Source organism: Haematobia irritans, chromosome 2 (genome assembly GCF_050003625.1).
Source record: "Haematobia irritans isolate KBUSLIRL chromosome 2, ASM5000362v1, whole genome shotgun sequence".
NCBI lineage: Eukaryota > Metazoa > Arthropoda > Insecta > Diptera > Muscidae > Haematobia > Haematobia irritans.
Window position 1 is genome coordinate 95,049,773 of NC_134398.1, and position 72,089 is coordinate 95,121,861.

Below are 72,089 nucleotides of genomic sequence, written 5' to 3' on the forward strand. Positions count from 1 at the left end.
CACTTTTATAAATTTTTTAAATTTTACCTTTCGCCTGCACGGAGAATCGAACCGAAGACCATACAGTTTGTGAGCCAACACACTATCCACTGGGCTACGTAGCTGTTATAGTCACCAGTAGATAATTATCGTTATAAGTTACATTTATATAGCATAGTTTGCAGCGCCCACGAGCCCATGCAAACATAACATTATTTAACAGAAATATACATTTGTTTGCCACGTGGAGCAGTGGTTAGCATGTCTGCGTTGCATACAAAGGGTCGTGGGTTCAATCCCTGCTCCGACCGAACATTTTTTTTTTAATTTACACATTTATATTTATACTATATTAAATTTTTTTAAATGAAACTTCGAAATGTGTGTTATTAAAGATTTATAGTCAGTAACAGTGCTTGATATAAACGAAATTGACTGATTTTTGGATAAAATATTATTTTTTATTGCAAAAATAACAATTTTTTAATAAAAAACTGTTTTTGTACAAAACTTTAAAATTTGGAAGGAATTCAAAAACTAACAAAAGAAGAACGTGGAGTCGAGTATAAACATACATACATAATTTTATAATATAAACATAAATTCATTTAGGAGTGAACAGTTTTTTACTAGCATTGAACACCATCGCTCTAAAATTCCTTTTATTTTTCTTTAATAATTCATTTTAAAGAAAATAAACTTTTTAAATTGTTTTAGCTGTAAAACTCGAACTTAATGCCCGCTTTTATATTTGATGGTATCCGTCAACTCCTCGTGGACTACTTTTTAATAAAGAGGAACTAAAGTTAGTTTTTTTACATTTTACTGTGTAATTTTTCACTATTTCCTCCTTATTTCATTTTGCTGTCCCAACTCTAAAAAGAGTATAGTGCCCTTTCGTTATTTTTATGAAGACCCCTGATTTATTTTAACGAAAAATTGTGCCCATAATGCCAAAATGATAAACAAAACACATGTTCACATATGCATAAAATGCTGCTCTCAAGGCGAAAACATATGCAGTTTGTTTTTCAAATGTCAATTCTCTTGGTTCCGAATGTCTATTCTCTTTATTCAAATTAAATAATATTTAGACTTAAGCATATCAAATTTTTAGCCTTATCATAAAACAGTTTTCCGAAACAACATACAAGCGGTTTCACAGAAATTGTTCTTTTTTCATTCTCTCACTTTGTTATGTTGATATCTTTCAACCCTCCCGGTTTCCATCTCTATTTCTTTCTCTATACTCTCTTTTTGTCGCTCTCTGAATAAAATATCACAACATATATATGTTTACTCGAAATTTGTTAATTTATATATGTTTACATTCACACATATTATTTTTATGAAACATTCATGCCCCAAACATAATATATTCTAACATATTAACATAGATGTCCCAAACATTTAGTGTTAGTTTATGAACATTACATGTTCGCACTTAAATATATTGTGGTTTAAAATCGTGCCCGAAACACATTTTGTTTATATCGGAACATATGAAAAACATGTTTTTCTAACAGTGTAGGGAACTAGATTTTTGGATATTTTTCTTTGCGGATAAAGCCATGTACTCATTGGGATAACACGCTTTCTGGCACATAATTTGGAGCTTATTATGGACCAAAAGGACTTCAAAGGTAGAAATATCTTTACTGGTCCTGTGAAAGCTTTGTCGGTATTTAGGATGCGTTCGATAGAGAAATCGGTACATATAAGCAATTACTCGAATTGCTCTTGGAAGCGAGGAAAACTTATCTAAAACATCCTCAAAATTTGTGAACAAGGAAAGGTTAACTTTTACGTTTTTCTTTTCTAAAATGATATCTTCTGTTTGGTGATATACTGGAAAGTTATCCTCAATATTTCTAAGGAAATGTGGGCCTTGCCACCATAGATCATTTTCGCCTAAGTCTTGTGGAGAAATACTTCGCTTGCTAAATCCGAAGGATTATGTTCGGATGGAACATGGTGCCATTTTGAAGGCGAAACTACTTGAACTATTTTGGCTACTCTATTGGCTACAAAAGTAGTCCAAAAGCAAGGAGGTTTTGCTAACCACGATAATACAATGGTGGAATCTGTCCAACAATGTAATGAAAATTTATCAATTTGTAATTGCGGAACAATGTGATCTATCATTTCAGCTAGCAATGTTGCGCCACATAATTCTAGTCGTGGAATCGACAATGTCTTGATTGGTGCAACTTTGGTTTTAGAAGCTACCAAATGGGTACTTACGGACTCATTATTTTTTATACGGATATATAAGGTCGCAGCGTATGCTTTTTCTGAAGCATCGCTGAACCCATGAAGTTGTACGATGCTGCTAGGACAATATTGGAACCACCTAGGAATTTTGATGGAATTTACGTGAGAATAGTCGGATTGAAAGGCTATCCATTTTTTCAAAGTCTCTGGAGACAACTTTTCATCCCACCCTGTAGAATCAATCCACACTTGTTGCATAATTATCTTAGCCACTATGATGCATGGAGCTAACCAGCCTGCTGGGTCAAATAATTATGAAATTTGGGATAATACTTCCAGTTTCGTGTAGGAGCAAGTGGTTGGAAATTCCTGGACAACAAAGAAAAATGAATCGGACCGAGCATTCCAACGAATGCCAAGAGTTTTGGCAGTGCTAGAATCGTCAAATTCTAAAAAATCAGCATTCAGCAAATCAGAAGATGGAATGTCAGCTAAAATGGATTTGGAATTTGAAGTCCATTTCCGCATTTGAAAACCTGCTGACTTCAATGCTAAAATCAGCTGGTTTCTAGACTCAACCGCTTCGGGAATTGTATGGGAGCCGACTAAAGCATCGTCCACATACATTGAGCTTCTAAGAATTTTGCTAGCTTTGGGATACGTAGCCTCGACATCATCTGCCAGTTGTAAAATGGTGCGGATCGCCAAATAGGGCGCACAATTTACACCGAAAGTGGCTGTCTTGAGTTCAAACGTCTCTAAAGGATCTTGTGGATCTTTTCGGAAAAGTATACGTTGGAAGGACGTTTGTGTGGGATCGACAAGAATTTGGCGATACATTTTGGTTATATCGCCATTGAATACAAATCGGAACAACCGCCAATTGAGAATGAGTAATATGAGCTCATTCTGTAAAATGGGACCAGTATGCAATATATCATTTAGGCTTACCCCATTGGATGTTGGGGCCGAAGCATTAAATACTACTCGGACTTTAGTAGTAACGCTTTCGGGCCTAATAACCGCATGATGCGGAAGATAGTAGCTTTTGGAATTATCAGAATCTGTATTAGGGGTAACCCTTGTCATATGGCCAAGGGTAATATATTCTTCCAAGACGCTATCGTATTCATTCTTAAAAGAAAGTGTACGAGTTAAACGAGCCTCATTCCGAAAATATTGGGCGATTGCAATTTTTCGAGATCGATCAATATTGATATCTCTTGGAAATGATTCTTTGAATGGGAGAGATACAATATATCTCCCCTCATTATTCCGTCTTGTAGTACGACTGTACAATTCTTCACAGTATGTATCAGATAAAGAAGCAAATTTCTTCTTGGGAAGGTCTTCCACCTCCCAAAAGCGTGAAATCTCCTTATCAAGTGAGATTTCACAGAAGTACGAAACAATACGAGAATTATTCGTTGCAGTGTTTGGAATGGGTCCTGTTAGTATCCATCCAAATACTGACTCCTGGGCCATAAGAGAGCCACAAATATGTCGCTTGAGGCCAGGAAGCAAAATGGACGGAAGGATATCTGCCCCTAAAAGGATATCAATTTTGGAACTCTCGTAGAATCTTGGGTCAGCGAGGGGAATTGTGGGCAGATCTGAAAGTGAACTAGTGTCAAACGAGCTTGATGGAAGATTTCCGGAGAGATATGGCACGACAAGTGCCGTCGTGAAAACTTCTATATTTTCATCGATATTGGAACCGAGGCCAAATGAACATTCCTTTTGTACCGCCGCAGAAATAGTATTATTTAAACCAGAAATTTTGGCGCTGGTACGTCGAAAAGGAAGTTTCAACATGTTAAAAAGTTTTTGTGAAACAAAAGTCCCTTCTGAACCCGAGTCGACTAATGCTCGAGCCGTATAGGACAAACCGCTGTGGCAAACTTTCACTACTGCCGTTCCTAATAAGACACCACTAGAACTCGAAGTGAAACACGAATGAACTATACCGCTGCCCGATGAATTAGTGGACTGTAAAGAACTCGAGGAAGATGGAAGCGGTGTAGCATTTGCATTAGAATTGGTGTCAGTAGGCTGGAAATTTTGTGGTCTATGGAGTAGAGTATTATGTCTCTTACCACAGATACGGCAAGAATTTTTACTTGTACATGTTTTCGCTGTGTGTACTTTCGAAAAACAGTTTATACAAAGATTACTGCCTTTAATTTCAGCGAATCTCTTGTTGAGATCCATTTTCAGGAATTTGGGACATTTTCGGATAATGTGGTTATCCTTTGGGCATAATCTGCATTTTGGTTCTGAAACATTGTTTTGGAATGATTTGACATGTGACGAATTGTCCCGATTACTGGATTTACCAGGTGGAGGCTTTGACCGACTTGTAGAGCTCGGGTCCTGCTTCCTAATTTCCGAAACAGACCTTAAAGTCTTATGTCGATTTGTTAAAAACAAGTCCATCTCAGACCATTTAGGAATAATGGTCCTGTCTGACAGGGTCTGTTCCCATAACGTCAAAGTGGAATCTGGAAGACGATTGGAACATATAAACGTAAATATTGGGTCCCAAGTATCCACCTGGATATCGTGTTTTTTCAGAAGTGAAATACACGTATTCATGTCTCTTTGGAGCTTTTTCAAAGCAGCTCCAGATTCGGACGAAATAGCTGGAATAGCGAATAAATTTTTCAATTGGATGTTAACAAGAATCCTTTTATTTTCGAATCGCGTTGAAAGACTTTTCCACGCCACGTCGAGATTATCGTTTGTAAGAAGGAACTTGGCAACTATGTCATGCGGCACCCCTTTTGTCCTCTGATTGAGGTGAAACAATTTCTCAACAGCACTCAACCTTGGGTTATTTAAGCAAACTGCTTTGAAGATGTCCCTGAAGGTTGGCCATGCCGAGAAGTCACCTCCAAAGGTTGGGATCTCACATGGCGGCAACTTGAACCCATTTATGGGTTCCGAATTAGGAGTGTGTGAAAAAACAATTTGAGGACTTGGCTGGGTGCCTCTGGAGAGAGACTGTTCATGCAAAGCTTCACGTAAAAGTGCATTGCACCGACAAAATGACCCATACGCGCTTTTGAATTTCCCCTTTACCGTCTCCGTCTCGGAAGCCACATCGTCGTCTTTCTCCTCTTTATCATCCTCATCGATATCCTGGAGACATTGATCATAAGTGAGCTTAACATCTGCCCACAGCGTTTTTATTTCCTCCATATGAGTCTCGATAATGTAAGACGATGTTAAAGGGGAATTCTTATCATTAAGGTGGGCTTCGAACTCCACCAATCGGACAGAAACGCGTATAAAACGATTAAGAGACATATCGAAAAAATATAGAATAAATTCAAATCAAAAATTTAACTATTATTAAAATTTAGAAGTGGATTCGAGTCTGAACTTTTTCCGGATGGAAATGAAAAATGAGAAATTGAAACCTTGCGATGATATCACCGAATACAAAATGTTGGCTTAATAATAGCCTTGAATAGATAAGGATTTTACAAAGAATACAATAAAATCAGAAAACAAATTTACAATGTGAAATTCAGTATTTAAATATATATGCCCCCATTCAAATGATTTATGAATAGTTTTTCCAGGGGTAGATATGGGAGAAGTAGCTTTGATCATGGAATTTCACTTTTTTATATATATTCTCGGATTGATGGAATAATATAGAAACGTACCCCAAAGTAAAATACTATAATAGCATATTGTAGTAAACGCCGATAAAAATTGGTATTTACAAAAAAAAAAAATTAAAACGTGTTTTGGCAACCCTACTACTTTACAACCTTGAGCGTGAGATATTGATATTCAAAAGATACAATGTATACGCGGTTGGGTAAACACAGAAATTATATTCATTTGCATCAAAGTGAGATCACAAAAAATTTAATATCAAAACATATCTCCGATGAAATACATTCCACATGATTTATATAAAGAGAGCGAGAGAAATAATTTACTGACTAGGGCTAGTGTGAATGTGGGTGTGAGTTGAAGTGAGAATGGGTGATAAGAGAATGGGAATGAGTGTGAGAGACTGGAGTGCAAGTGGTGATGCGTACACCGAAGAAAAAATCTCGTTAAAAGTTGATGGAAAATATAACTTGACAACTCAAATTATTATTTTTTTTATTTATTTTTTTTTTATAGCCAACGTTATTTCATTTCCTTTTTTTTTCACAACTCAGTGCAATTCCGCTTATCACAAATATGTTTATGGGCTAATCGTCGGTACATAACTCAATGATTAGTCCAATACACTAAAGCACAAAACCATTTTCATACGATTACAAAAAAATGTAAGCATAAATTAGTACACGGTAAAAATGATCATGATTCCAATTTCTGCTTTTAGACAGTGTTTCCGTTAATCTAAGGAGTAATTCTAAATACAGTGGTTAAAGATACACCAGAACATTAATTTTTTCTGTACTTCTAATCCTAAGAGTTTAGGATTAGAAGTAGAGGTTGTCCTGTAACTAAGTATAATGTGGTCACTTCTACACTGAAAAAACAGTGAACCCTTTTCCATTGCAAAATGAACTAAACTGTAGTAATATTGACCATGATTTAGCCCTTAAGATTTTTTTTCAACTTGTCTAGTTTATAATTTTCTTAAATTTTAGTTCATCTATAACATTGTAGTTTAGTTCATTTTTACAACACCATACGATTTATATACCCCTACCAAGTTAAAAAGTCAGTATTATTTTGGTTTACTTGCTTATTTTGTGGGAAACCCGATAATAAAAATTGGTTAACAGTCTCTTTAAAATGTCGACGACTAAACTATTTTTAAACCAATTTAAACCAAAAGGAACAACAAACCGTTTTACTATTATGAAAATTTTCATACATTAAAATTAAACTTTCTTTAAGCAAAAGTACTTTATTATAAAAACTTATGATGAGAGTTCTTAATACAATGTTTTTTGTGAATAAAAATTATGACCACGTGGAACAGAGAGTAGTTCATTTAAACCCGCTGTTTGGACATTTTGACTAATACAATGTCCAAATTCATCCGGAAATGAATATTAATTTTTTACATAGAATAATAAAAATTTCAACATATTTTCCTAAATATTCTTAATAACTTTTTTCTAAACTACCGATAAAATATTAATAACTTTCATTTAAAATGTTTAATAAACAAACACCAATATATGTCTCAAAAATCCAAAATATTCCATGCCTTTATATTCCCTTGTTGCATACCTACTTAAAAGATGCAACAGCCCACGCCAACTATACAACTGAAGCATGCCAAACCAAACCAAGCAAAACCAAAACATTCCTACAACAACAAAAACACATGTGCCTTTATTGAAAACAACACCTCATCCAGCCAAATAAACCATCCACGAATAACAAACACACACACAAACCACTAAATGAACAAAAATAAAAACAAAGATCTCTGTACTATGCATTAGTTCATCGCATCTGCTGACAATTTACTCTAAGAATAATATTCGTAAAGGCACACCAGTTTATGAACTATGAAACATTTAACTTAAAATTTGCAAAAACTTCATGAAATGTTATCTACCATTTTTGACGAAAATGTCTATAAATTTAATTACATGTGAACTAAAAATATTTCATTGGGTAATTTTATACCAACAATTATTAACTATAGGAATTGTCAATAAGAAATTGCTATCCACTTTCAAGTTCATTTTCCGTAAAAAAATATTTTCTCATACAAAAAAATCTTATAGTAAATTGCACTTATTATTTAGAAAGTACTTTACATTTCACAAGTAGTTTTATAGCATGACAAACGAATTTTTAACTACCAGTTAAGACATTTTTTAAGGAAACTTCCATCGTATTTTGTAGGCCATGAACTAAACGATTGCTACTTAGAATTTGTAAAATTTCCTTTCGAGTAGTTAATTTTCGTTGAAGATACGAAAAATGAACTAAAATTCTGGAAAATTCTTGTAATAAATTATTGTAAAAATCTTCTTAAATTTACGAGACACTTTTTTTTCTGTGTATGTGGTGTGGATCTTAATAGGGGAGAATAGAGGGGTAACGTATAAAATGAGAGAAAGCGTGCAGCACTACGCAAAACAATAGAAGTGAGGGATCAAAATTTTCCTCTGGTATGTTAAATAAAAAAGAATGGAAAAATGGGATTAATCAATAATAGAAAGGTAGAATGCTGAAATATAATGGGAGAGAGTTATGGGTGATGGAGGTTGTGGTGAGGAGGGATCGCTGTAAAGTAGGAAGCATAGGCATAATATCATTACAGTGCCATGTTAGAATTATAACAGGCATCTGTCACATACATACATATTCATATAAGGCTGTAAATGTAGGCAAAATAACACATGGGCCAAAAAATGCGACTTTTATTTTTCAGCGATTTGCGACTCACCAATAAATTTTCCGGGCGAATAATTATCGTAAATATGACATTCCTTAAGTCACGCAGATATGAATAACACTCCTTAAACCAAAATTTTCCGCCAGCAAACCACGAATTAGTCACTCCACAGCAAAGTAAAATCTCTTTCCTTTCGATAACATTCAATGTAATTGGATATTTGGCAAAGACAATGAATAGTATGAATTTTGCGTATTTGTTTGATTTTCCTTTCCGTTCAAAGTTAGAAATTCACAAAATTGGCAATAACTTTATATTCTTTAATTATTTACTTTTTACTTTGCACAAAACGTTAATATTCTTTTTTAATTATACGACCTCTAATTTTCTTGCGTTATTGTATTGATCACACCGAATAGCACTTGAATAATGATGTAGAGAAAAAATGGAAACGTCAACTAACCTGTTAATATGATGAGTGCAGGTAAGTGGAGCAATGGTATGGAGCAGTGATGCGGAGCAGAATTCTCAGAGAGTACACCAATCACAGAGTTGATAGAATCCGGTTCGAAGGACCAAAAATGTTTATGTATGTGGGAGCAATCAATCTGTTGGAGGGAGAATCTCATGAGCCAAAACAAAGTTCACAACTATTTTGAATAGTAGGTGACTTTGTACTCCGGATGATATTAGGAGTTTGAAAGAAACCAATAATCAGAGAATGAAACGAAAAGAATAAAAACACAAATGGATTTCAGATGTGTGGAATAATACAGGATTTATTTTCTGTATAAAGGTCTTACCAGTATGGATTGTAAATTTGAATAGAACATAGGTTTTTCAGTTTCTGCGGAAATTGTACTTTGACATTGTTTGACAAGGTGGTGAATTTATGTTGTTTTCAAAATTTATCGATATCATTTTTACATGTATCTTTAAGGCAATTGGCCATTCTTAAAATCTCAATAGGGAATGCATTAAAGAAAAAAAATATTATTTATATGAAAAATTTAGGTGTTTATGTGGCATAAACACATACTACTATATTAAATTTTTACTACGAAATTGTAAAGTGTGTTTTATAAAAGACTTTTTCCGGTAAATTGTATTATAACATGGTGGGGAAAGATCCAAAGCAACAATTGAATAAGTTTATTTTCTTTAAAAGAAATTATTAAAGAAAAGTAAAAGGGTAAACATGGCCATTTTAACGTGATAATGCCAATTTATACCGGCCTTAAGAATTCAATTAAGTACAAAATTATTCGTTAATAAAAATTCATATTTATTTGTATTTCTAAATTAATGGTGTTACATGCTAGCAAACAATTGTTCACACCAAAATAAATTTATGTGCTGTTTTAAAATTACTGTTTAGAATTTAAATATAATGTGCTTTTGAATGGTTATCGTTAACCTTAGGATTCGATGGAAAAATATTTATATATACTCGACTTCACGTTCTTCTTTTGTAAGAGTTTTTGAATTTCTTCGAAAATTTTAAACTTGTATACAAAAACCTTTATTTGTTACACAATTTTTATTTTTGCAATAAAAAAATAATATTTGATTTGATCTCAGTCCATTTCGTTTATATCAAGCACTTTTCTTTTCTGACTTTAAGTCTTTTATAAAACATACTTTACAATTTCGTAGTAAAAATTGAATATAATAGTATGTAATGCTGAACACCTTTTCGGGAACTTCCAAACGTATTTGGAATATATGTTAAAAAATATATTTAAAAAAAAAATGGTGTTGGTCGAAGCAGGGATCGAACCCAGGTCCCCTGTCACGCAGGGCGGACGACCAACCACTGCTCCACGCTGCCAACAAACGTATGTTTAACAATGTTATGTTGTTAAACAATGTTATGTTTGCATCGGCTCGTGGGCGCCGCAAGCTATGCTATATAAATATAACTTATAACGATAATTATCTCTTGATGATCATAACAGCTACGTAGCCCAGTGGTTAGTGTGCTGGCTTACAAACTGTGTGGTCCGCTGTCCGGCAAAAGGTAAAATTGAAAAAAAACATATAAAATTTAATAATTTCTTCTAAAATGTTTGTATTACAGAAAAAGGTGCTAAGAACTAAAAAACTCATGGAAGTGAAAAAAATGTGAGGCAATACACAATTAGGCAGAAAAAAAATTTTGAGCACAATATTCTTTGGGAGAAAATTCTTCTAAGCATATAATATTTTTGGGTCCAAAATGTTTCCAAACATATTATATGTTCACATAAGAACATATAGTTTTTTGGAAGACAACATTATTGAATTTGGATGGAAAAATACAAAATGTTTGGAACTTAGACGACCCAAACATATTATATTGTTTAGACCAATATGCTTTCAAACATATTATATATTGGAAGAAATCAAACATATAAATGTTTGGGCAATACCCAAAAATGTATATGCTTGAAGCAAAATATGTTTGGGAGTATATGTTACAGAAGCGATTTTTTTTTGAGGGTGTATCTCACGTTTCGGGATAGTGGAGTCATATCTATTAGATTTGATCCCAAAAAGCTTCCAGTTTTTCCTTATGTTATAATTACATTTATTAACAGGCGGTCTGAATAATGTTGTCTCGCACTTGTCCGTGTTTATTTTCATGTTCCAATCTATAGTATATTTTTCAACTTGATCAAATAAGCTTTGAAGCCCATCGTTAATCCCTTCCACTGAATTGTCAGCGTAATATATTACAATGTCGTCAGCATAAGAGATGCTATTTTGAATTTTCTTGATTATATCGGATAAAAATATATTGAATAAGATCGGTGAATTAACTGTTCCTTGTTCAAGACCATTAAACGTTTTAAAAGTTCTTTTACTGCATAACTCCCGATTATGAATTCTGAAAAATTTATCACTGATCATATTGTGTATGAGTACAATAAAATGAATAGGAAAATCATAAGTCATCAGTTTGAAAATTAAGCCAGGAATCCAAACATTATCAAACGTCTTTTCCAAATCAATGAAGCAAGCTCCTGTATAGCGTTGCTGGTTCGAGTTCCAATTGATATCTGAAACCAATAGATGTATGCATTGATTGTAGAATGTTTGTATCGAAACCCAAACTGTCTTTCACTAAGTAAATTCTTTTCCTTACAAAATTTGTCTTTGCTAATATTGGGTAATAAACTTATGGGGCGTAAATTTTTTGGATAACAACAGGCTTTGTTTTTCTTTGGTATAATTACTTTGGATTTTTTCCATTCAACAGGAAAATAAGAATTGTTTAACATATTATTGAACAATGTACAATAATCTAAAATTATTACATCAGGTAAATTTTTTAAAACAATGTTTGGGATTCCGTCATTGCCCGTTGACAATTTCGGCCTTAGGCTATTGAAGATATAAATAGTATCGTTTTTAGTTAGAAAATAATGCTTGGTTCGAGACTCATCTACAGAGTTTGCTCTATATTCTGAAATGAAGTTTGTTATTCTGTCAATTTCTCTCAAAATTGCTTTTAATTACCAAAAATCTTTCATAGAACCCATTGACCTGTACTTGTAGAGCGTTATCATTGTTTATAGGTCGATGAGAATGAATCTCCTCAAAGAATGAGCCTACACGGTTGAAAAAGACTGTTTTTCATATGTTTGGCTATAAACATTATATGTTTGGAACACAAATTTTTAAACACAATATTTTTGGGTGCAAGCATATAATGTTCATAAACTAGCATAACGTGTTTGGGACATATATGTTAATATGTTGGAACATATTATGTTTGGGACATAAAATGTTTGTAAATATAATATGCTTGAATGCAAACATATATTAATTTAGAAATAGCCTATAAACATATATGTGTTTAGTAGCTTGGAGCGCTATTTAACAGGGAGCGATATTGAATTAAGTTGGTGGTTGTTGCTTGTTATTACAAAATTAACATTTTATTTTTCCTTGGGCAATTGATCAGCTACTTCTTTGATCCTTACAAAGTGTGTGGTCCGCTGTTCGAATCCCCGTCCGGCAAAAGGTAAAATTAAAATAAAATAAAAAATCAAAAAATTGAATAATTTCTTCTACAATGTTTGTATTACAGAAAAAGGTGCTAAGAACTAAAAAATCTCGTGGAAGTGAGAAAGATGTCGGGGAATATACAATTGGTCAGAAACAAAATTTTGAGCATTCAGGTCGAAAACCTATGTTGTTAGCACCTATATTACCTGTTTATTTTCATAATTCATTATGATTGTAAATATATAAATAAATAAATAAAATTTTGAGCACAATATTGTTTGGGAGAATTTTTTTTAAGCATATAATATTTTTGGGTGCAAAATGCTTCCAAACATATTATATGGTCACATAATAACATATTGTTTTTTGGAAGACAACATTATTGAATTTGGATGCAAAAATACAAAATGTTTGGAACTTAGACTACCCAAACATATATTGTTTAGAACAATATGCTTTCAAACATATTATACATTGGTAGAGATCAAACATATAAATGTTTGGGCAATAGCCAAAAATGTATATGCTTGAAGCAAAATATGTTTGGGAGTATATGTTACAGAAGCGATTTTTTGTGAGGGTGTACAACATCTAACATGTCTTTCGGATCTCTAACAATAAAATGTCCTGAGTTATCTACTTCTACATTCTCATTATTTATGCCGCTTTAATAAGTAATTGTCTAGATTGAATAGGGATTTTTAAATATTGCAAATTAAGTGGTTGGAACACCCTCAAAAAAAATCGCTTCTCTAACATATGTTCCAAACATATTTTGCAGGAAACATATATATTATTATATATTGTTTTATGTGAACATATTGTATGTTTGGAAGCATTTTGAACCCAAAAATATTATATGCTTGGAAGAATTCTCCCCAAAGAAGATTGTGCTCATTCCCTCATATAATTTTCATTTCCACGAAATTTTTTAGTTCTTGGCACCTTTTTCTGTAATACAAATAATGTTGAAGAAATTATTCAATTTTATAAATTTTTTAAATTTTACCATTCTCCTGGACGGAGAATCGAACCGAGGACCATACAGTTTGTAAGCCATCACACTATCCACTGGGCTACATAGCTGTTATGGCCATCAATAGACAATTATCGTTATAAGTTATATTTATGTAGCATAGTCTGCAGCGTCCACGAGCCGATGCAAACAAAACATTATTTAACAGAAACATACATTTGTTTGCCACATGGAGCAATGGTTAGCATGTCCGCCTTTCATGCAAAGGGTCGTGGGTTCAATCCCTGCTCCGACCGTACACCATGTTGTTTTTTTTAATTTACACATTTATATTTATACTATATTAAATTTTTATAATGAAACATCGAAATGTGGGTTATTAAAGATTTACAGTCAGAAACAGTGCTTGATATAAACGAAATGGACTGAGGTTTGGATAAAATATTATTTTTTTTATTGGAAAAATAACAATTTTGTAATAAAAAACTGTTTTTGGTATAAAAGTTTGAAATTTTGGAAGGAATCCAAAAACTATAACAAAAGAAGAACGTGGAGTCGAGTATAAACATAAATAATTTTATAATATACACATACATTTATTTAGGGGTGTACAGTTTTTTACATGCTGTTTTTTTCAAAGGTCTATTCTCTTTACTCCGAATACTCATTATAATATTCAAATTAAATAATATTTAGACTTAAGCATATCAAATGTTTGGCCTTGTCATAAAACAGTTTTCCGAAACAACATACAAGCGGTTTCATACAAGTTGCTCTCTTTTGATTCTCTCGCTGTGTTATGTTGATATCTTTCGTCAACCCTCCCAGTTTCCATCTCTATTTCTTTCTCTATACTATCTCTCTCTCTCTCTGTCGCTGTCTGAATAAAATATCACAACATATATATGTTTACTCGAAATTTGTAAATGTATATATGTTTACATTCACACATATTATTTTTATGAAACATTCATGCCCCAAACATAATCTATTCTAACATACTAACATATGTGTCCCAAACATTTAGAGTTAGTTTAGGAACATTACATGTTTGCACTTAAATATATTGTGTTTAAAAATTGTGCCCAAAACAACACATTTTTTTTATATCGGAACATATGAAAAACATATTTTTCTAACAGTGTATGAACATTCTGAATGAAATTAAATAGTGGTTGGTCACTTCCCAAACAAGCTTGAATCTCAATTGCATTGTGATCACTATCGTATTCTAGAGTCGGAAGACAGTTTAAAGTATTATTTTCCTTACGTATATCTAATCTGCAATCCGAGATACACACATCTAAATATCACATCTTGGATAAGAGGGAGATGAAGAGGCATAAAAGGCGAATCAAAAATTTATTTCATTATCGCCTAACCATTCCTTCATTATTCTTCCTTTACCATTATTATTTGTATTTCCCCAATACGAATGTTTGCAGTTAAGATCACCTGCTAGATTATAATAATTGTTTAGATCGTGTAAACCTAGTGATTAAAATAAAGAAGACATTTCTGATTTGAAACTTGAATCATTATTTCCCGAAGGGTAGTGAGCAGAAATAATGTATAAAGATTTATTTGGGATCAAAGGAATTTTAATGATGGACGTTTCGAGAAATTTGAAAGAGTTGATCGTATTATTTGAAAATCGGATGTGTTTTAAATCATTCTTTATTAGTATCGCTGTACCACCACCTCGGGCTGATTTGTCCCTATCCTTCCTGACAATACAATAGTTATCAAATTGAATTTTATGTCTAGAATTTAGTTTTGTTTCATTCAGCAAAACGATATCTGGATTGTGCTTTATCAAGAAGATACGACCTTCAAGTATCTTCGGCTCATTAATATAAGTGAATTTTCATTGATATGAATCAATTTGATACCTTTTGATATGGTTTTAATTTCGCTGGTCATTATATATTAATCATGGAAAAAATTGTATCTATACGCGATGCCTGTAATTGAAGTTGTTTCTGCAAGTTAGCGATTTGATTATTTAAGTTTAACATCATTGTTTTTAATTCTTGCATGAAAGAATTGTTAGTAATAGGGTTATTGTCATTACTATTAATAGTGTTATTAGTGTCGATATTTTCGGAGTTACCACGTAGAACACTTGAGAAACTAATATTTGGTTTGGCAAAAGTTAATACATTATTTGTTTTATTTTGTGTAATTGCTCTTTTTTTCTCTAAGTTTCTGCTGAAGTTCCTTATATCTTACGCAGCCTTTGTACGATGCTGGGTGACCATATTTATTGCATAGGACACAATATAATTTATCCCTTTCTTCTGCAGAGACGTTATTAATGGGGCATTTTCCTCTTTCATGATCATTGTTGCATTTAACACATCTTGGAGGTAAAAAACAATTCGATGCGCTGTGAAAGAACCCCTGGCAGTTTCTGCACTGAGGTATTTCGGCTCGCTTAATATGTTCCCAATAAATGGCACTGTTTAAGTTCAAATTCGTAAGGTCAAAATTTATTCGTTAGATGGGGACTTAAAATCTTGTAAAATGACAATTTCCCCCTCGTTAGAAAATGTACCCTAAGCTCTGGATGCAGCTCTGTGCTTTCAGCACAATTCGTTACATTTTTCTAACGAGTCGCGCCATCACTGTCTTGCGGCATCTAAGCTTTTGTTATTATTCGTTACTGGATTACGTCCGTCCAACGATTGTTTTGTAAAAGGTAAATTAATCTCCCAAAAAATTCAATAAAATTACGTTTTATTGAAACATTATTGAAAAGAAAAACTAAATCCTTGTGTTTTTATTTATTTTATTTCTCGGTGCTACGCATTCATTGGTCCAATCGAGCCGGATACTTGCTTACAGCAATTAATAAAGGATTTTGTTTTGTCTTTTTTTCAAAGGAAAGTGCTGATATTGTGAAGCAACAACAAAAAAGCAGCCACTTTGCAGCCATATTTGTGGAAGATTTCATTTGAAAAATTATTTAAATAATTATTTATCAACACACAGGTGCGTATGTCAGTGTTTTATTAAAATAATTGAGCAAATCGCGAGTGTTTTTAAATTTAAACCGCGGTCGTTTTACAACATCGATACAATTATTTCGTTTTGCCGACGGCAAATTGCATTTCAAAAAACACACATTCGTTGCTACATACGTACGTACATTTCTTTCGTTTGTTTAATTTCGTTTTGTTAAATGATATTCAAGTGAAAGAATAATCAAAATAAAAAGTGAAAAATCTATTGTATATATTGGTGTTGTGTGGTGAATTTAAACGTTGACAGTGCTTATTTACTTCAAAACATTATTTGCAATTACGTTGCCTTTAACTTGAAGTAAATAAAACAATAACAAAATACACGCAGACTCCAAAGGCTCTGTTGGTCGTATTACTATTGTAAACAAACATCAATCGTCACTGCAGTCAACGTTTGAATTACATACCTACGTATGATCAGTGATACACACACGTATATACATACATATTTTTTTTGAGCTGTGTTTCTTTGGTTTATTTGTTAACCCTCACGGGGCCGCGAGTCGTAAATATTTTGAAGAAAATTATAAAAATTTTTGAAATTGAGTTTTTTGGGTTATCGTGTTGTATGACCCATTAGCGTTACGCGCATTAGTAAAAATTATCGTTTTGGTCACTGTGCACCCTACAGGCGGTCCGGTACGATCGTATAATTTTTATTTTATCGTATATATTACGTATATATATTTTTATTTCTATATTTTTTATTATTTGTGATTTTGAATTTTTTTTGGGGAGATTATCTGGCGTGGAAGTGTAGAGGTGTATTTTACAGTCCGTGCACCCTACATTTGGTCTTACAGACATTTTTTTATAATTTCTTATAATTTGTTGAATTTTTTGATCATCTGGATTTCGTGTGTGAAGTTTTGATACAGCGGCAGTATTCTTCGATACACTGAGCGTAATTTTCGTAAATTCATTCATACACTGAGAGAATTAGTTCGAAGATTTTAGTAGAATTTTGAGATTTTTTGAATTCAACTTGAATAATTTGCCTATTTTTTGTACAAGGGGAAAATATGTTGTGATTCGGTACACTGAACGAAAATTAATTGTTTCTACACTGAGAGAAAAATAGTCCAATAGTTTACAAATTGTTTGAAATTTTTGATTTTAAGTTTTGAAGTGGTTGTTTTACGAACAATTGTTTACACTTCAAGAAATTTTGTGGTAATTTCGGTGCAGTGTGAGAATTTGATACACTGAAAGAAAAATTTTGTAAATTTTTGTTTTTGCATTTTTGGGCATTTTGTGCAAATTTATTGATTTTTCGGCCAGTTTTCGCTGTCGATAAGTGCGTGTTCACATACTTTACGAGTTTTTGTGAATTTTTGTGACGCTAAATTATTTTCAATATGCCAGTTAATACATTCGCGCGATTCATTAGAGCCGCTGATGCGGTTGTGAAGTTTGGGACACGGGTTAGCTCTTTGAAGGAGGAGAATTTAGATGTTTATTCTCTAAGGGCTCAGGTCGAAGAGGCGAAATCACTCTGGGAGAGAGTGAAAGAGAGGTATGAGGAGTGTTTAGACGATCTTCAGGAGGATTCAGATAAGGGAAAGGTAGAATCTGCTGACGGCAAGTATGAGGCAACTTATGATGCCTATATTCGTATTGTTTCCTCTATCGAAAGGAAGAATAGAATAGAATAGAATAAAATTTTATTGAGGCTTATTTTCTTTCTTTTACATAGGAATATTCTTTACAGAAGAATGTATTGTCTACTTAGAACTATCTTCGTCTTATTCTAATACACGATGATGTGTGAGAAATGCTACTAGCATGATTGAGATGGAGTATATGTTAACTAACATACATATTGACTAGACAATAAGGCTTGCTCGCGGCCTTAACAGAGACCTGACAGGCAATGGTTGCTGTCAAACATAAATAAATAATAAATATAAAAACAAAACAACAGTCTACAAACTAAATAACGAAAGCAAACATAGTGTCTGCTGATAACAAGAGTGTTTAAGTGTCTGCTATATAATACGATTGCAGAATACATGAAACAATATAGATATGTAATTTTTCTTAAGTGAATGTATGTGTGTACTTGTATATGGTAACATAATTGTATATATCACAGTTTGATGTTATAGCATTTAAAGTGACTACAATTGAAGCGGTCGTTCAGGTACATTTTGAACTGTGGTATTTGATACCAAGATTTTGTAAAATTTGTTTTTTTTTTTGTTGTCTTGGATTTAGTTTAAAACTTATACTAAATTATTTTCTTTTTTTATGTGTTTTAGCCCCTGTGGGAGCCAGATGTTGTTTTTTTGTAGAGAGGAGGCAGATCGTGGATCGTTGAGTTGCTGAGGATTTCATTGAGGATTCCAACGGAGGAAAGGTAAGTTGATTCAGCCCATATAGTTTGTCTTTCAATGTCATAGATTTCGTTCATTAGGATATTTTCGTGGTTTTGCAGTTTTTCGGCAAAAAGTTTTTGATGTCGAAGAGCGTATGTGCAAAATGACTCAACTCCTGAGTTTTCATATATATAAGTATTGGAATATTTCTTTGTCCTGTGTGCATAGTGTTTGTTCACACACTTACGCAGGATTTTCCGTTCAAATATTTCCACCTCTTTGGCTACTGTTGGGGATATAGTGAACCATATAGGGAATCCGTATAATAGCACGGACCTAATCGCCACCTTGTATAGGAGCAGTTTTGTTTGCATGGGTAAGTATTTGTTGTTAAATAGAAATGAAAAAGACCCAGCTATTCTTTTTGCTTTTTGTAGTGTTGTTCTTCCATGCGAGTTGAATTTCAATAGATTGTCAAATGATACTCCTAAGTATTTGAAAGATGTTTTAAATGGTATTTCAATTCCATCTAGGAAGGCGGCTAGTGTCTTACTTTCTGGGACAACATTTTTCGGACATTTTCCGGACGCGTTTCGGATGCAAATGGCTTCGGATTTTGCAGCGTTAATCTTGATGCCCCACGTTTTATAAAAATTGCTGATAATGTTCAGATGGTTTGACGCGTTGTGTAAGGCTTGGCATGGTGATTTATGATGCGAGTATATTATGCAGTCATCAGCATATAGAATGGCTTTGGAATAGTTAGTAGTGTGTGGGAAATCGTGAAGGAAGAGGTTAAACAGGAATGGAGCAAGGACACTTCCCTGTGGTACCCCACTACTAATCATTCCTGTTGTAGACGACGTGTCTTGTACAGAGACTAGAAATTTCCGTGCTGATAAATAGCTCATGGTCAACTTGATGAGATAAGGATCGATACCAAGGCCTGTCAATTTGTAGAGAATTCCTTTATGACAAACAGAGTCAAATGCCTTTTCTATATCCAAAGAGATTGCCACTGTGCAAGTTTGGTATCGTAGTCCTGCAATGATGTCATTGTGAAATTTTAGTAGAGCATGTTGGGTTGAGTGTTTTCGTTTAAATCCAAATTGAAAGTTTGATATAGGATCTATAATAAGCTCCTTTTCGATTTTATCTTTCACTAATTGTTCCATTACTTTCCCAACATTGGACAGTAAAGAAATTGGACGAAAATCAGCAGTTGTCATAGCGTCTTGCTTCTTTTTAATGGGTATGATTTTTGCCATTTTCCAATCTGTTGGAAAATACCCGTTGTTGATGCAGTGATTGTATATTAACGTAAATAACTTTATTGTTGAATCTGGAAATTTCTTAATGATGAAGTTTGAAATTCCATCGATACCACAGGATCTTTTATTATTCAGTGCATTAATAACCTCTTTAACCTTTTCAGGACTTGTGAAGTGGTAGTCATCCGGATTGTCAAGAGAGCGAAAATGTTGATTAAAAGTGTAAATGTGTTCTGGAATGGATTCTACGCAAGATGTCACCTTATTGTCCAGATCAGGTACTGGATTTAATGGAATGGTTTCACGAAATGTTGATGAATAAAAGTTTTTGAATTGATCTGCTATTTCACTGCTGCTTGTAATTATTGTGCCATCGGCACATAGTTGATTGCAAAAAGGAGATTTATTTTTACCAGATATACTATAAATATCTTTAAACGCTGAAGGACCTGGTTTTATGTTAGCCAGTTTATTTCTAAACTTTTGAGCGCTTTCCAATGCTATTGTTTCTTTTAAAATTATCTTTAAAAGTTGAATTTGCTTAGATAAAATCTTATACTGGCTACTAAGTCTGTTCCCATGCCTGTGAAATATCTTCTTAAGCTCTTTTTGCCATTGATGTTTGATTTTTAGTATTTTTTTAGCTTTCTCCGACAGGGGAGGTTTGCCATCTTTGATGACTGTTTTGGCAGAATGATTATTATGTACATTGGTGAAAGCACTATTGAACTGTGTTATGAGAGAATCAATCTCTTGATTATTGAGATTAATTGAGTGTTCTGGAGTAATTTGACGCGTCACGCTATCCAAATCATTGCGAAAATTATCCCAATTCGTATTTTTGTATGAAATAAAGGTTCGCGGTGAAACCATTATAATATCTGAACACATTTTTAATTTCAGCAAAAGTGGAAAATGATCTGAAAAGGTTGAAAGGGATGAGATTTCGAAGTTACTGCTGATTCTGTCAATGAGGTTAGCACTTATTAAAAAGTGATCCAGGAAGGATTGCCCGTTTGGATAAGATGGTGAAGTATCACATAGGCGAGTAATATCTATGCTGTTATCATCTAGCCATTTCGACAGAGTTTTACCATTCGGGTTATCTGAACTATCACCCCATACCATGTTTCTTGCGTTCAAGTCACCGCCTAGAACAAATCCATCGTAATTACCACATAGTTGTAGTAATTTCTGAAGATCGGAATTCAGAGAGTGTATGTTGATGCTACATGGAATGTAAACTGATCCAACTAAGTACCTTTTGTTTCCATTGTTGGACGATGATTCAATTTGCACTAAACATGATTTGATTCCAACACTATTAAGAGTCGTGCGGACGTATTTGTATGAGTTTTTTATGGCAATAGCAGTCCCTAACGCCGAATTGTCATGAATGAAATAGTAACCTTCAAGTTTTGGTCTCATGTTCCTTCGGAGACGACACTCCTGTATGAATCCAAAGTCGATGTTTTTGTTTTGTAGAATTTTTTGTAATTCAATTTGTCTACTTTTATCGATCAGAGATCGGACATTGAAAGTTAAAAAGTTTAATGATCTATGGTCCATAGCCATATTGTGTTTTAACTTTGTTGAAAAGACGCAAAAATTCGGCTTTTGCATCAGCTTTTGGCATATTTTGAAATTCGTTCATAAAAATACATATCTCCTGCTCTAGGGTCAGTTCTTGGGGTTCCAAGAAGTAGTTGGCTAGTTTCAGGAAGTCTTCAACAAAACTTGGTTTATTTTGTTTGCCACTTTCTTCCGAAGTGGCTGGTTTGAAAAGACTAGCAAATGATTTGCTTGAGGTTCTGACGGAGTAATTCAGAGCTCTTTTTACGTTGTTAGCTGCAATGGCTATTTGTTCCAACGCTGTATGTAACCGTTCTTTCTTAGCAGCAACATACTTTCTGTAAGTAGGACAACCTCTCCAATTAGCTGGGTGTCCAGGTTTATTGCAGTTTTTACAATATGGTTCTGACGTGTCAGATCTCTGCCTCTGACATTCACCCGGTCCATGATTATTTTCACACTTCACACATCTGTATGCCGAATTGCAGTTGCGGGCACTATGACCCCAACGTTGACACCTACGGCATTGAATCTCAGTGTCTTTTTTTTTGGGTTTTTCCCAAACAATTACTTGGTTTTGAAGACCTGTGATATGAGATACGTCACCAATTTTCTTCCCCGGAAGCAAAGTTGCCAAGAAAAGAGAAGTGTCGGTATTATTTTTGATTGAAGCAGCGGTTTTAAATTTACTTACGTCTGCAACTGTTAGCGGTACCCTTTTATTAAGTTCCTCTTTAATCATGTTGATATCTGTATCTGGATATAAACCTCTTATCACTACTGAATCCCTTTTGAATTCCTTAGGGGTAAAGGAGTATGAATGGATGTTTTTTGCCTTCAAAAGTTCCATCATTGACGCATGTACATTTGGATCAGCAAAGTATAGCTTGCTCTTATTTTTATTCACGTTCTTGATCTTAAATGTAAATTCAGGAACTGTGGTTTTCAATGTTTCTACCAACGTTTTAATGTTGACGTTGTATACAAATATAGGTGGACACCATTTTATTCGTGTTTCAGTTTCATTATTCTCATTTTTGTTTGATTTTTTGTTGTCTTTAACAATCGGTTTTGATGCTGGTGGATTGGAGCTTTGAATATCAATATCTGCCAAGACACTTAAAATACCGAATTGGTTTCCGTCTTTAGGGTTATGATTTGTTAGCCTTTTCGATAAGGTGGAAATATCTATATTGATGGGCGAAATAATATTTTCTATGCGTTGTCTTTTGCGGTCATTAGTAATGGGTGTTGTTTTTGTTTGCATGGCTAATTTGCCAATTGTTGTTGAAGATGTTTTAAGTTGAGATGTTGTGGGCACCTCCTCCTCTACTACATCGCAGTCCATGTCAGGCGGCAAAGAACCAGGCACCTTCATTGCATAGAATTGCAATTTGATGCCCGAAAATGTCAACTATGTATAATAATTTAATAATAGATGTAGAACAATTATTTTGAGAAAAAAAATACGTCTTGTTGTTTACGTCGTTGCCAGATCTCCATCGAAAGGAAGATAGACGGTCTAAAAGCCGTTCCTAGGGCGTCAACTCCTATACAGCAGGCCGATGTGGCGGATATTTCTGCTCGTTCTGGTAATGTGGATGTATCGGGAAATTCTCTTTTGTTAGGTGTTGACCATGGTGCGGTCCATAGTTTGGCTTTACCACCATGCGATATTGAGGTTTTCGATGGTGACTTTCAGTCTTGGCCAACATTTAGGGATTTGTTTACTGCTGTTTATGTAAAAAATTCCCGTCTGAGTGATATTGAGCGCTTGTGTCATTTGCTCAAAAAGACTAGTGGCGACGCCCGTGAAGTTGTAAGAAGATTTCCTCTCACTGATAGGAGTTTCGAGTTAGCTTGGAGGACGTTAAAGGAAACTTATGACAACTTGAGAATTTTAGTCAGCAATCAGTTGAAACTACTTTTTGACCTTCCGGTCTTAGACACTGAGACAAGTTCTGGGTTGAAGAACTTGCAGCGTGGTATAAACGCATGTATTTCGGCGATGGCTGTGAATAACGTTCCTACGAACGATTGGGATCCGATTTTGATATATTTGTGTGTGCAACGTCTACCGAAGATTAGTGTTACTTTGTGGGAACAGGGTATAAGTGATAAGTCTGCGTTGTCGTCTTGGGTGGACATGGATCGTTTTCTTACGGAAAGGATTCAGACACTCACGTGTCTCCGCAATTTGAAGGGTATCGATGCTTCGAAGAAAACTGATGGCAGGAAACTGCGAACGCATTTTACGAATGCAGCTCCGAAATCTTCGCCATCTAGGTCGCGTAATTCGCAATGCACTTCTCATTCTTCTAGAGATTCCGTCGATAAGATGTGTGTTCTTTGTCCACGACAAAGCCATCATCTTCGTGTTTGTCCGAAATTTAGGAATCTTTCTGTGAGTGATCGGTTGACTGCTGTGAAACGGTACCGCTGTTGTTTCAATTGTCTATCTCGTAGACATGACGTTAACAACTGTGCTACATCTCGCAGTTGTGAGAAGTGTCAAGGAAGGCATCATACTTTGCTTCATCGAGATTCTTGCCATTCTACGAATGTGGCGACTATGTCCTCGACAGTTTCGGCCGCTCGTCCTACGGATTCTAGCGGTTTGATTGACCCGCAGCCTTCCACTTCGTCTGGAATCGTGTCTGGTACTTCGGCCAGGCAAGTGTTTCATGTTTCCCAGAACAGGTCGGTACTATTAGGGACGGCTATGGTGAACATCGTTCATCAGGGTATGACGTACCCAGCTCGGGCTCTTATTGACCCAGCATCGGAAGCCTCCTTTATTACCGAAAAAATGCAAAAGTTGCTTAGGATTTCGATAACGAGTGCGACGTCTTCGATATCGGGCGTGAATCAATCGGTTTCGATAACTTCTCGCGGTATTTGCCCTCTGAGTATAGGGTCACCCATAGATGGATCGGTCTTGGTAGAGGCGACTGCGTTGGTCCTGCCTAAGATTTCTGGGAATTTACCGTCTTTCCAAGTGAGTCGGAATTATATGTCACGTTTGCCAAATTTGCGTTTGGCTGATCCTAATCTGTTCGATAGCCGTCCGGTTGATTTATTGTTGGGGGCAGACGTGTATCCCAGAATTATATTACAGGGGGTTCGCTCCGGCATTTTAGGTTCGTTGATTGCTCAACAGACAGTCTTCGGTTGGCTCATTACTGGTTCAATTCCCACTTCCAGTGTGACAGTTTTTTCAACGACTGTAGAATTTATGGAGGAAGATGGTCTTGACAAGACTCTTCTTCGCTTTTGGGAATTAGAGGACTTACCAAGACGGGCAATTTGTTCTCCCGCAGATAAATTTTGTGAGGAAAATTTTAAGAATACCACATATAGGGATTCCGATGGAAGATACGTAGTGACTCTTCCGATAAAACCCGAATTAAAGGGACAAGTCTTGCTTGGACATTCGCGGACAAGTTGTTTGAAGCAGTTTATTAGTGGTGAGGCTTCGCTTTTACGAAAGCCTGAAACAAAATTAATGTATGACGGGGTGATTAAAGAGTATTTGGACTTGCAACATATGAGACCAGTGTCGTCGACTTCTCCTGCAGATCAAACTGTGTGTTATTTGCCACACCACCCGGTAATCAATCCGGACAAATTGACGTCCAAACTTCGAGTTGTCTTTAATGCTTCGCATAAGACCTCAAATGGTAAAAGTCTGAACGATATTCTTTATGTGGGACCCACATTACAATTGGAATTGGTGTATTTGATTTTGAGGTGGAGATTTTTCAAATACGTTTTTAATTGCGACATCACACAGATGTACCGCCAAATTAGGGTAAATTCGGCCCATACTTCTCTGCAGCGAATTGTCTTTAGGGACTCCCCACAAAAAGATGTACAAGACTATGAGCTGCAGACCGTGACATTTGGAGTGAATTGTGCTCCCTATTTAGCCATACGGACGTTATTGCAATTGGCCGATGACTCCGAAGATGAATATCCCCACGCGGCACATATTCTACGAAGGTGCATGTACGTGGATGATGTTTTGACAGGGTACCATGACGTGGATACTGCTGTTGAATCTAGGGACCAATTGATTAGAGTACTATCATCGGCAAAGTTCGAACTGAGGAAGTGGACTTCTAATGAGCTAGCCATTTTGGAATCGCTTCCGGCTGACCATTTGGTTGACGCCAAATTACTGGAGTTTGTTGAGGCTAGTAGTTCGAAGCCGTTGGGTATTAGGTGGAATGCGCAGTTGGACTTATTTTATTTTGAGATGAAACCGATTGAGCGGAAATCTCGGTTTACGAAGAGAGAGGTTTTATCGGCTATAGCTAGGCTATTTGACCCTGTTGGCTGGCTGGGGCCAGTTATTATAGTGGCGAAGATAATTATGCAACAGGTTTGGTTGGATAAGATAGGATGGAACGAGTCACTTCCGTTACAAACTGAGCGACAATGGCGAAAGTTTGTCGAGACCTATCAGGATGTGAATCACGTTCGTATTCCTCGATGGGTCAATTACTCCACAGACTGTGAGGTAGAATTACATGTTTTTTCCGACGCCTCGGAAAAAGCATACGCGGGGGTAGTATATGTTCGTGTGGTTACGCCGCAGGGACATATCTTCACCCATTTGCTATCTTGTAAGACTAAGGTAGCCCCCATCAAATCTATATCTTTGCCACGTTTGGAGCTTTGTGGGGCAGTTTTGGCCTCAGAACTTTACAAGTCTATAGCCAGGGAGTTAGATATTGAATTTCGACGTGTTTATTGTTGGACGGATTCTACGATCGTCCGCTCTTGGCTTCGAAAGACGCCATCTACGTGGTCTACTTTCGTTGCGAATCGCGTATGTAGGATTCAGGAGAATACTGGGGGACAGAATTGGTACTATGTTCGCTCTGAGGACAATCCGGCCGACTTGGGAAGTCGCGGAGTGTCGCCTGCAGAGTTGGCGGTTTCGTCGCTTTGGTGGCATGGACCAGAGTGGCTCTGCTCAGATAGTTCTCAGTGGGATATAAATGATTTCACCCCTCTTGAGACTGACGTTGAGGTACGGGCGGTCAGGACTCACGCATCGTTTTTTACGAACTACGAGGACATTTTAGAGAGGTTTTCTTCGTTAGATAGGGCTCTACGAGTCATCGCATATATATTTAGGTTTTATCACAGGACCCATTATTCACATGCTAGTCGAAATGTGTATCACGACAAGACGTTGACGGCAACCGAATTAAAGGCAGTGAGATTACGTCTAGCTGTTCTTTCTCAAAGGGCTCATTATCCAGATGAGTACTATTGTTTGAGGGAAAAGAAACCGTTAGGTTCCAGGAGCTCGTTGTTGTCATTGAATCCATTCCTGGATGAGGAGGGGGTTATGAGGTTGAATGGTCGTTTGAGTAGGTGTCCTACCCTGTCGTATAGTGAGCGACATCCAATTATAGTGCCGTATAATAGTAGATTCGCTAGGTTACTAGTGAAATATGTTCACGACATATCTATTCACGGAGGGAACCAGTTGGTTCTACGTCTTATTCGGATTGAGTATTGGATTCCTCGTTTAACATCTTTGATTAGATCGACTATTAACCGGTGTAAACGGTGTCTGTTGGATAGGAAGAAGTCTTGTACGCAGATCATGGCGGCTCTCCCACCGGAGAGAACTGTACTTACCAGACCGTTTACTACGACTGGCGTTGATTTTGCGGGGCCTTTCGAAATTAAGTCATTTATAGGGCGCGCATGTAAGATAACAAAGGGTTATGTTTGCGTTTTTGTATGCTTTTCGACGAAGGCCATACACTTGGAAGCCACATCAGACTTGTCTACGACAACGTTTCTGGCCGCTTTTCACAGATTTATATCTCGACGCGGTTGTCCCAAGACCATTTTTTCGGATAATGGTACAAATTTTGTAGGCGCTTCACGCGAAATGGAAAAGGATTTGAGATGTGTTTTTAAAGAAGGACGTGATAAGGTGTGTTCCGCATACCAGTTTCAGCAGCTTTCCTGGCAGTTTATCCCTGCCGGGGCGCCACATATGGGTGGTCTCTGGGAAGCTGCTGTCAAAAGCTTCAAGACGCATTTTAGGAAACATGCATCTGGATTCAAATATACATTTGAAGAGTTTTCGACTGTTCTTTCGAGAATTGAGGCTTGTTTAAATTCTAGGCCGTTGTGCCCGATGAGTGAAAGTTCTCAAGAGTTGGTGGCACTTACGCCTGGCCATTTTTTGGTAGGATCTCCGATCTTGGCGCCTCCTGAACAGTTAGAGGAGGAATCACCACTTCATTTGGTGCATCGATTTAGGAAAATGAAGGCGCTGTCGCAACAGTTCTGCTTACGGTGGAAAGAGGAATATTTGAAAGGCTTACAGAAAAGGTATAAATGGAAATTTCCGCAGCGTGATATCGAAGTAGGGGACTTGGTAGTAATTCGTGATGAGCAATTGCCTCCTACATCGTGGAAATTAGGTCGTGTGGATGACGTCCACCCAGGATCTGACGGTCGCGTTAGAGTTGCAGACGTGAGAACGGCAAACGGTGTTGTAAGACGACCGGTGGTAAAATTGGTCATACTGACCGAATAGTTTTCGATCGTTCATATAGTAAGCGTCATCTTTCTTTTCGCAGTACGTCCCGATGACGTCCCGATGTCCGATGAGGAAAAAGAGATTTTAGAAAATAATGTTGCACCGGTTCTCCGCGAGCCGTTACCAGCCATCGAGCAGGTCCCTGACGTCGGGATGACCCCAGTCGTCGCCTCTTCACAAGGGGTAGTACCGACGCAGAAAGTTGTCCCTCCGTCGGGGGCTGATACGGCTCCTGCTGACGTATCCGCAACCAACGTAGCCAAACCATCGTCATCCCCTACGGGGACTGCCCAAAAGAATTCAGGTGTGAATAAAAGAGGGCGCTCGAATGTCTGTGTGTTGTGTATGCGAAGTCACAATCTACGGTCGTGTCGCAAATTTTTGAACATGCGTTTGGAGCAACGATTGCGCACTGTAGTGTTGCATCGGGTATGTTCAAACTGTCTGGGCAGGTCTCACATGCGATCGACCTGCAATAGTCGCGAGAGGTGCCGCGAATGTGGAGATAGCCACCATACGCTGCTACATTCATTTGACCAGCAACAACGTCCTTCCGCTCAAACCTTGTCGAAGAGAAAGTCCAAGTCAAGTTCGTCCGTTAACTCGTCCGCGTACTGTATCACGAATACCGCTCCCCTATCTGATCCGATGTTGGTTCTACAACCAACCGTCACGCTTGGTCCCACTATAGTCCTCTTGCTTGTCTTGTCCGATCGTCGAATTCCTGTCCGAGCTGTCCTCGACCCGTGTGCGGGGTACAGTATGATTTGTAGCAGTTTAGCTCTCAGCCTACGGCTTATCTCAGCGATGACGTCGCATGACGCATTTTGTCCGCTTGTTGCTGTCTCCCGACACAATGCAGAAAGTAAATTGGTTTTTTCTGCCCGGGTAACAGACCTGACCCGTGTTGTCACCCCATCGTCGTCGGCTCCAGATACGATACGGGAACATTTCGAGTGTCTCCAGCTGGCCGACCCAAGGTTTTACCGTCCTTCCGGGGTGGGGTTGGTTCTAGGGCCCGATGTCTACGCACGGGTTCTAAAGACACAAATATTTTCGAGTCCTGGATTCCCATTGGCGCAGCTAACGATGTTTGGCTGGATAGTGTCAGGTCAATGCCAACCATAAGTGTCGTAGGTCATCCTGGCCAATAACCCAGACACTGCAGACCCTCCGGGTCAACGGCTCTACGAGCATTTAGTTAAGAAAGAATGAAGTTGGAAAAGATGAATACATGAACTAATAAAAAAAAAAAATTGCTCAATTTGAAAATGAAACTGACATCGCATTTTATATTTATTTTGATATTAAAATATTGTATGTAATGTCTATGTATTAATGAATTTCAATTACAACATAGCTGGATGTTGCAAGGCGGGCGGAATGTTTAAGTTCAAATTCGTAAGGTCAAAATTTATTCGTTAGATGGGGACTTAGAATATTGTAAAATGACAATTTCCCCCTCGTTAGAAAATGTACCCTAAGCTCTGGATGCAGCTCTGTGCTTTCAGCACAATTCGTTACATTTTTCTAACGAGTCGCGCCATCACTGTCTTGCGGCATCTAAGCTTTTGTTATTATTCGTTACTGGATTACGTCCGTCCAACGATTGTTTTGTAAAAGGTAAATTAATCTCCCAAAAAATTCAATAAAATTACGTTTTATTGAAACATTATTGAAAAGAAAAACTAAATCCTTGTGTTTTTATTTATTTTATTTCTCGGTGCTACGCATTCAGGCACGGTGATATAATACACTTATATCTTTTAGCTTATTTACACCACTCTCTGGCGTGATTTGCACTAAGTAGACTGGTAACTTATTTTCGATGCCTATGGCTGCATTTTGTTTTTTTTTTTTTTGTGAGAAATTCGCTCACTTTCATAAACTTAAGTTCATCGCAGGAATATTTATTTAGACCTCGTATTATTTCATTTAAAGATATATGTTATCAAGCCCTTTTAATAGATAACTTTTGGTTTTAATATCTTTCGGTGTGAAAGTAAAAAATTCCGCCTTAGCTTTTTCTAAATAGGCTTTAACACGTAAAAAATCTTGCATTGAGTTCATAAATAAAGATTTTTTATTTCTGAGTTCTTTTATTTTGAATTCTTTAATTTTCAAACCATTTTCTATGAAGTCTATTATTTTTTTTGTTTCAATGTCCACTATATTTATGGGTGGGTTTTATCACAATGGACTGAATAGTCTACACACAAAAAAAAAAATTTTGATTTCAATCACGAAAATCGCGGATTCAATCATTTTTTTAATTGAAATGTCTTCAATCACGAAAATGATAGTATCAATCACCCATTTTGATTGAAAACCAACACGATTTTTAATTAAAAATTTAATTGACTTTTGTCACGGAATCAATTAATTGTGTGATTGAATCAATTAAAAACGTGATTGATTTTTAACATAAAATTCAATCACAGTTTTAATTGAATCAATTAAAATTTTAATTAATTTCGCGACCAAAATCAATCAACTATTTGATTCATTCAATTAAATAATTAATTGAAATTGGCTATAAATTTCGATCAAAAAATGTATATATTGCGACCCCAAAATCGTATTTAGTTTTTTTCTTTTGAAATAAAAGAAAATATGTGTTTCTTATAAAACATATTTAATATTTTATTATTTTTTGAATTATGCAATAGACAAATAAATTTGGTTCTTGTCATTTGTGTTTTGTTCTAACATAACTTACAAATACAACTACTATCAATAACAACTATAGGGTGAAAAAAATAAATTATATAAATCATTATCTTCCTTATAATAATAACCATGTTAGCATGTTCCTTCTAATATGTAGATGCGCCTAGATTTCCAATAAATCAGCAGCCTGTAAGCTAAATTAGTTTTTCTGAAAGTAAACAGAATAATTTGAATTTAATTTTGTTCAATTAAGACTTGATTTTGTTAAACATTACCTGCATAGAATATCAAGTTCAATTCTTAGTTCCAGGTTGCAGATTTATAATCTTCTTTTGCAGTTGTAGTCTTTTAGCATAAAAAGGTGTATTATGGAGCTCGGTAATTTAATTTTAGTAACAATTCCTTTCCAAAATTTCCACACATTAAAATCATCTATTAAAATTTGGACCAATCAAAGACAAAAATAATGGGAAAGCAATGTAATATTTGGTATTATATTGATGATACTTTGCAAATTCTGGAAATAGAAAAAAATCTAAATGGAAAATACATATATTTATTATTATCGGATATTTTTCATATTTTCAAATCCAAAAGAAATAACTTTTTTACCATTACATAATTCAGCTCATTAGTTTATATACCAGATATACTGCTCTCTACTTGGGTTCAAACTGAAAAAGGCAGGTAAAACAAAAATGCAATTTAATGCCAACGCTACTTCGCAACTTCAAGGTGAATCTTCCAACAAACCCATACCGCTCTTGGTTTTAAGAAAACTAGGAGTGAAAAAAGTTTATAATTTTAAAAGATCAATACGGTACCCACTTTTTTATTGCAAACATATTATTATATATTTAATAAAATGATGGAGTTGATGGGATTGATTGGTCAATTTCACGAAATAAAATTGGCCACTAAAAGAAATGAATAAAAAATATATTAAAGGGTGATTCTTTTGAGGTTAGGATTTTCATGCATTAGTATTTGACAGATCACGTGGGATTTCAGACATGGTGTCAAAGAGAAAGATGCTCAGTATGCTTTGACATTTCATCATGAATAGACTTACGATCTGCCACAATTTCTGGTTGAATGGCTACGTAAATAAGCAAAATTGCCGCATTTGGAGTGAAGAGCAACCAGAAGCCGTTCAAGAACTGCCCATGCATCCCGAAAAATGCACTGTTTGGTGTGGTTTGTACGCTGGTGGAATCATTGGACCGTATTTTTTCAAAGATGCTGTTGGACGCAACGTTACGGTGAATGGCGATCGCTATCGTTCGATGCTAACAAACTTTTTGTTGCCAAAAATGGAAGAACTGAACTTGGTTGACATGTGGTTTCAACAAGATGGCGCTACATGCCACACAGCTCGCGATTCTATGGCCATTTTAAGGGAAAACTTCGGAGAACAATTCATCTCAAGAAATGGACCGGTAAGTTGGCCACCAAGATCATGCGATTTGACGCCTTTAGACTATTTTTTGTGGGGCTACGTCAAGTCTAAAGTCTACAGAAATAAGCCAGCAACTATTCCAGCTTTGGAAGACAACATTTCCGAAGAAATTCGGGCTATTCCGGCCGAAATGCTCGAAAAAGTTGCCCAAAATTGGACTTTCCGAATGGACCACCTAAGACGCAGCCGCGGTCAACATTTAAATGAAATTATCTTCAAAAAGTAAATGTCATGGACCAATCTAACGTTTCAAATAAAGAACCGATGAGATTTTGCAAATTTTATGCGTTTTTTTTTTTTAAAAAGTTATCAAGCTCTTAACAAATTTATTTTAGTCCGTTTAATGTAAACAGGCTTCAATTGAAAACGGTATTCACATTTCACAATTTCTTACCTTCAATAAACGTAGATTGTTTTCCATTTTTACAATACCACAAAACACAAACACAGGTAATTTCAAATGCGTTCTGTCATATATTTTTTTCAAACCTTTACCACGTGTCCGTTTGTTGTTGCACACTTTATTTATTTCAACCCTTTGCTATGATTTGTTGTTGCGTTCAAAATATTTATGCACACATTTTGAATGCAGCAGACAGAATGCCGCCAATCATGTTTTTCAATTTACGCGAAAAACAAAAACCCAACCGTTCGTTACGAGTTACTTCCACAGACTTATCTCTCCATCATACATTGTTGAATAAATACCCATTCTCTTGTTCTCTTTTCGCTCTTTACATTGCTCAAAATTATTCAGTTTCAATCACAAAGGTGATTGGATCAATCACATGTGTAATTGGAAACGGAAAAAATTTCAATCACGTTTGTAATTGAAAATTATTTCCGAATTGATTAACAAATTGATTGAATCAATTAATATTTTAATTGGAAACGTAACAAATATCAATAATTTTTTTAATTGGTTTTTATTCGGATTTGATTAAATAATTAATTGAATCAATTAACATATTAATTGAATCCGTTTCCAAATTCAATTAAGTGTTTAATTGAAAAAATTTTGGTGATAATTTTTTGTGTGTAAGTGAGCCTGCATCTTAATCGGGCTGCCACTTTAACCTAACCATGGGTGACACTTTTTTAGTTGCTTTCACATTGATTATTGAATTGTTATTATTGCTCTCGTTATACACTTGCTGAGAGGAGTTGTTCATTTGTTGACTTGAGGAGGTTGAGTTAGCCCTGTGGGCATTGCTTGTTGTTAAATTCGCATTGTTGATATTTTTTCTTTGTGCTTATTTTCTTGCACATGATTTTCGAAGTGTTTTAACACCGCTAGATCACACTGAGAATCGTTTTCAGTGTCTAGCACTGCGTAATAATTGTTTTTGTGCAGCTTGGCTGCTGGTAAATCCATAGTGACTATGCGACGTTTTCGTTTCGTTTCGGAGATGTTTATTTTTGGGTCTACATTGTTGGTGCTCGTATTTTGAGCACGAGTGTTCGTTTTGTCACTAGAGTTTGTTGAGAGCGAAATTTTGTTGTTATAAATAAAAAATCGTGTACCAACAAAAGTTCTTATTTTCAACCGTCGAACTGAACGGACGTGTTTTCTAATAGCGGAGTGTTTCATCGTAATAAGTACTTATTACGAATTTCACGTGTGGTGGAAATAATAAACCACCATGCAGCGAAATTCAATGTCATCCACTGGGTTGCTAACTTCCGGGCCCAGTGGACGGGTAACGACTGAAGTTATAAATTTGGGCAGCGACCAAGAGTCGGGCCCAATTAGTCGACCTGTAGACGGGTCGACTGGCGGTGACACTTTGGCAAGTCGAACCTTTTCTAAGGTGACGACATCAAAAGGAGGCAATCCCTCTCGAAAGAGATTCAAGGAACGAAGAAATGCTTTGTTTATCCTAAAGAAATTAGGATCAGTCGACCCAAGCACGTTGTCGGCTAAGCAAAGCGATTCCTTAAAATGGGCTCAATGAATTCTAGAAGCTGGAAAAAGGAACGATCACCGGATGAGCTGTCATCCTCTAAACGGGATCAAAGATCGTTTGCCTCAGTTGCTAAAGACAGCTTTGTGATGGCTATTATTAATAAAGGAGCATTGGACGGTATGATTCCAAGGCAAAACTGGGGGGAAATTGAGAACGCGATGTCTGGTGTCTACTCAGAGGTGCGAACAAAGTTTCCTGGACCAAGTCCTCGACGGCAAGATGCTGGATGGTATCAAGGACGATATAAGTTAATAGCTTTTGCGGACCAGAGGTCTATGGATTGCTTTAAAGCTGCATTGATGCTAATTGGTGAAGTTTGGGAAGGAGCCGCTTTGGAGTTAGTCGATAAAAAAGACATAATAAACCTAGAGCACATGCATGGATACCGGCAAACCCTCCTGATCCTGAGTCAATACTAGAGAGACTAAAAGAATGTAACCCAGATCTTCCAACCGCCTATTGGAAGGTTGGTCGTTTGAATGAGCTGGATGGACCAAGACGACATGCGGTGTTTATATAAATCATAGAGTCGCTGCCACATCTAGCCCAGACCCAAGGACGCGTAAGTTATGGCTTTCATGATATCCATATGAAGGTATACAAAAGCGATCAACCAAAGTATTCCGAAACGGACAAGCCTCCGGTAGAATCAGCAGTGAAAACATCTCCTAGCGAAGCCGAAGGAGACTGCAGACTATGGCGAAAATCATATGCGGGAATTTTCTACAGGCTCAAACCTCACCAAAGCTGAACCGCGGATTGTTGCGAGAGTCACCGAGATCTGTGAAGAGGAAGCCCTTGATGACTCAATTGAAGCGTTAAATCTTCACCATTGTAAGGCCGCTTGTGCTGCCTTAAAAGTTCTCCCGATGAAAGGAGACATAGATATAGTTCTTATTCAGGAACCATACATATATACGAACAAGATCTGTGAATTAAGCACTCCGGGTTTCAAACTTTTGCATAATACCGGTAACGATATAAATCGAGCATGTATAATGGCTAAAAACGAACTATACTTGTTTCTGCTTCCTTCATTGAGCAATGCAGACACTGTCGTAGCCAGTCTAGAGATATCCAAATGCAAATATTGGGTATCTTCGGTCTACATGGGACATGATAGGGAGATGCCACCCTGTGTCGTTAGGACCTTAGTTGAGGAGTCACTAAAAACAAAGACAAAACTCATTATGGGATGCGATGCAAATGCACATCATAGTATTTGGGGAAGTAGTGATACTAATGCAATTGGAGATTCGCTAATAGAGTTTATTTTGCGTACTAACCTGGTAGTTTGCAATAAGGGAGATGCACCAACCTTCGTCACCAGAAACAGGCAAGAGGTTTTGGACGTCACATTGACCTCTCCGGAACTGAATGATAAGATATCTGAGTGGCAAGTTTTGAAGGAACATAGCTTCTCAGATCATCGCTACATCAGTTTCAGATTGGCTGTTCGTACGTCAAAGACCATATTTCCGCCAAATGTTAGGAAAGCTGATTGGAATAGGTATAGGGAATCGTTCAATTTGATGATACCGGAAATGCCAGAGACAAATATGAGCACTGTGCAAGATATCGAACACGCAGTGGAGCGGATTACTAAGGCCTTCAACATGTCACTGAAAGTTGCTTGCCTAAAGGGAAGCCAAGGGGTAAAACTCGGCCGCCATGGTGGACTACGGAGTTAAGAAATATGAGGAAATCCTGCAGGAAGCTCTTTAACAAAGCAAAGTCCACAAGAGCTCCGGAGGATTGGGACACTTACAAGATGAATCTGAGAGCATATAAACGAGAACTGAAAAGGTCTCAACAAAACTCTTGGGATGATTACTGTAGCAGTATTGAGAATACGTCCGAGGCTTCCAGACTACGGAAGGTACTAGCATCCACTAACACTGCTCCAGGTTTCATTAAAACATCGGAGGGAAATTGGACAACGTCCAGTGTGGAGACGTTGGAGGTACTATTGGACTCGTACTTCCCTGGAAATCAGACGGATGAACCATGTTCTGGTGGTGTAACAGAGGCTCAGCGGTCATTTCCTATCGAGGAAATTGTGTCGAAATCTAGAATAAAAAGGGCTTTAAATAGCTTTGGACCATTCAAATCCCCCGGACCTGATGGAATTACTCCGGCGGAATTACAAGCAGTGGCTGAAAGAATTATCCCCTGGTTGACGGTGATATATAAACGATGTGTAAACTTAGTATATATTCTAGAAAAGTGGAGGAAAATAAAAGTCGTCTTCATACCTAAAGCAGGAAAAGCCTCTCACTCGAGTGCGAAGGATTTCCGACCAATCAGATTATCCTCATTCCTACTTAAGACCCTGGAGAGGATGATAGACATGTATCTTAGAACTAGCGTGGATTCAAGTTTGCTCTCGAAACGACAGCATGCATACTCGAAGGGCAGGTCTACTGAGACCGCATTGCATGAACTAGTCAGCTTTATTGAAAGCTCACTATCTGTCAAAGAATACACAATCGTGGCGTTTCCAGACATCGAAGGGGCGTTCAATAATGTCCATCCGAGCTCGATATTAAATTGACTGACAACTCTGAATGTTGATCCATGTATACTTAGGCTATTAGAGGAACTTCTAATGAAGAGACGTATTTCAGCCACACTAGGGCAAGCAAACATACAAAGGTATGTGAACAGAGGCACTCCCCAAGGAGGAGTTCTATCACCTCTTCTTGGGAATGTTGCTATAAACAACCTTCTGGTTTCCCTAGAAAAAGAAGGGATAAAAGTGGTGGCATACGCAGATGATGTGGCGCTAGGTTAGGTTAGGTTAGGTTATGTGGCAGCCCGATGTATCAGGCTCACTTAGACTATTCAGTCCATTGTGATACCACAGTGGTGAACTGTGGTATCACAGTCAGGGGAAAATTCCCATCCACAATCAGAGATATTATACAGAGAGCTCTCCGGATGACTGAGAAATGGGCGAAAGATAATGGTCTTGGTGTAAATCCAGCAACGACAGAACTAGTCATGTACTGCAAAGATCGCAAAACTCCCACAGTTAGGCCCATTTCCTTAGGGGGTGCTGAAATTTGGTGAGTGTGCAAAATATCTTGGCGTTATTTTGGACAGGAAGCTGAATTTTAGGCTTAATATTGAAGAGAGAGAGAGAAAAGCAACGGTAGCTTTGTACTCGTGCAAAAAGGCAATAGGGGAAAAGTGGGGACTAAAACCAAAAATTGTGCATTGGCTATACACGGCAGTAGTAAGACCTATAATGATATTTGGTGTTGTAGTCTGGTGGCCGGCACTTCAGAAACCGACTTGTTTAGATAAAGTTCAGCGTATGGCGAGCTTATGTATCTCAGGCGCATTTAGTAAGACAGGAACAGACTCCCTTAATGTCATGCTACATCTATTGCCTTTAGACATTTTGGCCAAACAGTCAGCTGCAACAACGGCTGTGCGGTTGCGCGAGCTATCGCTGTGGTCGGAAAAAATGTACGGTCATAGTTCGGTCCTCAAAGTAATGCCAGATGCGCCTAACGTACTGGATTACACCCTGGCAAAACCACTGTTCGACATACAGTTTGAAACTCTAATTCCCAACAGTGAGGCGTGGTTTACCCGGGGAATAAAAGATATATAGATTTCTATACTGATGGCTCTAAATTGAATGGACAAGTGGGGTTCGGAGTATATTCTAAAGATCTGGAACTTCGAACAGCGAAAAGATTACCTAATCACTGTAGTGTTTTTCAGGCTGAAATATTGGCAATAAGAGAGGTGGTGAATTGGCTGAGAAGTAATGTTCCAACAAATATTGGCATTAATATATACTCAGACAGTCAACCTGCAATAAAATCCTTGGACTCTGTGTTCCTTAACTCGAAAACGGCCATAGACTGCCACAAATCTCTCAACGAGATGGCTGAGCAGTACAATATTCACCTAATATGGGTGCCTGGCCATAGGAACATACCGGGGAACTGCGAAGCGGATGAGTTGGCAAGGCTAGGAACTACTTTACATATTCCAGGGGAACTAGAATCTGTTGGTATGCCCCTGGCTACTTGCAAGCTCATGCTGCGTGAGAATGCTGTTATGAAGGCAAATGTTCGATGGGAGAATTGCAAGGGCTGTAACGACACCAAGCAAATATGGCCCCATTTAAACTTAAACCGCACACTAGATATGCTAGTGTTCTCGAGACGTCAGATATCACTCCTGATATCTGCTATAACGGGTCGCTGCCTGATAGGCGATTTTGCAAAAACTATAGGCGCGAAGTATAATGACTATTGTATGAGCTGTCATGATGCGGAGGAAAAGGAATCAATTAAACACCTCTTGTGTGAGTGTCCTGCATTTTGTGTAAAGCGCAAGCAACTTTTAGGAGCATATAGCTTCAGATTACTGGCGGATCTGGAAAACGTTAACTTAAGCAGTCTGCTAATGTTTTTGGAACAATCTGGTTGGTTCAACAAAGAATAATAATCAGGAAGGTTCAGCGGTTAAAACTAGAAATGTCCATAAGTAATAGGTACTTTTAGTTAATGTGGTATCACAATGGACTGAATAGTCTAAGTGAGCCTGAATCTTAATCGGGCTGCCACTTTAACCTAACCTAACCTACCAACAAAAGTTTAGAAAAACAGAATTGAAAAAAAGAATGAATTGTGATCTTCCGTGTAGTACGTCTATGCAGTAACACAATCGAAAGAAGACTCCCCAGATTGTATCTTCCTACTTACGATGTGCAATGACCCACACATTCAACCCACATTCATTTTTTTGGAAACATCATATCCGATGACGGTAATTATTGCTATTATATATTCCTTAGGAATACAATGACAAATATTCTCCTATTCCAGATAAAACAAAATCTGAAAGGAAACCTTCAACAAATTCCATGTTTTGTCTTCAACAAAATATTACCATTGGATTTCTAATGTGTCGCTTCTATGCAGAAGCCCAGGATAGAGAGTCTGCACGGTTTAACTCTGTCCTCAATTATATAACTAGAATTATAAACGCAGAGGGAAGAAAATTTGATAATCTAATGGCGTTTTCTTTTCTTATGAAAAATGCGCACTTTTTTTGCATTTTGGCCGGAAAATGTACTTTTTAGGTTCTTTTCTAAAAAAACAGGCAAAAGTGCGAAAAGGCTTCGAATTCTGTTGTGAAAATAGTGCCACGCATAGAGGCAAATTACGGGCATTTTCAGCACTGCCAACAAACGAGAGTGCTGCGATTGCCCTGTTTCCTTCTTTGAATTCTTTTCTGCCCGCTGAAATGATAGCATTTTTTAGGTTGCTGGTAACATTTTAAAAATGCGCATTCTGTACAGACAAAATGACGGCAAAGCACTTTTTTCAGAAAAGAAAACACCATAAGTTAATTACGATCGTTGGTGTCGGTTGCGTGCTTTACTATTGAAAAGTGGTCTTAAACTGACGCAATTATGTAAAGAACCCACAATCAAATTACTACGCAGCTGCATTAAAGCTTTTCTTGATAACAAATTTAGCGTAATCGGAGTTTCATCCAAAGTATTGATAACACAGTGCAACACAAAAAATCCAAACAAAAAATCACTTATCCTAGCTGAAAGTACTCGATGAGAGGACAAAAGTAGTTTCTGGATTTTGCTAGATTGGTTTTTTATGAGCCTCTATTTTTTATTCGCCAAATTCGATTTTGGGCACATTTTTGCAATTTTCGCATGGTCATAGCTCGAAAACTGCTGTGAATTCTGTTCTGAAATCTTCAGCAAAGATACATCACTTGACTCGGCCAACAAAAGTGATGAATATATTATGTCGGAAAAATTTCATGTTCATGCTCAAAACCCCAAAAAGGCCAAAAAAAAATTACCATGGTTTCGCCGATTTTTTTTCGTTTTTCGACTACAGCTCGAACTATTATCACAGGGATAAGTGATTTTTTGTTTGGAGCCAAAAAGTTGAAAATTGCGTCACAGTGTAATTCTCTGCGATATAGTACAAAACAATGAATTGTGTAAATTATACGGCCCGGGAAAGAATGTCCTGTACAAGGTTGTAGAGCATTTACAAACTATTCAGGTAATGGGCGCCCACAACATATAATGCATATAATAAATTTATTTTATTGGCTAAATCCCCCAAAAAATATAGGCAATTAGAAATGCAGAAAATGAACGTCTGAACGTTGCTGAATTGAAAATAACAGATAAAAGGATTGCAGTTTACTGCCACTATATTTTAACGTTAGGTTAATGTATTTTATTGATATACAATTTTGAAAATAAACTGAGAGTTATGTTTTACTTTTACCAATTTTTTTCTTTTAACCAATTTTTATAAGGTTGTTAGATGGTGTATACTAACATCATGTACCAAATTTCAGCCGGATCGGATGATGCTTCTCTTAGAGACTCCGCAAGCCAAATCGGGGGATCGGTTTATATGAGGCTATATACATATAATTAAGGGCCGATATGGACTAATTTTTGCATGGTTGTTAGAGACCATATACTAACACCATGTACCATCTATTGCTGCATAAAAATTAGAAGTTATTTTAAATTCTCATTCAGACAAAGACAAAAAAATATATACCTCGATCTTTTTTTGCCTTGCCCAACAGTCATTCCTAATTTCTGGCAAATGCGGTTGTAAACCCTCTGGAAATGTAAAATATTAAAAATAAAACATACATGGAGCTGCCCACCAATATACATCACTTACCATAAACCGGTTGATCATGAATTTCAATGTCTGGCACAGGCAAAGGTAACTCTTTTGCAGTATGACTCTCATTGCTCACAGCCACGTCAGATTGATGCCTTTTAGATGTCGAAGGTATTTCAGTTATATCGCCTATTTCAAGACATCGCATTAGATTTGTTTCCTTTGCTCTGGTGTCGCTGAGCGTTTTCTTGTTGGGACCGATTGTGACCGATTTCTATGTCGTCTAGCATGTGGTGACCGTGAATGACTACGCTTTGACCACACCACTTGCAAAAGAAGATTGGGCTTGTGTATTCGATCGGGAATTATCTATATTATTGACCAATGTATTGTAATGATCACCAACTGTATCATTTTCAGAAGATGGTGATGCACCACCACTTAGGTCTTGGTGGAGTTACAATTTGCTCTGAATTACCAGAATGTTCCGCCACATTTGGTATTGCGGTGTCCAGCGGTTCCTTTTTGACAAAACTACTTTCCAATGAAGGTTGCTCTTGTATATTTGAATTGGAAGAATATTAAGTCTAGACGGAGTTGCAGTTTGTTCTGTTCCATCTGTGGTTCGTCCATCGATAAGTGCCATTGTATTTTCCAAATCGTTGTCTTGAGGTTCCTGTTTAACCAAGTTGCCAACTTGGGTGGTTGATTTCTTTTTGATGTTTCTCCAGCATTACCACTTAGCATTATTGGTCTGTGATGCGTGTCCAGCACGTTCTTTGTTACATGGAGAATCATTGTTAGTATCCAACAGTGTTGATGTTATCTTTTCAACTACTTGCTCCTTAATATATGCGTTCAACAACACTATACGTACACAAAAGGCTATCTGCCATTTTAGTTTGACATTATTAATATCATGGGGGGTACATACGTTGGCTCGTGACTTTACCCCTATTGATATGCCTTGGATGATGCAATAGTTATTTTACATTTCATCATATACTTGTGTTTATGCAAATTTGTGACATGCAAAAGAACAAAGGATCAAATCAATATATTGGTTAGAGCAGGATAGAGGTAATGGCATGCATCTTAGTGAATATCATAATATAGGAGGTATTTTTGCCATGGACGCGTTTTTCCTTACTTCTTTTCTAAAACCAAAAATGACAAGACGCGTGACGGTGAACAAAGAAAATTAAATAAAATAATTAAAAGGAGAAAAACTACAATACTGTTCTGTTCTGGTGCGAAAATTGATGAAATGGACAAAGTTTCGCACTTGTTATTAACGCACCCTCCATCTTACGACGGTGTTATAACCGCCATAGTATCGATTACTAGATCACGCCGGACAGGACACAAGCACAAAGGTATTGCAGGCTGTGTGCAACCATGTGCAAAATGAAAATAAATTTAGAATTAATAACTACAAAAACAAATTCAAAACTGTTAAAACAACTACAAATCCAATCTTAAAAGACACCACTGTGCCAAAAAGGGGCATATTAACAAAGACTGCTTTATTTTAAAGAAATTATTAAGTGAGAAGAACAATGAAAAACAGGTCCAAGTAGCAACGGTACAACCTGAGAGAAGTTTTGCCTTTATGATGATGTAATATTTTAAATGTAAAAACAAATATTTAATTTCAGAATAACGCCTTAAACATTTGGACAAATTTTTAGTACTCCTTTGCCTGTAATTTAATAGTCATCCTTATTTTTTGTACATTAACGTCAGACTTCGTCATTTTGACTACGGCTCATTTCAAGACGCTAAAATTTTCATCGTGAGCGAAAAAGTGAACCAAACTTGAGTTTATTTTCTTATTCAATTTGGTTTTAAGTAGTATAAAACAAAAATTCATAAAACGGTCAAATTAGTATAACTTAAATTCACCATTTACCAATGACTAAAATGCATTTTAAATCGAAAATGAAATTACGTGTCGTCATTTTGACGAATGATGACTGTCTAGGGTTATCAAGAATATTTGGTTTTTGTATGCATATTATTATTTTTTTCATTAGATTTTTTGAAAACTTATTTAATAATTTTATTTAATATTTAATTTCAGAGTAACCCAAATAAATTTGGACAACTTTTTATATTTCCCCTCAGCGTACAATTTAATAGAGAATTGGTAAGTTTTATATTAAAACTTTGGCTTTCTTTCAACTAGAATATTTATTTTATTATATCCTTCACATCGATAACAACACATTTTTATGAGTTTATTTAGAATACTTCATTATTTCTCTAATTGTTTCAGGTACAAATTTTATGAGATACGTTTTCCAAAGAAAAGTTGAATTCTTTACACCATTTGATAAAATGCCCCAAATATGGTAAGTTACAAGCTAAAATGAAGAATTAAAAATTATATTTCATTACATGGTGTTAATTTTTAACAATGTTCATTATTGTTTCCATTTTTTCCAGCAAGATATGTGAAAAAACTACCTACGATGAATAAAAAAAAGGATAAGTCAAAATGTCCAAACAGCGGGTTCAAATGAACTACTCTCTGTTCCACGTGGTCATAATTTTTATTCACAAAAAACATTGTATTAAGAACTTTCATCATAAGTTTTTATAATAAAGTACTTTTGCTTAAAGAAAGTTTAATTTTAATGTATGAAAATTTTCATAATAGTAAAACGGTTTGTTGTTCCTTTAATTATTTAATTTCTCTGTACTGTGGAATGATTGATTTAAAAATAGTTTAGTCGTCGACATTTTAAAGAGACTGTTAACCAATTTTTATTATCGGGTTTCCCACAGAATAAGCAAGTAAACCAAAATAATACTGACTTTTTAACTTGGTAGGGGTATATAAATCTTATGGTGTTGTAAAAATGAACTAAACTACAATGTTATAGATGAACTAAAATTTAAGAAAATTATAAACTAGACAAGTTGAAAAAAATCTTAAGGGCTAAATCATGGTCAATATTACTACAGTTTAGTTCATTTTGCAATGGAAAAGGGTTCATTGTTTTTTCAGTGTGACAGAGATCTATTTGTTGACTATATCGATTTGGAATCGCCAGTCGAAATTTCTGTGGCAAAACGTGGCGAATTTATTTATGCTACAGCTAAAGGCATAGTAAAGCTCAAAACCAAAATTGGTGATTTGATTACACGTTTTGTACTCAAAGGAAATCCCGCATAACTTGCTTTCCGTTAGGAAAATACAAGAGAAAGGCATGGCTATTGAATTCAAATCAGGGGGTGTAAAAATCTCAAAGAATGGACAAATTGTTATTGAAGGTACATATGTATATCCAAAATATACCAATTGTTAAATTTATGTTATGCCATAAGACATATGCCATAAATAGAAAAGAAAATAAGGAATTTCAGTTGTGGCATGAGAGATTAGGTCATATTAGCAAGGGTAAATTTTCGGAGATAAGACGAAATATGTTTGGGATATTGACCTTTTGAAACATATTCGAATAAGTAATGATTTACGTGGAGCTTGTATAAACGGCGATCAGGCTAGACTCCCATTTGCAAAATTTAACGATAAAAATTATATTCAAAGACCTTTGTTTGTAATTCATTCAGATGTTTGTGGTCCAATAAACCCTTCCTCAATTGATAATAAAAACTATTACGTAATTTTTGTTGATCAGTATACACATTATAGTGTCACCTATTTGATAACCTACAAGTCTGATGTGTTTACAATGTTCAATGATTTTATAGCCAAAAGTGAGGTTCATTTTAACCTGAAAGTTGTGAATTTTTATATCGATAACAGCAGGGAATATTTATCAAATGAAATGCGTGAATATTGCATTGAGAAAGACATCACTTATCATTTGACAGTTCCACACACTCTGTAATTGAATGGTGTGGCTGAACGAATGATTAGAACATTAACTGAAAAGGCTCGCGGGGCTAAACTAAAGATTTTGGGGTGAGGCTATATTGACAGCAACTTATTTGGTAAATACACCCATAGAAAAACTATTACCAAACGGGCTCAAATCGATACCAAACGTTATTCATACACCCTCACAAAAAATCGCTTCTGTAACATATACTCCCAAACATATTTTGCTTCAAGCATATATATTTTTGGGTATTGCCCAAACATTTATATGTTTGATCTCTTCCAATATATAATATGTTTGAAAGCATATTGGTCTAAACAATATATGTTTGGGTAGTCTAAGTTCCACCAAATTCAATAATGTTGTCTTCCAAAAAACAATATGTTATTATGTGAACATATAATATGTTTGGAAGCATTTTGCACCCAAAAATATTATATGCTTAAAAAAAATTCTCCCAAACAATATTGTTACGAATATGATAATTATAGATATAAGTTTATTTAAATTAGTTTCCGTTAATTTAAAATTTCAAATTGTAACGATAAAATTTCACTATCACTTGTTGGAATCATCTATTCATTTTCTAGTATTTTCCTGAATTTCTTTTACGTTCTTTTGCTTGCTTATCGAAATGTTAGTTCTTACTCTCTCATAGAATAGCAACCCCTTTGCTTTGTTATTCTGCATTCTCATTTCATCTCATTGTCTATTGTCATTATTGTTGTTGTTGTAGTAATGCGAGCATATATCTATGTGAGTGTGTATGTGTTTGGCAGCCACCAGATGAACAACTTAATAGTCGTAGATCCTTCTAGCATTGTCTAAGAATGTTCTGGCGTTGCCAGAATTTTGTAGTGCTACCAGAATGTTCTCGTATTGCCACACCGTCATATATAAAAGCGCTCGCATGCTGCTAACGAGTCAGTCTTAATTAAAGCGTCAAACGAATAACTTCAGTGTGAACGAATTGTAAAGTGTGAAGTCATAGTAAATAAATTATAGATTGTCGTTATTTAAAAGAACTGTGTTTTAATTGTCGGGTAATTAAATACGCCTCAATATAAAAACGTAACAATTGGTGTCAGAAGTGGGATAACGAAAAAAAATCTACAATGAAGTTTAATGAGCTTCGTGTGGAAGACTTAAAAAAGGAATTGAGCAAACTGGAGCTGCCGACAACAGGCAATAAGGCCCAGCTTCAAAAGCGTCTACTGGAAGAGTTTGAACGGCGTAATATGGACATTGCGACGCACGAATTTGATTATAAGGAAGACATTGATGAATCAATACTCGTCAATACCAGCAGTGTAGAAACTCCGTCAGTGGCTTCGAGTGTTGTGGATTGCACATCAATGCTCAATGTTCTGAGCAAAATGATGGAAGAAAACTCTCGAAAAATCATGGATGAGAATTCTATAAAAATGGAAGAAAACTCTAGAAAAATCATGGATGAGAATTCTAGAAAAATGGAAGAAAATTCTAGAAAATTGCTGAAAGAAAATGCCCTACAAATGGAAGCACGTTCTAGAAAAATGGAAGAAAATTCTAGAAAATTGCTGAAAGAAAATGCCCTACAAATGGAAGCAAGTTCAAGAAAATTGGAAGAAAAATTCGACGAAAATTCTAGAATTCTCAATGAAAAACTACAACAAATTTCTGAAGGCATGGAAAAACGTGTGGACCATATAGAAAATCAAATTGTGGAATTGGATAAGAAAGTTCTTTCTGTGGATGAGAAAATTAGTGTTCATGATGAGAAGTTTCTGCACATCGAGAAAAAAATGTCAGAGCTGGAAATTAAAGGTGGTCCAGTGCGCGTCATCAAGGGCTCAAAAATCAAAACTCCGGATAACGATGGCTCAACGTCATTTGATGTCTTCAAATTCCAATTCGAAATGGTTGCTTGTAGAAATTTGTGGAATGACAATGATAAAGCAATTGAACTTCTATTGGCATTAAAGGGCAATGCTGCTGATGTGATACAAAGCATTCCCGCTGCTTCTAGAAATAACTATAATGAAGTAATAGCGGCACTTCAACGTAAGTATGGAGGAGAGCACAAGCAGGACATCTTCAGAATGGAATTGAGAGGAAGAATTCAGAAATCGAATGAAACCCTACAAGATTTCGCAACAGAAGTTGAGCGGCTAGTGCTTTTGACATACCCAGGTGAGAGTCATCCTCTTATAGATCGTATCAAGATTGAGACTTTTGTGAATGGCATTCGAGACCCTGAGATAAAATGTGCAACATATGCCGCACAAAAAGCTATATTCACAGAAACGGTAACATTCGCACTTGCACAGGATACTGCAAGATTGCTAGCGCGGCCTCAAATTCACAAGGTACGTAAAGAAGAGACAGAGTGTGACGAATCAATTCGAGACCCTGAGATAAAATGTGCAACATATGCCGCACAAAAAGCTACATTCACAGAAACGGTAACATTCGCACTTGCACAGGATACTGCAAGATTGCTAGCGCGGCCTCAAATTCACAAGGTACGTAAAGAAGAGACAGAGTGTGACGAATCTAAGTCCGTTATTGAGTCGATGAAAGAGGCCATGAATCAGGCAATGCAAGAAATGAAGCAAGAGGCAAATAAATCCCGGATCCAATGCTATAACTGTGATAAGCCGGGACATCTAGCTCGAGAATGCAAAGCACGACGCAAACGGTCAAGGTCCACATCACCATCTCCATTAAACAATAGCCATAAGAAGGTGACCCCACAGTCAAGTGAGTCACCTTTAAACTAAATCGAGCTAGTTCAGCGGGGCAAGAGCTGGCTCCCACAGACGATGGCCCCACCATCTCCATAGCAATAGTTCAACAGAAAAATAACAATTTGACTATTGCGGGTGTTATTAATGGCGACAAGCGCACTTTGACGTTGGATACTGGTGCATCAAAGTCTATCATTAGATCTGATTTAGTAAAAGGAAAAGTTACACCACTGATTGGAGTCAAGCTACACACGGCTACAGGGGAACCCGCAACCGTATATGGAAAGGTCACCGTAAAATTAACTATTGCTAACAAATCCGTTACTTATGATTTCATTGTGGCCGATAAATTAGACGAAGTTATAATTGGAGCGGATTTCATGATTGCTTTTGGTCTCAATTTGGATATGAAGCGTCGTGTAATGACATGGTGCGATGCCGAAATAACGGTAAACGTGGGATACGACGGGAATACACCTGTCAGACGTTTGACAACGAGCCAGTCAGAGTCTATACCACCGAATGCCGAAGCAATTATATGGGTTTCTATGAATGGAGATTGTGAAGTCGGCCAATTGTGGGTTGTTGAACCAGCAGAAAACAAAAGCAACAACATCTTGATAGCAAATGCCCTGGTAACAACGAACGAAGAGAGACTAATACCAGTTCGTGTCTTGAACTTGTCTGACAATCATGAGCAAATTGTAAAATTTTCTGATATTGGAAAATGTACACCAGCCGAGGCAATAGTCAATTTGGAAGGCAACTCATCAAAGACACATGGAGCAGTGAGAAAACATCTAGAAGGGTATTTCGAGGCTTGGACACGTCATCTATCGCCGTCAGAGAGAAATAAAGCCAAGAAATTGTTGTGGAAAAACGCCTCTGCTTTTGCTTCTGAAAAGGGAAATCAAGGAAGAACATCTGTAGTGAAACATGAAATTAAAACCGCAGAAGAAAGGCCCATAAAACAGGCACCACGAAGTGTTCCCCTGGCAAAAAGAGACGAAGTTCAAAAGCTCATAAAGGAAATGGCGGAGAGTGGAGTGATCGAGCCATCATCAAGTCCTTGGTGTTCCCCAGTTGTGCTGGTCAAAAAGAAAGATGGAAGTACTGAATGATGTCACCAAAAAGGACAGTTATCCGCTTCCACGCATTGATGACACGTTGGACACACTAGCCGGAACAACATGGTTTTCTACGCTTGATTTGCAGAGTGGATATTGGCAAGTAGAGATCGCCGAGAAAGATAAGGAAAAGACGGCTTTTGGCGTTAATGGCGGTCTCTGGCAATTCAATGTAATGCCGTTCGGGCTCTGCAACGCTCCGGCTACCTTCGAAAGATTGATGGAGCGGGTACTGAATGGGTTGCACTGGAAGTCGTGCTTGATATACTTGGACGACATCATAGTGATGGGCAAAACATTTGACGAGCACCTTAAGAACTTGAAAGACGTTATCCAGCAATTGTCAGCCGCTGGTCTACGCCTTAACGCAAAGAAATGCTCCCTTTTCCAGCGGGAAGTTAAATACCTGGGTCATCATGTGACTGCAGAGGGCATATCCACCGATGAAGACAAAATCCAAGCTGTCAGAGATTGGCCAGGACCCCGAAATCTCCACGAATTAAGAAGTTTCCTTGGGTTATGTACATATTACCGACGATTCGTCCCAAACTTCGCCAGCATCGCCGCTAGTCTCCATAAATTGACGCAAAAAGGTCAGAAGTTCCAGTGGAGCGACGAACAGGAGGATTCATTCCAACATTTAAAAGAACTTTTATGTTCAGCTCCTGTTCTAGCGTATCCTATTCCGGGCGAAAAATTTGTTTTGGATACAGATGCTAGCGCGCATGGTATTGGAGGTGTGCTATCCCAACAGATAGACGGCAAGGAGAAGGTCATCGGATATTTCAGCCGAACGTTGTCCAAGCCCGAAAAGAACTACTATGTAATGCGACGAGAGCTGCTAGCCGTCATAGAGAGTGTAAAACATTATCATAAATATTTGTATGGACAACACTTCTTGGTCAGGACTGATCACTCAGCTCTACGATGGTTGCTCCAATTCAAGAATCCGGAAGCTCAACTGGCACGTTGGATCGAGAGGCTCCAAAGCTATGATTTCAGTATCGAGCATAGAAAAGGTGGAAAACACGGTAACGCTGACGCTTTGTCACGTCGACCTTGCAGTATAGAATGCAAGCACTGCTCGAAAGCTGAACATAAGGAGGAGATTGTTGATATTCGGCTGTTACTCATCGAATCTGGAGTGGACTGGCCAACAGAACAGCGTAAAGATCCCATTTTGAACAAAATTATTTCGGCAAAGGAAGAGAACAAGAAGCCCAGTAAGAAAGACATCGCAGCCGAAAGTCCACTTATGAAATCATACTGGGCTCAATGGGATAGTTTAGTTCTAGTCAATGGATCCCTGCAACGTAAATGGGAAAGCGAAGATGGCAAGAGCAGCCGAAATTTGATCATCGTTCCAGATTCCAAAATAAGAGACGTTTTGGCGGAGTTCCATAATGGTCCCAGTGGAGGTCATCAGGGAATAACCAAAACCGCCGATAAAGTGAAGCAACGATTCTACTGGGTTGGATGCCAGAAATCAATTGCTGAATGGGTAGCCAATTGCGAGAAGTGCATGAAGGCGAAAGGTCCAACAAGGAAAAGTCGAGGTCCTATGCAAGAATATAGACCAGGAGCCCCGTTTGAAAGAATAGCAATGGACGTGGCAGGCCCTTTCCCAGTTAGTGATTCTGGAAACCGTTATGTACTTGTGGTCATGGATTACTTCAGCAAATGGCCGGAGGTGTATGCAATTCCAAACCAAGAGGCAAAAACGATTGTGGATGTTGTCAACAAAAACTGGATATGTCGCTACGGTGTGCCGTCCGAGATTCACTCAGACCAGGGAAGAAATTTTGAATCGGCCATATTCAAAGAGATGTGTGAATCCCTTGGTATCAAGAAAACGAGGACTACACCATTACATCCACAATCCGATGGCATGGTAGAAAGGTTTAATCGCACTCTGGAGGAACATCTTCGAAAAGTAGTGGACAACGGCCAGAGGGACTGGGACGAGCATATACCAAATTTTTTGCTGTCGTATAGATCTGCCATTCATGATTCCACCTCTCGAACACCGGCCAATGTTCTATTCGGAACTGAGTTGAAGTTGCCTGGAGATCTGATATTCGGCGCTAAACCTAATGAGCTCGCCATGGAAGAAAACAGAAACGACATCCCAAACACTTTCGGTGAAGTTCACGAATCAGTGCGCAACAAAATAAAAATGGTCAGCAACAGAATGAAGGCGAGATACGATCGTGCCGTAAATACTGAGGGCTTCCAAGAAGAAGAATTGGTTCTGCTATTTAACCCGCAACGAAAGAAAGGATTGTGTCCTAAACTGCAAACACAGTGGGAAGGCCCATACAAAGTCATCAAGAAGATCAATGATGTTGTATACCGGATTCAGAAGTACGGCAGCCCTAGATAAAAGATGAAAGTTGTACATCTGGAACGATTGGCTCCTTACGGAACAGGTTCTGTGCCTGTTCGGGACGAACAGGCTTAAGGGGGAGGCAGTGTTACGAATTTGATAATTATAGATATAAGTTTATTTAAATTAGTTTCCGTTAATTTAAAATTTCAAATTGTAACGATAAAATTTCGCTATCACTTATTGGATTCATTTTCTAGTATTTTCCTGAATTTCTTTTATGTTCTTTTGTTTGCTTATCGAAATGTTAGTTCTTACTCTCTCATAGAATAGCAACCCCTTTGCTTTGTTATTTTGCATTCTCATTTCATCTCATTGTCTATTGTTGTTGTTGTAGTATTGCGAGCATATATCTATGTGAGTGTCTATGTGTTTGGCAGCCACCAGATGAACAACTTAATGGTCGTAGATCCTTCTAGCATTGTCTAAGAATGTTCTGGCGTTGCCAGAATTTTGTAGTGCTACCAGAATGTTCTCGTACTGCCACACCGTCATATATAAAAGCGCTCGCATGCTGCTAACGAGTCAGTCTTAATTAAAGCGTCAAACGAATAACTTCTGTGTGAACGAATTGTAAAGTGTGAAGTCATAGTAAATAAATTGTAGATTTTCGTTATTTAAAAGAACTGTGTTTCAATTGTCGGGTAATTAAATACGCCTCAATATAAAAACGTAACAATATTGTGCTCAAAATTTTATTTATTTATTTATATATTTACAATCATAATGAATTATGAAAATAAACAGGTAATATAGGTGCTAACAACATAGGTTTTCGACCTGAATGCTCAAAATTTTGTTTCTGCCTAATTGTATATTCCCCCACATCTTTCTCACTTCCACGAGATTTTTTAGTTCTTAGCACCTTTTTCTGTAATACAAACATTGTAGAAGAAATTATTCAATTTTATGATTTTTTATTTTAATTTTACCTTTTGCCGGACGGGGATTCGAACAGCGGACCACACAGTTTGTAAGGATCAAAGAAGTAGCTGATCAATTGCCCAAGGAAAAATAAAATGTTAATTTTGTAATAACAAGCAACAACCACCAACTTAATTCAATATCGCTCCCTGTTAAATAGCGCTCCAAGCTACTAAACACATATATGTTTATAGGCTATTTCTAAATTAATATATGTTTGCATCCAAGCATATTATATTTACTAACATTTTATGTCCCAAACATAATATGTTCTAACATATTAACATATATGTCCCAAACATGTTATGCTAGTTTATGAACATTATATGCTTGCACTCAAAAATATTGTGTTTAAAAATTTGTGTTCCAAACATATAATGTTTATAGCCAAACATATGAAAAACAGTTTTTTTCATCCGTGTAGTTAGCCAACCCCGTATGGTACAATATCAATACCGAACGGTACAGGCGGTACGCAAAACATAAATGTACCAAAAGGTATTATTAAAGTACCAATTTGGTATCGATATTAATACCATTTTTGTATTAAATATGTACCCATATGGTATTGAAACTAATACCTAAACGGTATAAATACACCCTCAAAAAAAAATCGCTTCTCTAACATATGTTCCAAACATATTTTGCAGGAATCACATATATTATTGGATACTACCGAAACATTAATATGTTTGTTTTATGTGAACATATTATATGTTTGGAAGCATTTTGAGCCCAAAAATATTATATGCTTGGAAGAAATTATTCAATTTTTTAAATTTTACCTTTCGTCTGGACGGAGAATCGAACCGAGGACCAAAGAGTTTGTAAGCCGACACACTATCCACTGGGCTACGTAGCTGTTATAGTCATCTGTAGACAATTATCGTTATAAGTTACATTTATATAGCATAGTTTGCAGCGCCCACGAGCCCATGCAAACATAACATTATTTAACAGAAACATACATTTGTTGGCCGCGTGGAGCAGTGGTTAGCGTGTCTGCCTTGAATGCAAAGGGTCGTGGGTTCAATCCCTGCTCCGACCGAACACCATTTTTTTCTTAATTTACACATTTGTACATAATTTCATTTTTACCTTTAAGGCCGGTATTAAGTTGGCATTATCACTCTAAAATGGAAATGTTTTGCCTTTTACTTTTCTTTAATAATTCATTTTAAAGAAAATAATCTTTTTCAATTGTTTTAGCTGCAAAACTCGAACTTAATGTCCGCTTTTCTACTTGAAGGAGTCCGTCAACTCCTCTTGGTCTATTCTCTTGGTTCCGAATGTCTATTCTCTTTACTCCGAATACTCATTCTAATATTCAAATTAAATAATATTTAGACTTAAGCATATTAAATTTTTGGCCTTATCATAAAACAGTTTTCCGAAACAACATACAAGCGGTTTCACAGAAATTGCTCCCTTTTGATCCTCTCGCTGTGTTATGTTGATATCTTTCGTCAACCCTCCCGGTTTCCATCTCTATATTCTCTCTCTGTCGCTCTCTGAATAAAATATCACAACATATAGATGTCTACTCGAAATTTGTAAATTTATATATGTTTACATTCACACATATTATTTTTATGAAACATTCATGCCCCAAACATAATATATTCTAACATATTAACATATGTGTCCAAATATTTAGTGTTAGGTTAGGAACATTAAATGCTTGCACTTAAATATATTGTGTTTAAAAATTGTGCCCGAAACACATTTTGTTTATATCGGAACATATGAAAAACATATTTTTCTAACAGTGTAGAAGTACCATAAAGGTATTGTTGTATTAACAATGCGTTATCGCTGTCAATACCAAAATGGTAATGAGTTTAATACAAACCCGGTAATCCGTCAATGCAATTCTGGTAATATTAAATTTAAAATCCTACAAATTAACAAGTATATACGGCCGTAAGTTCGGCCAGGCCGAATCTTATGTACCCTCCACCATGGAATGCGTAGAAACTTCTACGAAAGACTGTCATGCACAATCGAAATACTTGGGTTGTGGTATCTTAAAACTTCTTAACATCGTTTTCTAAATTGTGAGTTAGTCCATACGTGGTATATATTAGACAAAAAAGTTATGTATAGTCAAGCCTACAAATAACTACAAATCGATATGGACTTATTGCACGGTACGTAGAGAGCCAGAATTGAAATATGGGGGTCGCTTATATGGGGGCTATATACAATTACGAACTTGATATGGACCAATTTTTGTGTGATTGGAAATCGATTTATCTGAGGGATATATATAACTATAGACCGATATGTGCCTAGTTAGGCATGGTTGTTAATGACCATATACTAGCACAATGTACCAAATTTCAACTTACTCGGATGAAATTTGCTCCTCCAAGAGGCTCCAAAACCAAATCTCGGGATCGGTTTGTATGGGGCTATATATGATTATGGACTGATATGGACCACTTTTGGCATGGTTGTTAAATATCATATACGATCACCACGTACCAGATTTTAAGCAGATCGGATGAATTTTGCTTCTCCAAAAGTCACCGGAGGTCAAATCTGGGGATCGGTTTATATGGGAGCTATATATAATTATGGGCTGATAGGAACCAATTCCTGCGTGGTTGTTGGATACCATATACTAACATCAAGTACCAAATTTCAACCGAATGGGAAGAATTTTGCTCTTCCAAGGGGCTCTGGAGGTCAAATCTGGGGATCGGTTTATATGGGGCCTATATATAATTATGGACCGATTTCGACCAATTTTTGCATGAGAGTTTGAGGCCATATATTAACACCACGTACCAAATTTCAACTGAATCAGATGAATTTTGGTCTTCCAAGAGGCTCCGGAGGTCAAATCTGGGGATCGGTTTATATGGGGGCTATATATAATTATGGACCGATTTCGAGCAATTTTTGCATGGTTGTTAAAGACCATATACTAACACCATGTACCAAATTTCAGCCGGATCGGATGAAATTTGCTTCTCTTAGAGGCCTCGCAAGCCAAATCGGGGGATCGGTTTATATGGGGGCTATATATAATTATGGACCGATGTAGACCAATTTTTGCATGGTTGTTAGAGACCATATACTAACACCATGTACCAAATTTCAGCCGGATCGGATGAAATTTGCTTCTCTTAGAGGCCTCGCAAGCCAAATTTGGGGGTCCGTTTATATGGGGGCTATACGTGAAAGTGGACCGATATAGCCCATTTGCAATACCATCCGACCTACATCAATAACAACTACTTTTGCCAAGTTTCAAGTCGATAGCTTGTTTCGTTCGGAAGTTAGCGTGATTTCAACAGACGGACGGACGAACGGACATGCTCAGATCGACTCAGAATTACACCACGACCCAGAATATATATACTTTATGGGGTCTTAGAGCAATATTTCGATGTGTTACAAACGGAATGACAAAGTTAATATACCCCCCATCCTATGGTGGAGGGTATAAAAACCACTGTGCACAATTGCTTTTATTTTATTTTTATTTATTGGAAACATATTTGATATGATTAATAAAATAATTAATTTTATCAGTACAAATGGTCTTTGATCAATTCTCTGAGGTTTATCAAATCATCGCTATTGTACTTTGAATTGAGATTTAGGTCAATAATCTTTAACAAAATTATAAAAAGTTTCCAATGGACATTATCAAAAGGGACTAAATCGCCAATCATAAATGGCAAAAAATGAGTAAAACAAATAGATTCACTGGCGGTCATTTTTAAATTTCCATTTTTTAGTCGGTTATAGTCCAATGGTACAGAATTACTTCCAATCTCAATTTCCCCAAACTGAAATAAGTTTTTCCTGCTATTAATACAATCTAATGTTAAGACCTTGTCTTTGATTAAAGCCGAGAGAAGGTTAGAAATGTCGTAAAAGCAGATACCTTCGAATATATCATGCATGGTGTCAAAATAGAAGTTTTGTGTAACATGAAAGTTCGGGATAGAGGCAAATATAGACATCGTTTTAATTCCAGTCACTAGCATTATTTAATTGGATATCTCGTGTATAGTTTTGTGGATTCCTTAAAGAATCTAAGTATTCAGTTGAATCATATTGCATTTCATTTTTTGTTCTTGTGCATATTCGACAAAATCGTTTCGCATCAAAAGATTGCACAAATCCCATGATACCATTTAAGGCGAGATTGTCTCCGACAACCAAGCTTAATATAAACCGAATATTTTTAATAATTAATAATTTCAATCCCTTCTTCAAGTTGTTTTAATTCTTCTATTAAGTGATAAAACGCAGTTTCATTCCCATGAACTTTTAAGTTTGTATTTGAAATAAAAGCAGCGGCAAATATGTACTCTAGTTTTGATAGTAAATATTGTGGCTTGAAGGAAAGTTAAAATAACAGGCATATAGAAAACACTAGCCAACAACCATTTTGTGAATTGTTTCTAGCATATTTTTATACCCTTCACCACTACTGTGGTACAGGGTATAATAAGTTTGTGCATTTGTATGTAACGCCAAGAAGGAAAAGTCTGAGACCCATCGTTTAGTATACCGATCGTCATAGAATTAAATTCTGAGTCGATTTAGCGATGTCCGTCTGTCTGTCTGTCTGTCCGTCTGTCTGTCTGTCTGTCTGTTGATGTATTTTTGTGTGCAAAGTACAGCTCGCAGTTTTAGTCCGATTGTCCTAAAATTTGGTATAGGGTCCTGTTTCGGCTCAAAGACGATCCCTATTGCTTTTGGAAAAAATCGGTTCAGATTTAGATATAGCTGCCATATATATTTTTCACCGATCTGGTCATAATTGGCGTGTATATCAACCGATCTTCCTCAAATTCCGTACATCCGAATATTTTATGAGTCTCGAAAAACTTGCAAAATATCATCCAAATCGGTTCAGATTTAGATATAGCTCCCATATATAGCTTTCGCCCGATTTACACTCCTTTGCCCACAGAGGCCAATTTTTTGCTCCGATTTAGTTGAAATTTTGCACAGGGAGTAGAATTAGCATTATAGTTATGCGTGTCATATTTGGTGGAAATCGGTTCAGATTTAGATATAGCTCCCATATATAGCTTTCGCCCGATTTACACTCAAATGACCACAGAGGCCAATTTTTTGCTCCGATTTAGTTGACATTTTGCACAGGGAGTAGAATTAGCATTGTAGCTATGTGTGCCAAATTTGGTTGAAATCGGTTCAGTTTTAGATATAGCTCCCATATATACACTGTTAGAAAACTATGTTTTTCATATGTTCCGATATAAACAAAATGTGTTTCGGGCACGATTTTAAACCACAATATATTTAAGTGCGAACATGTAATTTTCCTAAACTAACACTAAATGTTTGGGACATCTATGTTAATATGTTAGAATATATTATGTTTGGGGCATGAATGTTTCATAAAAATCATATGTGTGAATACAAACATATATAAATTTACAAATTTCAACTAAACATACATATGTTGTGATATTTTATTCAAAGCGACAGAGAGAGTATAGAGAGAAATAGAGATGGAAACCGGGAGAGTTGACGAAAGATATCAATATAACACAGCAAAAGAGTCAAAAGAGAACAATTTCTGTGAAACCGCTTGTATGTTGTTTCGGAAAACTGTTTTATGATAAGGCCAAAAATTTGATATGTTTAAGTCTAAATATTATTTAATTTGAATAAAGAGAATATACATTCTGAACCAAGAGAATAGACATTTGAAAAACAAACAGCTTATGTTTTCGCCTTGAGAGCAGCATTTTATGTATGTGTGGACATGTGTTTTGTTTATCATTTTGGCATTATTTTTTTCTTGATTCGTTAAAAGAAATCAGGGGTCTTCATAAAAATAACGAAAGGGCACTATACTCTTTTTAGAGTTGGGACGGTAAAATGAAATAAGGAGGAAATAGTGAAAAATTTAAAAAAACAAAGTTTAGTTTCTCTTTATTAAAAAGTAGTCCACGAGGAGTTGACGGACACCATCAAATATAAAAGCGGGCATTAAGTTCGACTTTTACAGCTAAAACAATTTAAAAAGTTTATTTTCTTTAAAAAGAATTATTAAAGAAAAATAAAAGGAATTTTAGAGCGATGGTGTTAAATGCTAGTAAAAAATTGTTCACTCCTAAATAAATTTATGTTTATATTATAAAATTATGTATGTATGTTTATACTCGACTCCACGTTCTTCTTTTGTTAGTTTTTGAATTCCTTCCAAATTTTAAAGTTTTGTACAAAAACAGTTTTTTGTTACAAAATTGTTATTTTTGCAATAAAAAAATAATATTTTATCCAAAAATCAGTCAATTTCGTTTATATCAAGCACTGTTACTGACTATAAATCTTTAATAACGCACATTTCAATGTTTCATTTAAAAAAATTAATATAGTATAAATATAAATGTGTAAATTAAAAAAAAAAAAAAAACAAAAAAAAATGTTCGGTCGGAGCAGGGATTGAACCCACGACCCTTTGCATGCAAGGCAGACATGCTAACCACTGCTCCACGTGGCAAACAAATGTATGTTTCTGTTAAATAATATTATGTTTGCATGGGCTCGTGGGCGCTGCAAACTATGCTATATAAATGTAACTGTAGAGCAATATTTCGATGTGTTACAAACGGAATGACAAAGTTAATATACCCCCCATCCTATGGTGGAGGGTATAAAAACCACTGTGCACAATTGCTTTTATTTTATTTTTATTTATTGGAAACATATTTGATATGATTAATAAAATAATTAATTTTATCAGTACAAATGGTCTTTGATCAATTCTCTGAGGTTTATCAAATCATCGCTATTGTACTTTGAATTGAGATTTAGGTCAATAATCTTTAACAAAATTATAAAAAGTTTCCAATGGACATTATCAAAAGGGACTAAATCGCCAATCATAAATGGCAAAAAATGAGTAAAACAAATAGATTCACTGGCGGTCATTTTTAAATTTCCATTTTTTAGTCGGTTATAGTCCAATGGTACAGAATTACTTCCAATCTCAATTTCCCCAAACTGAAATAAGTTTTTCCTGCTATTAATACAATCTAATGTTAAGACCTTGTCTTTGATTAAAGCCGAGAGAAGGTTAGAAATGTCGTAAAAGCAGATACCTTCGAATATATCATGCATGGTGTCAAAATAGAAGTTTTGTGTAACATGAAAGTTCGGGATAGAGGCAAATATAGACATCGTTTTAATTCCAGTCACTAGCATTATTTAATTGGATATCTCGTGTATAGTTTTGTGGATTCCTTAAAGAATCTAAGTATTCAGTTGAATCATATTGCATTTCATTTTTTGTTCTTGTGCATATTCGACAAAATCGTTTCGCATCAAAAGATTGCACAAATCCCATGATACCATTTAAGGCGAGATTGTCTCCGACAACCAAGCTTAATATAAACCGAATATTTTTAATAATTAATAATTTCAATCCCTTCTTCAAGTTGTTTTAATTCTTCTATTAAGTGATAAAACGCAGTTTCATTCCCATGAACTTTTAAGTTTGTATTTGAAATAAAAGCAGCGGCAAATATGTACTCTAGTTTTGATAGTAAATATTGTGGCTTGAAGGAAAGTTAAAATAACAGGCATATAGAAAACACTAGCCAACAACCATTTTGTGAATTGTTTCTAGCATATTTTTATACCCTTCACCACTACTGTGGTACAGGGTATAATAAGTTTGTGCATTTGTATGTAACGCCAAGAAGGAAAAGTCTGAGACCCATCGTTTAGTATACCGATCGTCATAGAATTAAATTCTGAGTCGATTTAGCGATGTCCGTCTGTCTGTCTGTCTGTCCGTCTGTCTGTCTGTCTGTCTGTTGATGTATTTTTGTGTGCAAAGTACAGCTCGCAGTTTTAGTCCGATTGTCCTAAAATTTGGTATAGGGTCCTGTTTCGGCTCAAAGACGATCCCTATTGCTTTTGGAAAAAATCGGTTCAGATTTAGATATAGCTGCCATATATATTTTTCACCGATCTGGTCATAATTGGCGTGTATATCAACCGATCTTCCTCAAATTCCGTACATCCGAATATTTTATGAGTCTCGAAAAACTTGCAAAATATCATCCAAATCGGTTCAGATTTAGATATAGCTCCCATATATAGCTTTCGCCCGATTTACACTCATATGACCACAGAGGCCAATCCTTTACTCCGATTTAATTGAAATTCTGCACAGAGAGTAGAATTAGCATAGTAGCTATGCGTGCCAAATTTGGTTTAAATCGGTTCAGATTTAGATATATCTTCCATATATAGCTTTCGCCCGATTTACACTCATATGACCACAGTGGCCAATCTTTTACTCCGATATAATTGAAATTTTGCACAGAGAGTAGAATTAGCATTGTAGCTATGCGTGCCAAATTTGGTTGAAATCGGTTCAGATTTAGATATAGCTTCCATATATAGTTTTCGCCCGATATGGACTTATATGGCCCCACAAGCCAGAGTTTTGGCCCAATTTGGTTGAAATTTTGCACTAGGAGTACAATTAGTAATATAGTCATATGTGCCAAATTTGATTGAAATCGGTTCAGATTTCGATATAGCTCCCATATATATGTTTTTCTGATTTCGACAAAAATGGTCAAAATACCAACATTTTCCTTCTAAAATCGCCACTGCTTAGTCGAAAAGTTGTAAAAATGACTCTAATTTTCCTAAACTTCTAATACATATATATCGAGCGATAAACCATAAATAAACTTTTTCGAAGTTTCCTTAAAATTGCTTCAGATTTAAATGTTTCCCATATTTATACCCTGCGCCACACTGTGGAACAGGGTATTATAAGTTAGTGCATATGTTTTTAACACCCAGAAGGAGACGAGATAGACACATGGTGTCTTTGGCAATAATGCTCAGGGTGGATCCCTGAGTCCATATAACCATGTCCGTCTGTCTGTGAACACATTTTTGTGATCAAAGTCTAGGTCGCAATTTAAGTCCAATCGCCTTCAAATTTGGCACATGTTCCTAATTAGGGTCAGAATATAACCCTATTGATTTTGGAAGAAATCGGTTCAGATATAGATATAGCTCCCATATATATCTTTCGCCCGATATGCACTAATATGGACCCAGCAGTCAGAGTTTTATACCGATTTGCTTGAAATTTTGTACAAACGTAACACTTAGTCGTATAGTCAAGTGTGCAAAATTTTACTGAAATCGGTTCAGATTTAGATATAGCTCCCATATATCTTTCGCCCGATATGGACTTATATGGCCCCAGAAGCCAGATTTTTGGCCGAATTTGGTTGAAATTTTGCACTAGGAGTACAATTAGTAGTATAGTCAAGTGTGCAAAATTTGATTGAAATCGGTTCAGATTTAGATATATCCCAATTATATATCTTTCGCCCGATATAGACTAATATGGTCCTAAAAGCCAGAGTTTTGACCGAATTTGGTTGAAATTTTGCACCGGGAGTAGATTTAGCATTGTAGCTATGCGTGCCAAATTTGGTTGAAATCGATTCAGATTTAGATATAGCTCCCATATATATCTTTCGCCCGATATAGACTAATATGGTCCTAAAAGCCAGAGTTTTGGCCCAATTTGGTTGAAATTTTGCACAGGGAGTAGATTTAGCATTGTAGCTATGCGTGCCAAATTTGATTGAAATCGGTTCAGATTTAGATTTGGTTGAAATCGATTCAGATTTAGATATAGCTCCCATATATATCTTTCGCCCGATATAGACTAATATGGTCCTAAAAGCCAGAAATTTGGCCCAATTTGGTTGAAATTTTGCACAGGGAGTAGATTTAGCATTGTAGCTATGCGTGCCAAATTTGGTTGAAATCGGTTCAGATTTAGATATAGCTCCCATATATATGTTTTTCTGATTTCGACAAAAATGGTCAAAATACCAACATTTTCCTTGTAAAATCGCCACTGCTTAGTCGAAAAGTTGTAAAAATGATTCTAATTTTCCTAAACTTCTAATACATATATATCGAGCGATAAATCATAAATAAACTTTTTCGAAGTTTCCTTAAAATTGCTTCAGATTTAAACGTTTCCCATATTTTTTTTACTAACATTGTGTTCCACCCTAGTGCATTAGCCGACTTAAATTTTGAGTCTATAGATTTTGTAGAAGTCTATCAAATTCTTCAAGATCGAGTGATATTTAAATGTATGTATTTGGGACAAACCTTTATATATAGCCCCCAACACATTTGACGGATGTGATATGGTATCGAAAATTTAAATCTACAAAGTGGTGCAGGGTATAATATAGTCGGCCCCGCCCGACTTTAGACTTTCCTTACTGGTTTCTTATTGATTATGACCTACTAAGCACGAAAATGATTTTTAAAAAAATTTCTGTCGATTGGTTTTCGAGATATAATTTTTTTATTTTTTTTTTTTTTAATTTTTGGAGGTACACCTACAATTTTGAGCATATCTTTCGTTTTCTTTGACCTTTTTGATCCTAATACTACTCAAATTAAAGAAAATTGAGCCGTCTACAACTCATTCTCAGAATTTTCAAATCGGGTAAGTAGTTTGGATGTTAGCGGCTTAAAAAGGTAAAAAACGGCGTTTTTTAAGTAAAAATGTGGCAAAAAAAAACATATAAAAATTCATATAAAATATAAAAATTTTTTGTTTTTTTACGTGTAGCTGGAATCTTTACAAAGAAATTAAGCCCTTACTTAACAAAATCTGACAACAAATAGCGGACTTATATTTTTTTTTTGGTAAAACCTAAACTAACATAAGTAACCAAATCAACGCCCAAAAAAGAAATGAGTAGAAACAAAGGTATAACTGTACATTTTATGCCATGTGGAAAAACAGCTGACTTCTTCTTTCGATCTTTTACCAAAAAAATTATAAGTCCGCTATTTGTTGTCAGATTTTGTTAAGTAAGGGCTTAATTTCTTTGTAAAGATTCCAGCTACACGTAAAAAATTTTTATATTTTATATGAATTTTTATATGTTTTTTTGCCACATTTTTACTTAAAAAACGCCGTTTTTTACCTTTTTAAGCCGCTAACATCCAAACCACTTACCCGATTTGAAAATTTTCTGAGAATGAGTTATAGACGGCTCAATTTTCTTTAATTTGAGTAGTATTAGGATCAAAAAGGTCAAAGAAAACGAAAGATATGCTCAAAATTGTAGGTGAACCTCCAAAGCTTAAAAAAAAAAAATTAAAAAATTATATCTCGAAAACCAATCGACAGAAAATTTTTTAAAAATCATTTTCGTGTTTAGTAGGTCATAATCAATAAGAAAAAATATGCTAGAAACAATTCACAGAGAAAAGTTTGTTATTTGTTGCCTAGTGAAATACATGTGTTCCTAGTGGATTATTGATTTGAAAGTCGTAAAAATAGATAATGTACGGAATAATTAAATCGTTTTTGTATTTCGATACTTTCAATTTAAACAAATCACCCCCTGTAAAGTGACCAATGAATTCTGAGTTAAGAAATTTTTTGTAATTTTGAAGCGTACACTCTAAGAGATTAGGAATTTTAAAAATGGACTGAAACATGAATTTTAAGGGCATTATGTGAATATACGATTTGTTCATCTCTAAGCGGGGATTGTCATAGACAACAACTTCTGAAATGGTATTACTTATAACAAAGCTTTTGGGAGTTTCATATAAATGCAGATCCTTTAAAATTTTAAAAAGCCGGTGTTCAGTTCTTATTTCCTTGAATGGATTTTTACAAAACTCTATAATATATTGCAAATCATTTTGAATATCACCCTTGTCAATGAATTTTTCAATGGCTGTTGATATTGAAGATATAAGTAATGAGATTGAATTTTGAATTTCTATAGCTTTGTTTCTTGCCATAGAATTTTCTTGATATAATTGCAAAGATATACTTAAAGCCATCTTTTTAAGAGCATCTGATGAATCATCAATGCTTTCGGTATTGGTGATAACCAATGGGCTTGAACATGAATCGAAAAGTATGTTGTTGGTAAAATCTAAGTCAATGTCTTCATCAAAATTGGATAATGAGTTTGAATGTGTCTCATCTGCATATACTCGTAACGACAAAGATGCATTCAATGGGCGACATTCTTTTACACTCTCAATATATAAATATTGGCAGGACTGTCTTTTCTTTTTAATGGGGTGAAATCTTTCTAAATGTTTTCTAAAATTTGCGAATGCTGTAAAGCTTTGATTACAATTGTTCTGTATACATTGGATTTTAAAAATTTAGTATTCATTAAGTGGTCGGTTTTAAAATGTTCAATTAAAATTAATGAATTTTCAAATTTCTTTAAACACCGGTAGCAAGAATACATATTGGAATAGGACATTAAATAGCACTACAAAAATCTATTAGAGATGTTAATTTAGGTGATTTCGAATCATGAACGGTATGAATATCATAAAAAAACTTTTGAATAAATAACCATGGTTGTTCACATGTCTGGGGCTATCTTAGAGATAAGGAATGAAAAATTTTAAAACAAGTATCCAAACACTCAATGAATGAGTTAAGTTTCAGCAAATTGTTTTAAAAAAAGACATAGAAACCTTTAATATCAAAATCAGATAATCCTTCCACAATAAGAAATGGTTGTATAGTCAAACCAGCTGAATAGTACTTGTCAGTGACTGCATCGATTTTGTGTTTGTAATCGTTAATTGTCATTAAACGCAGGACAAAACTTTCTTGAGAATCCACGATGGTAACTTTTTTCATTCGCTTACCTCTTCCTCCAGCTTCAAATCTGGCAGGTGATGGCAATACAGCATTAAGCAGTATTATAAAAGAAAAGTAATTTCGGGAATACAAACTTTGTGAAAATTTGCTTTGGGCTATTCCCTATCAAGTTATAATAAAATTAGCAACAACTATGTACAATTGCTTTTTTCCGATTTAGTTTTCACTTTAAGGTGTGTACTATGTTCGTTTTTCGAGTTGAAAATCACTATATTTTCGCGATTACTTTTCCTGAAATAATCAAAATTATAAATGAAAACAAACATATTCCCGTAAAGTCATGCCGAAATCTATAGGAACAAGAAATTGCGCATCAATTGAGTTAATTTATCTGCTTTATATTGCATTGTTTTAGTAAAGTAACCGCGAAAATTTCAACTCGAAAAGCGAACATAGTACTTACCTTTAGCGGCTAAACTCGAACTTAATACTCACCTTTATTATACAAGAAGTCATAAACCACGCTGCAAATCATATAAAAGATAATGTTATGTATGAATAAAAATCAAAAAGGTCCAGCGGAACCTCGTCACGCACAGAAGGGTTAATTCTATAACACAATATATGGAAATACAGAAATCATTACCGCCAACGTGTAAAATCGTACAAACAACAATACCATCAGCCAACATGACAAAACTAGGTTTTTATGTTAGATGTTATGTCTGAATACATTGTTAAATTTTCTAATATATAATTGCTACAAGATTTATACCTACCTTTGCATTGATTTCGGTCGGGAAAACAACATATTTCGTCAAGGAAACGACGAAAATCTTGAGTAGAAAGCACCACATTGTTTTTGAGTATATCTTCTATATTTATTAATTTTCTTTTTGTTCGACCTTTATAAATATATAATGAAATGATTAATCAAGCTCGAGGTCTTTGTGTTTTTATTTGTTTTTATTTATTTATTCATTTGTCGATATTTCGCCTTAATCTGTAAGGCATTTTCAAGACGACCTATCAAAATAACATAAAACAAATACATAATAAGCCAAACATTATTACATTCTTTTACATTGACTTCTCTTTTTTCACTTACATTAACAATATGGACAAAAAACACAAACAAAACTTAAAGTTTATTTATCAACCTTTTCGGTCTCCGTTTGTTTTGTCACTGACTTCTTCTCTGCGTTATTGGACTTTGTTCATTCGTTGAACCAACAAGCGATAGTTGCTTGCGCATCCCTCCAGTTTGTCCAGTTTGTCAACTTTTGATTTGGTGTTCGTAAATAGAGATTGAAGTGTATTTGAAGTCTTGTGGGCAATTTTATAGTTTGATTTATCTATACATTCTGAATTTTCAAACCTTTCCGAAAGATTAGGTACGTAAATGACCGCTTTGTAAATTCGTGATTCTTTATCTTTTGGATATGTCGTTTTTTTCTCTTTAGTAGTTGATTTATTGTATTTTGTGGGAAGCTGTTGTCTTGTAATATTCTGATTATTTTCTGTTTGTTTTGTTTATGGAACCGTTGGTCACTCGTATTTAGGACCCTTTCGATGAAGTTATATGCAGTATTCATGATAATTCGTTTCGGATGTTTGGAATAATAATTCAGTAATCTTCCCGAAGATGTAGGTTTCTGGTACCAGTCAATTAGTATCTTATTCTTGTCTCTTGTCAACCGCATATCTAAGTACGGTAGTGAGCCGTTTTCTTCTTTTTCTAATGTGTGAGGTTCCTAACTGTGAGTTTAGTTATAGTTTTTTTTGATGATTGAAATTCCCTTCGAACATAGTAGCAAATGATTTTCTACATGGAAGAAAAAAAAAAGAAAAAATTTGAAAAAAATTTGGATTGGAAGTCAAAATTAGTTTGATGGAAGGAGAAAAAAAAGATTAGATTGGAAAGAAAATTTTCAAAAGAGGAAAACCGAAAGGGATACGATTGTGTGACCTTATCCCAGCTATATACGGTGCAATTTTTATTCGATTCGAAGTTTATTCAGAATACCGGACATTTTTGCACTAGGAGATAAGGAATTTTGCCAGCACAGGCTGAGGGGGGTTCAAGGACCCACAGCATCCAATTCCGTACAAAACCAAACAGCCGACTAACCTGAACATACAAGTTTTATAAAAATCGGAGAAAGTTGCCGTGGCAACACAATAACTTTCAACCAGAAAAGAAGAAAGTCCTAAAGAAAAAAAAAAAAAACAAAAAATGAGAAAAATAAAAATAATTTTCTATGCTAAACCATAATGATGGCGGGATATGAAAACCTTATTCCTGTGTAAAATTCTGAAGAAACCCAAAATATTTCAAATATAAGATATCGAGGCATTCAATGTCAACATAACCAAGAATCTGGCGAACAAAAATGGTCCTAAATTAATCAAAATCTATCAAGAAAATTTCACCCTACCGTCAGTAATTTGCATATTTACTAATATAAGCTAGTATTAATGATTTTTTTTAATTTAAATTTTATCAATATTTCTCCACACAAAATTATAAGTCCTAGACAGCTAGACAGGCAGTATCCAAGGATTTTCCAGTGAGTACCCACTTTATTCTTTCAATACAAAAATACCATTATATATATACTCCATTAATATTACTTTGTATTAGATAATATTTGTAAACTATGTACCTATTCTATGTTAATTTCACGGTTGTTACAAAATAATTCTTAAATTAAACTTAAATTTTGTATTGCCATGATAATTTAATTCGAGTCGGCCATTTAAATTCGCGAAATTGAGGACCTAAGCGTATATAATGTTAATGGGACAAAAAGGAAATGGCCTCAATATGAAGGCTAAGGTCAGTCCTCAAAGGTATGGACTTTTGGGTGGCAATAAGTGCTTCCCTCTTTCTATATGAATTCTATATATATCCTTTGCTTCAGATATAACCTAATGCTACCAAAAATTTTAACGTTATGTTAAGTGACCAACGCATATCCTTTCCGACAAGAACACCCCCCAAGCCCTGAGCAAGGCCGGATATTCTGGTAGCATGCGTCTGGAAAGGATATGGTCTGAGATGGTGGTCGTTACATAAATTAAATGGCGCCCAACGTGGGGCCGTATAAGTTGGAAAATACATATATAGACTGAAGTTAAACTTTTACTTATTGCCTCTGATACTTCCTCACAAATAAATTAAAATGGAGCAAAGGACAAGTATTAATTATTTTATATCAAATTTTGTTAGAGTTGGAATCTGAGTATCTGGATTAAAATATGGGACTTAAAACCAGCCTAAGAAGATTTGATTGGATTTTTTTTTTGCGTAGACAGTTTAACTATGTTTGAGATTTGGTCTTGGGACATAGCTCGAGCATCGACTCACATGTGAATGTCTACAAATTAACTTTGGAAATTCGGTTTCAAAATTTTGGTTGGTAAACTGATTTCTTTCTGTATGGATTGGCAGTGGGCGAGTATAGTCTACTGATGCCATCAGAGAAATTAGATTTACAATTAATTATATTTTTCAAAATTTTGATTAAATAGAAGGAGGGGGAAAGAAGTACATTAACATGACATACGCGGCAGTCTTCAAGAGTAGCGAACAAACTTCCGCATTCATAGATACAGAAAACTAACATCGTAAAACTTATTTAATTATATACTTAAATCGAAAAAAAAGAACAAAAACAAAAAAATATCAATTATGCCTTTAACTAGAAGTAGAGAAGATTTATCGGGTATAGATGTACCTACGAATTGCAGCTTCACTGTTGATCTTCAAGATAGTAATAGTAGAAATCAACGAAACAATCGTAGGACCATTAATACCAGATCACAAGCACGATTACAGGATGCTCAGCTCAGTGCAGGTCTTAACAACGCGGATAGAACCGATAGCGCAGATTCTAATAGAGCCAACGAGCGACCACGGCGAGACGTTATGGACGAAACAAGAATACGGTCTATCGTAAGTGAGTCTATACACGGTTTAAGAGAGGAGTTGTCTGACATTGTTGTGGGCGAAATGCGAAGCTTATTTCAAACACTGGATATTTCAGAACGAACACGATATGTACCAAATATACCTTTACCGGAAAGACAATCGGGTCCTATAAATAATTCGGTTGTTGAATCATTAGGAATGGATAAAGTACTAAATATTATTCGCAACTGGCGGATAAAGTTCACAGGGAACACAAATGATATGGATGTGGTTGAATTCATATACAGAGTGCAGATTCTTACTTCGGATAATTTGGGAGGAGATTACAATACACTTTGTAAACACGCCCATATTTTATTCGAAGGCAAAGCACTCGAGTGGTTCTGGCGTTTTCACCGACAGACAGAACAATTCGATTGGATGCGCCTTACAATGGCATTGAAGAATCAATATAAAAGTGATTACAGCGATTTTGATATTTTAGACGACATACGCAAACGGAAGCAAAAATTCAATGAGAGTATTGACGATTACTTGGAAATTATTTCTGGGATGTCTAATAGGCTTAAACACACTATGACCGAGGCGGACTTGTGTGAAACAGTCATTCGTAACTTGCGACCAGAAATTAGATTAGAATTACTACACTTAAACATTGATAACATATCTCATCTACGAAAAGAAGTTCGTAAACACGAACGATTTATGACGGAGTTTGGTGCGAAAGAACAAACATTGGCTAGAGCTCGAATAGCACAAATATCAGAGACGAGTGGAGCAGATCTTGCTATTGATCCCGCTGACGTGGACGAAATATGCGTTCTCAGAAATCTAAAGTGCTGGAATTGCACCATGGATGGTCATTCGAATACAGACTGTTTGGCACCTCGCCGAATATTTTGTTACGGGTGTGGCTTACAAGATAATTACAAGCCTTCATGTCCGAGATATTCGAAAGGCGCCCAGGGAAACTTGAAGGCGGATGTCCGAAAAAAATTTAACGGGCATCCGAATTAGACAATGAATTTATAAACCTAGACATCAGTCACATTATTGAACCTTTTCATAAGCGGTTAGAAAAACAGTTTAGACACAATAATTGGAATCTGTCTCGAAGGAAACAAAGATCAATCAATAGGATAAAAAAATATTACCAAACTTTACGACGCTATAGAAAATATACAATATCCCCAATAACGAACAAATTGCTAGACAATAGACCTTATATTAAAATTAAATTAGCAAATGATTATCATTTTGGCCTTTTAGATAGCGGAGCCAACAAAAGTGTCATAGATTTCAAAAAAGTTTCGGCAACGTTAAAACGGCAGACGGACACAGTCAAAAGGTACTAGGTACAATTATTCTTGATATTGAGTATGAATGTCAGAAAAGACCTTTTGAATTTCTGGTTGTGCCTTCAATATGCCAGGACATAATTTCCGGATACGATTTTTGGAAGGCTTTTGGGCTGAAAGTTTCATATCCATCCGTTAATGAATTAAGTATTACGATGGCGGAATCAGACCAAATTGAGTTGACAGAGGAGGAAAAGACTAAATTAGAATCTGTTATTGCAGCCTTTCCAAACTCAGAAGTAGAGGGATTAGGATGTACCAAATTAGTAGAACACCATATAGACACAGGGAACGCAAAGCCAATAAAGCAAAGATACTACCCAATATCACCAGCCATAGAAAAACAACTCACAGGAGAACTTGATAGAATGCTTGCTTTAGGCGTAATTGAAGAAGCGCCACACTCACCTTGGTCTTCTCCTACAGTGGTAGTGATCAAACCAGGAAAAGTTCGTATGTGTCTAGACAGTCGTAAGTTGAATTCGGTCACAGAAAAGGATGCATACCCCATCCCCAATATTGAAGGCATCCTGGCAAGACTTCCCCATGTTCATTGTATATCGAAAGTCGATTTAAAAGATGCCTTCTGGCAAATTAAGCTAAGTGAAAGTTCAAAGCAGAAAACTGCTTTTACCGTACCGAATAAGCCACTATATCAATTTACAAGGATGCCATTCGGGCTATGTAATGCCCCTCAATCTCTTTGTAGACTAATGGTTATGGTGATTCCATACAATCTGAAGACGAACGTCTTCGTCTATTTGGATGATTTGTTGGTTGTTTCGGAAAAATTTGAAGACCATTTGGCTCATTTGTTAGAAGTGGCTTTACACTTGCGTAAAGCAGGATTGACTATTAACGTAAGGAAAAGTTGTTTCGCGTTGAAAAAAGTTAAATATTTAGGGTATGTTGTGGGAAATGGAACACTACAAATAGACGAAGAAAAGGTACAAGCGATAAAGGATATTCCTGTTCCAAAGTCTATAAAACAGATTCGTAGGTTCTTAGGTATGACCGGCTGGTATCGGCGTTTTATTCAGGAATATTCGAGGATCACTTTTCCTTTGACAGAACTTTTGTCAAAGAAAAGAAAATTTGAATGGACCAATGAAGCGCAGGAGTCTTTTGAATTACTGAAACATCGACTAACGAATGCTCCAGTATTAGTCAATCCCGACTATTCGCAACCATTTATACTGCAATGTGATGCAAGTACCTACAGAATCGGGGCTGTATTGGCACAGGCCGATAAGGATGGACATGAAAGACCTATAGCTTTCATGTCACAAAAATTAAATAAATGTCAGCGAAATTATACCATCACGGAATTAGAATGTTTGCAGTCGTAATGGCTATAAAGAAATACAGGCCATATATAGAAGGACACAAATTTAAAGTCGTTACTGATCATGCAAGCTTGAAATGGCTCATGAGTCAAAAAGACTTATCGGGTCGGTTAGCGAGATGGTCTTTAAAATTACAAGGTTTCCATTTTGACATCGAACATAGAAAAGGAAAGCTGAATGTAGTACCTGATACGCTATCAAGAACTTATGAAGTTGAGGACGTGATTGAAGCTATATCGTTAGAAAAACCTCCCGCAATAGACCTAATGTCTAAAGCTTTTGACGGTGATAATTATAGGGAACTACGTGATACATACAAGAATTCGCAGGCACCCGATGTTAAAGTAGTAGATAAATTTGTGTATAAACGGACAGAGTTTTCGACTGGGGAAGACGATGAGTCGAACTTGTGGAAACTAGTAGTGCCAGAGGAATTAAGACATAGGTTATTTATTCAGCTCACGATGTCCCGAGTGCAGCACATGGGGGAATACGAAGAACCCTTGAGAGAATAAGGCGCTATTTTTATTGGCCCGGCATGGTAAGCCAAGTAAGAAATTATATAAATGACTGTAGTCTTTGCAAAACATCAAAAACGCCAACAACAATTTTGAAACCACCAATGGGAAAAATGGTAGAAACCCAACGACCATTCCAAAGACTTTACATTGACCTAATAGGACCCTTACCACGTACAAAACTACGGCACGTGGGAGTATTAATAATTTTGGACCACTTCTCCAAATTTACGTTTCTTAAAC

General features: G+C 36.0%; 3 protein-coding genes and 1 long non-coding RNA gene across 4 annotated transcripts; 2 read left to right on the top strand and 2 right to left on the bottom strand.

Moving 5' to 3' along the window:
* Positions 1-1,890: 1,890 nt before the first annotated feature.
* On the bottom strand, positions 1,891-2,451 carry LOC142224806 (uncharacterized). The gene has a single exon (XM_075294590.1). It carries the CDS (start codon positions 2,449-2,451, stop codon positions 1,891-1,893), a length of 561 nt encoding a protein of 186 aa, XP_075150705.1.
* A 54-nt stretch (positions 2,452-2,505) lies between these two features.
* On the bottom strand, positions 2,506-5,502 carry LOC142224807 (uncharacterized). Its single transcript, XM_075294591.1, has one exon. It carries the CDS (start codon positions 5,500-5,502, stop codon positions 2,506-2,508), a length of 2,997 nt encoding a protein of 998 aa, XP_075150706.1.
* Positions 5,503-23,102: 17,600 nt separating this feature from the next.
* LOC142224808 (uncharacterized) lies at positions 23,103-28,260 on the top strand. The gene is made up of 2 exons (XM_075294592.1): positions 23,103-23,126; positions 23,182-28,260. The coding sequence occupies exons 1-2, from the start codon at positions 23,103-23,105 to the stop codon at positions 28,258-28,260; spliced, it is 5,103 nt and encodes a 1,700-aa protein (XP_075150707.1).
* A 14,829-nt stretch (positions 28,261-43,089) lies between these two features.
* Positions 43,090-43,643, top strand: LOC142224310 (uncharacterized). Its single transcript, XR_012719115.1, has 3 exons — positions 43,090-43,158; positions 43,288-43,363; positions 43,458-43,643. It is a non-coding gene; the product is annotated as an uncharacterized LOC142224310 (long non-coding RNA).
* Positions 43,644-72,089: the final 28,446 nt, after the last annotated feature.

Coding starts and splice junctions, on each gene's coding strand:
- LOC142224806 (XM_075294590.1), bottom strand. CDS start 2,451: ATGCAACAAGTGTGGATTGATTCTACAGGGTGGGATGAAAAGTTGTCT.
- LOC142224807 (XM_075294591.1), bottom strand. CDS start 5,502: ATGTCTCTTAATCGTTTTATACGCGTTTCTGTCCGATTGGTGGAGTTC.
- LOC142224808 (XM_075294592.1), top strand. CDS start 23,103: ATGTATAATAATTTAATAATAGAT. Junction 23,127..23,181: donor ATAATAATTTAATAATAGAT/GTAGAACAATTA, acceptor CGTCGTTGCCAG/ATCTCCATCGAAAGGAAGAT.